Raw genomic sequence first — 72,089 nt, 5'->3', positions numbered from 1 at the left:
ATTTTTTGCAGCTTCTAATTTAGACAAACTTAGAGAGAGTTTCATGAGACAAAGGGAGACACATTTTTCTGGGCTTAATTGTTGATTTGCAGCATCCCTAGAGAAGATATTAGAACATTTAACACAAATACAAGGAAAATGTACAGTGAAAATGGGACATAGTAGGCAACCAGGCTGCTCTCAGCTCCCTGTATAATTATTATAAACATGCTTCCACACATCCTGTAGAAGTTCTGTAAGTATGGAGACAGAGTGGAGCCTCCTTCCAGCATGCTAGTTCCCCTTGTATATAATTCCTTTTCTGCCAAGGAAGAAACCAAAAGACCTAAAGTGGTTACTTCATGCTCATGTGGGCACAGAATTCCAGAACTGAATACTGCCATTTGTCTCTTCCTAATTATCATGAATTCTTCCTTCATACATTCAGTGGAGATTGGATTAACACAGCTATTCTGTTTAAAAATCAAACCTCAGCATCGTCACTAGCAGTGCTCTAGTAGCTAAATTTATCCTATCTTATCTTGCTGAGGAATCTTTGCTGAGTTCCAGGATCATTTGTTAATGTCACAGCAGCCATTGAAATGGCAGAAGTTCATTATATTGTTATTGTTCATACAGCATAGCACAATTCTAAACAGAAGGTCAAATTCTGATCATGTGACTATGTATATAAATAAAGAATATTTCCACTGAGTAAGATGAAATTGTTGGAATAGCTGGCCAAAGATCTAATTTATTACTGTGGCATTCACAGAAATAGCAATTAGAAATAAACACATGGACACACATACAGTGACTAGAATACATCACACTATCTTGCTATAAAATTAGATTTCTCTTAAAAATCAAATGGGAAAAGATAATGACCATGACAGCATTTTGCCATAGTTTACAAGAAAATCCAATATCAAGCCTAAATTGCTGGAAATAAAAACTTCATTTGGCTAAAGGAACTTTCCAATAGGATGAATATATTTTACTGTAAACCATTTAGTTTAGTTTTGCAGTTTTTTCACTACTCCCATAACCCAAGAGAACTGGTAATTATGATTTAGAATCAAGCACAGTCCTTTTTAATCCTGTACTTTGGCCAATGATTTTTGAAGGCCTTTTTTAAAAATGAACAGAGGTGAGACCCATTTCTAAATCTGCCCATAACATTTTACCCTGGATTAGAGATAAATTCAGTTTACAGCATCTTTCTTCAGTTTCTAGTACCCTTCTACCCTCTCAGAGCATTGAAATACGCAGGATTTCTTGCGGATACCTGAACATGCCTGAAATATCCAAAGCCTGGAAGATGTCATGTCTCTCCAGACAAAGGGAAAGCACAGAGAAAAGGGGTTTAGAAGGCTGAGGATCTAGTTTATGTCACAGCACCAGCAAAGGTTCAGCCTCTCTTAATATGAAATATGGACATATTCATACATGTTTTGAAAGATTACTTCTTGTTGGCATTACTGTCTTGTAAAAGACAAGTTTAAGATATTCCCAGCTCCTTCCCACACAATTTATCTCATTTCTAGCTTACCTTTACTGTATGATTAGGTATTTCTCCTGATTCAATGCATAGCAACATGTAACATGAAGAACAGAACACATCCAGATCCTTACTGTAACCAAGAGATGTGCCACTACCTTGTGCAGGCTAGGGAGAACACCCTTAGACTTTATTTCCTTTGCATCACTCACTGCATCCCACATAAAATCACATCAGGTGGTTCTACTGTAGAAAGAATAAGCAGAAGATTATACAGGACATTGGTGACAATACTTGAGAGGGAAATGCCTCTCATTGTAGAGGTGTATTGCACAGCACTCTATAGAGGTGTACTGGCTATCAGTAAAAACCAGATAGTAAAGAGTTTCATGCACTAACAATCACCAGAAAGTTATGATTATTACCCTTCTGGCAGGAGAGCAAGAGATGGCATTATTCTCCACCTCTTGTCACCTATTATTCTTTCCCACCAGCAGAACATATCATCCCCTCCAGAGATTCATAGAAGCCTTTAGGTTGGAAAAGAACCTAAGGTTATCAAGCTCTACCATTACTCCAGCATCACCATGTTCACCACTTAACCATCACCCTGTGTCATATCCAGACTTCTTTTAAGCACCTTCAGGGATGCTGACTCGATCATTTCCCCAGACAGCCTTCTCCAGGGCTTGCTTTCTGCTTTGGTGCAGAAATAATTCTCATATTCAATCTAACCCTCCCCTGGCACAGCTTAAGGATGTTTACTCTTGCTCTATCACTTGCTACCTGGGAGAAAAGATCAACATCCCCCTGGCTGCACCCTCCTTTCAGGGAACAATAAGATTTCCTCTGAGCCTTCTTTTCTCCTGGCTAAACATCCCCAGATCACTCAGATGCTCCAGACTTTCATCAACATCCCTGCCCTTCTCTGGACTCGCTCCAGCACCTCCATGTCTTTATTTCTCCAAAATAAACCTTCTCTACAGGAGTTCAAAATTCATAAACTTTTCTTAAGACAGTATTAATAGAATTTTTCACCCCTTATTAAAGGTGAGAACTCAGGAGAGTCTCATACCTCGACAGTTCTGTATTGCTGCAGGGCGTACGAGGGGACCAATTACCTTATCTGCATTTCCACAGCCACAAGTGACTCTGAACTAATTAAAAGCTTGGATGTTCCTACTTTATTTCCTTTACAAAGTTTTTTGTCCACTGAAAAATTTGATTCCAAATGCTGAAGAAAACCTCTACTTCTCGTATTTGTGATTTTTGTCTTTTAGGATTGGGCTTAATATTTCATTTTACGAAGAAAAGAAATGTGTTGGGAAAGTAAATGTCTTAGAGAAGTTGAAGCTGGCAGCTCAAAGCTGTCTATTTGTCACTAGCTGCAGTATACAGCTGTAGAGCTCCAGGATCACACACTGCCAAGGGAACAGCAACCAATTTCAGTGCCAGGGCTGGGAGGCAAGAAGTTGGCAAGGATACCCTCCTCCTTCTATACAAATGGATCTACAGGGAAGCAGGGACAGCTAGGGCTAAGTCTGAGAAGAAGGAGGAGGAAAGGCCATTCAAGCACAGAGTGCCAAAGCTCCTGAGGAAAGGCTGACATTAGGAGCAGCAGAATTTGTTGATAGAAATTTTTAGCTGCTGGTTCCTGTCAGATTTAACCACATCATTTCCAGTGCCAGCCTGAAGTATGCTGTCTGCATCACTACATGAACTCCTTTCCTGTCTGACAGAAAAAGCATGCCTTCATTCAGCCTCTTTTTAAGAGGGTAAGCTATGATAAAAGGTAGAAAATGTAATTTATCTAAGTTGTGGTGTGATATTCCTGAAAAAAGGCACTAAAAGGTTATATTATTAATCTAGAGAAAATAGAAAGAGATATTATGTTAGATGTGTAAGAAACAATAAAGCACCAAAAGTATACTATGTGCACTTCTGTAAATTCTACAATAGTTAAAGAACACAAGGCAACTAAATGATATTGAAAGGCAGTTGGATTAAAATAGAAAAATGTTTATATTTTACAAGATGCCTAGTCAGCTTGTGAAATTGAGAGCAATACAATTATTGAGGACTAACTTCAGAAAATTTTAAGATTAAAATGAAGTGGATAACAAAAATATTTCCATTGCTTTTCCTCTCTTTTTCACTCATGTTTTCCTAACGCTTTCTGAAATAACCCTTTAGGTTATTAACCTACTAAATCTATGACTATTGAAGAAAATATGGAAAACTACCTTTCTGAAAACAACTGTCAGAGAGCATTGCACGATGAGAGAAAAATAAAGAAAGTGAAAGTTATTTAATACAGTCATCCAGTAAACTCTGGGGAAAGAGCTGTGACATTATTTTTTCCTTATAACAATAATACGTAGAATTCATATTACTTCACAAATGAAAACAGACTAAACTACATTTCCTTTTTTAACCACTTTTTCAAATGAGCAAATTACTTATGAAATGTATTAAATGAATATATTTCACAGATTGAATGTATTAAATGAGAACTACCACTCTTACACAAAATCTTAAGAAAGATGAACAGGAAAATACATCGTCCTTTCAACATGTAGGTGGCATGTTTTTTTCTGAAATAGGGTGGTTAACCCCACATGAAATCCATCTGAGGAATGACTTAGGCTAATTCACATATCACAGCTCTACATTTTGCATTATTTTCAAACTGAAGGGTGGGAGAAGAATGTCATCTTCACATTTCTTGATGATGTATCCTGCCAGATCTCAGGGCTTTGCATGGATTAGTACTGACATCTTAATGAAAATGAAAATCAAACTGAAATAGTTTAGTTCTGTATTTCCTTATGCTGTAAGCTGAACCATCAGTTTGGGTGGTTTAAACTATCAGACAAAAAATTCATTTCAAGCATTTCTCATCATTCTTACCAGGACCCCTGTTTTGAACAGGGTGCCTCTCTAGAGCAGCACTGAAAACACCTGAGTGACAATGACTCCTTGTAAATGAAAAAAATCCTTAACTTTCTACCTTTCCTCTCTCTTTATCCTGCAAAGGATGTAGATTCACTGACTGGTCTCCCCATCCTCCCTTGATCACTTTGGAAGCTTTAGCCCAGTGTTTCCTTGCAGTGATACAGGATGATGACCATTTCTCAGTGCACCACACCTTGTCAGTACAGCAAGATCTCATTCCTTTAGTGAGCTCCAAGAGCAGAGGACCTTAGTATGAGAGAGAATACTTCAGCATGAGGTCATTTTTGCATTCTTCCCTTTCTTCTTGTTAATAGAATGCTTTGATTGAATTTCCAAACCTCAAAACAGAGGAAATTCCAGAATTAAGGTTGGCTTTTACAGCACAGGTGCTGTGGTTGGGTATTTCCTGAACATCTGTTTTACCAACCTTATTTTTTTTTTTTCTCAGTTTAATTTGCAAATACTATTTATAGTGTTTGCACTAGAAAAGAAAGTCCAAACCACAGCTTTAGGCCTGGACACATTCTCTGGCTCCAGGGTAAGTGGCAGAGGATGGTTTGCATCCACACAGCAAAACTTTCTTCCTTCCCCAGAAACTGCCTGCTCGAAACAGGCCCTGGCTTGCACTCTTTCTCTGAGCTCAGGCCGGGAGATCACAATGCTGGCTGGACTGAACACATGCCAAAATGAGTGCTAAAAGTTAAGCTGCAGAGACCATTGCATGCCAGTACTTGAGCTCAGGCTTGGTCTCTGCTTCATTTATTACTATTGTCAGTAGGCTGAGGAGGAGGAGGATCAAAAAGCAACAGAGAAAGGAAAAAGCTATTTACGGTAAAGCATAACTTCAGCCCAAGAACAAACAGATATAAATTAACAATGAATATATTAGGCTTCAAATTAAAAGATGGTTTCCAACCACGAGATGAGTCAAATTCTAAAGCAACATTCCCATAGAGGTGCAAGAGCAAGAAGGTTAACTCATTTTATGCTGGAAATGGATAAACCTTCACATCAAGGACTGAATGATGCAGTTCTTCTTGATGGCATGCATCTCAGCCTAGAAGTCCTTTTACTCCCACCTATGCCTTAATCCTTGCTACAGTCCTAACACAACCAGACTTCACAAAATAAAGAGAAAAGGGGTGACATGATATGGCTCTGAGGTCACTGTACCTGATACTGTACCTCTCCCTTCCTTCAGACTAAATGCATTTTATGAAAAAAAAAGTCAGTTTTTCATTGAAGAGGAAAATCTCAGTTTTCCCTGTAAACAGTGAATATTTACATCCAATACCACTTACACAGCATTTTGTTTCCAAATGAGCCCATTTTACTGTGAAACTCCCTAGGGTTGTAATTACTGTGACTAAGATGACACAGACCAATGCAAATCAAGAGATGTAGGCAACAAATCTAGGAACAGTGATATTTATTTCTCATACATTTATCACTTCCAAATTACTGGAATCAAAATGTGAATATAACAAGGAGCTGCTTGATTATGGTACAAATTATAAACTGTTCTTTCCTTTGGAAAAATAATTGTACAAGCAAAGTAACACCTTTTTTTGAGCTTGCATACCCATAATTTATGCATTAGGCACGATCTCATGAGAGGCAGAAAACATGAATTTTAGATATAATAAGCAGTGGTTGTCCTGTCCTGTAATAAACATCTAGCTGCACTGTAGTTGTTAAGGGGATGTATCAGCTTGAACCCATCTACCTCCAACGTTGCCTATCTTGGTGATTGTAGTGCTTAATTATTTTATTTGTCTCCCAAATTGAAAAATGAGCAAAATGCCAAGAAAGGGAAAAATCATGTGAATGTTGGGTAAATAACAATTATTTAATACAGTAACTATAAGTCCTTGACATTGCTGTAGGCAGTGTGTTTTACACTCTCCTTGGATATTCTCCTTGGAAGGTGTGGGCTACAGTGCTCTGAAGAAATTGCTATCTGTAGAATAATAGCTGCTCTATAACAATAACTGCTCTATTTTCATTCAACATCTCCAGGGAAAATCCTCAGCAGATGGCTGGTAAACTTCAGCAAGAGAATATTTTTCAGAGTTAGGACTAATAACTGCATCTGCTGATCAGAGATTTCAGCACTGCTCTCCAAAACTCCAACCAAACCCAACACAAAAAACTTTGCAAGGAAGAGCAAATCATCCTTGTGGGCTTGGAATACCATCATTTCAGAAAAAGAAAAAAATGTGTTGGTTGTACTCTGGTACATGAGCCATGTTGAGCACTGTTGAACATAACCACTAGCAACTACCCCAGCATGGCGTGCACAGCCTCGAGGATTGGAAAACAGCTTATCTGTCCATCCTCAGGAAGACTCCAGTCTCTTTTTCAATGCCAGGAATCAGAGTTGGATGGACACCATTTATCCCTGCTACCTCTCCCCCAACAGAAGGAAACAGAGGCATGCCCCGATCTTTCAGGAGCACACACATAAGTAATTCTTCAAAAGACTAGTGTTTTTTAGTGCAATTCCAGATTTAGATCCCTCTTGGCACACATGTGAAGAAACCCCTGAGAGTTAAGACCAAAAAAATCTTTGAAATGCTGCTGTCCTCTGATCTTCTTGGAACTTTAGTGGCAGCAAAATTTTACACGAGTTTCAAGGAGCTTCACATTTCTGCTAACATCTGTGAACATCATGAGGGTCACCAGAAGCCAAAAGGGGATTGCCAAGGATCACAAAACCCCAGCAGCATCAGCTCTTCCCAGGTTTTGTTCTCCAAGTACCATTTTTTTCTTAGCTGAGGATCCACCCATACCAGTGAGACCTTTAGAGGCTAAAACTGTAGCATACTGAAAGAATAGTAGAAATAAGATTTCATGTAAGTCAGATAATGGTAACTTTTTGCTATCTACAATTGTATTTTTACAGGCTCTGATTGAGTTTTAACAGCATCAGTGCAACTTCCTATTTTGGGCTTGTCTTCCTTGCCAAAATTGCTCTTAGTAAAACAGAGTATCCTTTGCATGCTAATTAAACTGTCATTTTACTGGAAAGTAAACAGTAAAGACACCAAGAGACAGAAGCACTTTTAAATTTCCAATAAAAGTCCATCATTCGTTCACTCCATCAGTATTTCAGACCAGGATCATACTCAAATAAACAAAGCCCACCTTCCTTCTACTGACAACAAAGACTACACTCTAGCTTTTTCTACCTGATTGTCTCCATATCTGCTTCTGGGCAAATAAATCTCACACACAATCGTGTAACTCCAGCCTCCTTCACTGGCACTTCTTGAACAGATTTCTAACAGTTTGAAGCTCCCTGGCTCCACTCCTATGATGTGCTGCTTGCTCCTTCTTTTTCCATTTAGATGGGTTTTGGAGAAGCATCATACTGAGACACTGAGCTACAAATTCTGTTATTTTATTAAATAATTTAATTTCAATCCTTTTTTAAATTTCCTTTGGAGATATCTCTGTTCATCCAGAATATTGCATTTTCCCTCAGCTGGTGTTAAGGTCTGATTAGTGAGGGATGCCCCTGCCAGAATTAAGGTACAAACATGTCAAAGTAATTAACACAATTTATCAATTAATGTAAATTAGAGAGATAGAAAGCAACAGAAAGGAGTCATGGGGTGGGAGGAGAGAGAGACAGTTCAAGGAGAAGATAGTGACCACCCATGGATCCAACGAGTGTTTCTGCTTGTCCTTCTTTACCCTGGGCTTCTCTGTGGAGCGGGTTCTGAGGTCATTCAAAACTTCACTATTTGTATGTTTTAAAGAGCAAAGGAATTAACACTCATTGGCTACAAAATTCTCTCATTCCAGGTTAAATTATTCCCTCACTTCTTAAGTTATTTAGTCCCATGCTCAGTCTTTTTTTCTGAGTAAGTGGGTTTATTGGGTCGATGGGCTGTGAGTCAGTGATTGCTACCTCCCACTGCCAAAATTAACTTTTACCCAGTTTGAGCTGATTTCAGCACAGCTGCTGAGTTGGCTTTCCTTGTGGTCTGTAAGTTCTGCATTCTTTACGTCCATTATCAGTGATAGATTCTTCTCCCCAGCCTGTTAACATCCCCCTAGGTCTGAGATAAACCCATCTTTTTCTTATCTCTAGCTCCCTGTGGTGGCTTAATTTACAGTCTAAATTCCAAGCATCCATGAAGGCATATTCAAGGGGTTTCAATGGCTGTTGGTGGTCACAGATGCCATCTGTCCCATAACTTGGGGTGATCTTTGTTTGGCTTCTGGTCTGTGTATGAGCAGTTGCCTCTTTACACAGTTTGCCACAGAGGGAATTTTTGTCTGGATGTATTAACCAGGATTTCTTCTCCACCAGGCTTGGAGTCAGTGCCATCCAGTTGCTTCGTTCTGTGCTTATCTCATGACAAAATCCTCCTGTGGCTCTAAGAGTGCTGAGAAAGGCAGTTGTGCTCTTTAAGTCCTTACAGCTACTCTGCCAAATGAACTATGATTTTACCATATAATAACTTAATTATCCTTAAAATCCGAGTCCGTACTAATACATTATGAAGAATCAGTTCCATGGAAACTGCTTCTTGCAAATCAATCTTTAGATGCAGGTCACATGAATGAAAAAATCACACCTGAATCCTGTGCTCTTATGGTGCTTGATGAGATAAAAAGTGGCTCTGTAGTGGTGTGCATGTCCCCGTGGACTAAGTATTGATTGAGTCATTTGTTTACTTACTCACCTGTGATATTGAATATCAGTAGAAGGTCCCTGTCACTTGTATGCAGCACAAAAGATGCACGATGCTTAGAATAAACTAACAGTCCCTTTGGTAACTGTTGAACATAAGGCTCAATTAAAAATTCAAAAGATGTGCTTTGACAGAATATTAAGTATTGGTTTTGGTTGTGCTCTGAAATTAGAGCGTACGAGTTCACAATCACAGAATAACACCTAGAACATTTTGTGGTATCAAAGATAAAAGACCTCTTAAGGAGATAGTTATCTCAATATACTTCCTCAATGTCAAAGTAATTAATGTAATTTTCTATAAATCTTGCAAGGTTTGTCTTTTCTGTAGAAAGTCATTCCTCTACAATCATGTACATCTGTAAATAAAACCTAAAGAAGTTTGAGGCCATCTTTTGAATTTCTTGGCTTTACATACCTCCATTTTAAATCTAATTTTTTCAATTCTGTGTGTCTGAAGTAGGTTAGGAATGTGTGTACTTAGTACTCTATGTCCTTAGAAAAGACCAGTGAGAGGGGATTTAACTGAGCTGATGCTACAGGCCAGGTCTCTGTGCCAGCAAAGCGCCCACATGCTCAGTCTGTAACCGATTAGACAGGATTAGTGTGCTGTCTTTCTAATGCACACACACTGGTGTTTGCCTCCACAGCTTAGATGGTTTCATAGGAGAAATTTTTTCAATTTTCCAAGTTGACACAGAGCACTTTTTAATCCAGCAATCTCAGCGGCTGAGGCTGGATGTCATCCTGCATATTCCCAAATTCCAGCTGTCCCAGCCAGAAGCCAAGCTATCAACAGACTGAGTGCAGAGCTGAAGCTATGGAAAGAAGAGCAGATATTCCATAAAATTACAGAATTAAAAAAAAACATTTAAGAGCCATTTTAAAGCCATTTCTCAGCTGGTAAAGATGGTGAGGCTTTTCCATTCATGTTAGACTGGAAAGGCTTAATTTTCAGTTGCTGCTGTTTCCATACAGGTTGAACAGTATTCCTGGTGAGGACAATCCTGCTGAATGGGTGGAACTACATCCTGTGAAGAGCTGGGATAACTAACAGTGTTTTCCATATCTTCCCTGTGAAGGAACAAGTTTGCACAAAACTATGACTGGGCCTGTGTTCACCCCCAAGCATTTAGAAATGCAAATAAGGCAGGCTGTAGAAGACTGGATGTGGTTTGCAGTTGGGCTTTGGAAAGCTACCAGTCAATGCACTAACAGTCCATGGCTAATCAGTTCTCACCTCTGGGAAATCAAAAGTTGGAAATGGGCGAGACTAATAAAAACCTGCTTTCTTATGGGATACAGATGCAAGATATGAATGAGTTTAAACTATGAAATTCTGAACTTCATTGAAAAGTCTTCCCAAACCAAACTGAGAACAGTGTCAGCAGGAATATACTTGAAAATTGCAAACACAAAAGGAAGAGATGAAAAGGCCACTACTTCTCTATAGCTGGGCATTAAACACAAGGGCAGGTTCAAGTAGTTGGATTGGGAATGGAGAGAAAAGCTGCATGATGCCAGAGTGGTAAAGAAACTTAATTATGACCAAGAGTGTTATTCACTCTGCACAGTTACCAATAATGTAACTGGATACAGGGCATCCACAAATTTTTTCCTGTCATGACTAATGGTGAGCTGTGATAGAGTTCAACACGGAGAAAGACCAGAAGCGTTTTCCATAAGGTAGGTAACTGCTGTGACAGACTGCTCTTTCACTCTTTCCAGGCCTTCTCCCCAGGAGACTAAACTGGTCATCTGTTCTAAGGAGGAAATATGCCATAACATTTTAATTTCCTGGCCCTACTTGGTTAAATGTGTAGGCAATGAAAGTGATTTGGTTGATCACTGCTAGATGATACACAAACCACCCTTTCAGTGAATGAGGTCCTTGATTGCTTTTGTAGTTACAGGCTTCCTCCCTTTCACTGCTTATCTATTGCTTTAGAGGAAGAGACTATTACTATATGCATATCCAAGTCTGACAAATTCAGCTCCGTATTAATCATGAAATGCAAAAAAAAAACCCCAAAACCTGACAAAAGGGAATGAATCCATCCATACTGTCATGCTGTAAAAGAAAATTATTGACCCATTTTTCTGGATTTGATGCAGAAGCAAAATGATGATAGATTTTTTTCTGCAAAATTATATTAGATGTTTATCTGATGAACTCCAAATATATAGCAAAGTTGGGGATGAGTTGAAAACCTTTCTGTACCTGAACAGCTCACCTTTACTTTGGCAGAAACCAAGTATTTACAAAATTTATCATTAATTCTAGGTGAAAATTAGACTGACTTTTCTAATGAAATCTCTTATTGTACACTCTTGAGCATGCCTAATCTCCTTTAGGAAATGACCATTGACTGGGTCATTCTTTCTTCATTCTAATGTTCTTTAAATTTCCACCTGGTATGACTGTTTCAGGAGATACTAGTTCCATAAACTGCTCTACATTCCATTTAATTCACACCCAAAATTTAACTCGTGTTAACCTCGGGAGCTGCCTTCTCCAAAGAGGACTCAAATTCTGCGGCTGCTGCTGTGATGGATTGGCCAGAAGACTCCAAGCAGTAAGTCAAGTCGCTTTTCCACACCTAACACTAATGCATTATTTACACGGTATGCAAATTATAACAGCATGTGAAAAGACCCGCAGGATCACCTTTGAAGGAGCGTTAGGAGGCACTGCTCAACAATTTTTTCTGTGTCTGGAGCAGGTAAAGGAGTTTCTAAGCTCCAGCTGAAATGCTTATCCCAGAGCTTAACTTGCATTCACCGAGTATGGGAAAGCAGCACTGGAATGGCAACAGCAAACCCAGGGCTGCCACCCCGGCTGTGCGCGCCGCTGCAGCGGCTGCTCCGCTGGGAACACCGGGCACCGGCTGGGAGCCCCGCCAGCCTCCGAGCCCGCTGCCCTCCCCGCCGCGGGCCGACTCGGCGCCCGGCGGCGGGTTCAGCCGGGGGGCACCCCCCTTTTCCCCAGCGTGGGTGGGGGGACCCAACCCAAGGACTTGGCTGGGCGCCCGCAGCCCGGCTGACCTCAAATGCCGCGGCGGCGTGCGGCTTCCCCGCAGGCTGCCAGAGACCACCGCGGGCAGGGCCGGCGACCCCCGCCCCGCTCCCCGCGGCCGGCTGGGATCGCCTGTCCCGGGCACCGCGGAAGCCCCGGCACCGGGCGGGAGGAGCCCTCTGCACCCACCCCTCGGGGCCGGTACCCAGCGCCCCCCGCCCCGCATGCCCACACCCCCTCCGCATCCCCGCCCGCCGCTCCCCGCGGCTGCCCGCCCGCGGCCCCGCTCCCCTCCGGCGCTGGCGAGGGGCAGGCTCGGCTTGTTCCTGCCTCCAACTTGCCCCAAGTTAACTCGGGTTTCCCCCGCCCCGCAGGGTCTGCCTGGGCTCCCGGTCCTCCGGGAGGGCGGGAGGGAGGGGAAAGGCGTGTCCTGCCTGGGCTGCCGCCGCCGCCGCTGTTGGAGGCAGATCGGAGATATAAAAGACCTGGCCGGGGGCCGGCGGTGGCTTCAGTGAGCGCGGACTCTCAGGCCGTGGGGAGGGGGCGCAGCGGGGCGCGCTGAGCGGCGGCGGGACGGGCGGAGGCAGCGCGGGGCTCGCCGTGGGCAACCCCAATGCGTGGACTATCGGCTGCTGCATTATGCTGGAGCTACAGTTCCGCTGAAGGGAGTTTGCACACGGCCGCCTGGGCTGGACTGCAGCGCTGCCGTTCCTTATGAAGAAGGCACAAGTGAGTGCGGCCGGGCGGCGGCGGCGGGGGGCACCCACCTGCCCGCGGGCGGGGCTGCCCCGCGGCTCCCGGCGGAGCGGGGCCGGGGCCGCAGGCGCGGAGGGGGCGCGGGCCGGGGCAGCCGCCGGGCGGGGAGTGCGCGTCCGCGGGGGCGGTGGCTCCCGGGCTGTCCGAGAGGTGGGGGGTACCCGCCGGGCGTGGGAGCCGCTGCCGCCGGGAAACGGGATGGGGGAGCGAGGTGAGGGGGAGATAAAAAATACCTCCCGGTCTTGCCCTCGGCGCTCCGCAGCCCGTGGAAAAGTTGCAGCAAACGGCCGGACCACTGGCCGAGCCTTGGGAGATCTCGGAAAGCACTGGGAAAAATTGCAGTAGTAAATCAGTTGCCTGTGTTACCCTGCCGAGTGCGAGAACATGAAATAATCGGGGGCAGCAGTGCAGTGCCTGCGGTTCCCGGTGTGTCCCCGCACGCCGCTCCAGCGTGCGGCGCCGGGCGGGTGCTCTGGGAACCCCGGCATTTCGCCCTTCGTCCTCCCGCATCCCGCCGGGAAGTGCCGCTCAGTGCCGCTGCGGGGGCCCTTGCCATTATTTCTGCAGGTTCTGTAGAAATTTCAGTCACTATCCCGTGCGTTTTTTGGAAGGAAGCAAGGGACAGACATGAGTGGAAAATTGTAACAAGAAGTGGCTCAAGGAAACTCTAACGGGGGAAAGTTTAAGGCTGGACTTCGCAAGGTGCCGCTACCCTCTAGCCGGGCAGACCCCAGCGAGAGCCAGGACTGCTCTGGGAGAGAACAATGCATGGACACGCACACCGCTGCCTCTGCGCGGGGGGCTTTTCCCTCCTCCTTCGTTTCTGCTTTAGAAGCGAGATACTTTTTGCCTTCGTCTGTTTCTTGGCAATTGCTGGGTCACCTACACCTTCTGGTATACACCTACTGGTGTGTACCAGTGAAGACACTTCAGAATGCAGTCGCTGGAAAAGACATAAAACGTATTTTTAAAAAAGATATTACCAAAGTATTTTGGGTAGTTAAATTATTTTTCAAGAGATGAGAGGAATTAGAAATACTCTCTGAAATATTTTAATTTCACCTGGCCGAAGCACTGGAGAATGTTTAAGAACTTAAAACTTGGAGACTTAATTCTTGTGATGCTGAAGTACACCGGGGTTTTACCTTAAATTATCAGCTCTGTATTTCAGCAATGTATGTCCATTGCTGTTATTTATATTAGATTACTATAGATGCCTTGAACAAAGATGTTTCAGACCCTGTAGACAATTATTTAAATGTGCTGAATAGATTATTAATTGTGAAGGGTCTCTTAAAGTCTGAGAACCATGTTTATGTGTTTACGAATGTGGATTTATGAGTGGAAGCAGTCAAGCATTTTAATACATTTGAACTGTAAACTTGTAAAAGTCAACAGACTACTTTTGCAAATTCAGAGCAAAGCAGGAACAATCCTTCTCTCCCAGTAAACTGGGAAAGACAGGCAGTCTTGGCATTCTGGACCATATGGCTTGACTCAGGGGCTCACAAGCTGTAGCCTGTGGAACAGCTTCTTGTCATGGTGGTGAAGCATCTGTCAGCCTTCAAGCAGTTATGCTTCCTGCTTTTTGGAGGCACTGACAGACTCCTAGTTCTCCAAAGGGTTATTTCCTATGTTTTAAGGAGTAGCAAACAAATGTGATACCAAGCCATTCATCATTCCAACAGGATCAGAGCAGGAGATACTTCAAGAAGACTTGCCATTAAAACCATGAAGACCCTGTGCAAAGAGAGAGAGCAAGTGAAGTGGGTACAAGAAAGAGGAATTAAGCACATGAGGGCACTCGACACATTAAAGTAAATCTTAATCTATATGCTCTCCTGTGGCTACTTCAGTCATTGTCTAGACTGGTGACTGTCATAGTGGAAAGAACAAGATCAGAAAACTGGGAAAGAGGTTAATATTTCTTACAATAAAATATTCTGCAATAGACATAGTTCAGAAAGCAAGAGCCACACACTCACTGAGCCTTGCAAACACTTGGTTATGCCTGGATATTGTTTAAAATAAATCAGGGGTTTTGATCTTGGAGGCAATGTTGCACAGTGATAATATATAACTAGTGCAGCTGAAGGAGTAGCTGAGTCATACGTCAGTACAACGAAAGTGCTGAAAGAAGAGTCCTGTTGAGCGCTAGACTCAATGTGAGCAAGTTGGTCCGTTTATTTAAATCAGTCTTAACCTGAGAAACCACAGGAACTGCAGAAGCACATTCCCCAGCAGTGTCAGTCCTAGAAGTGATGTTTATGAAACTCCGTGGTTTGATGGATACAAACCCCCCCTGTTTTAAACATACCAACACCTGGATTTTTCTTTGTAAGTCACGATTTCCTTAAAGAAGTGATTAAGCATTTAGGGTTCAGTAATACAAATCCTTTTTCAATGAGGCTATTTCCATGAATTAATCTTATTGAAGGATTACTTGGATGAGAGGATTTGTAGGCTTATATACTTAGTAATTAAAACTATTATCAGAAGTGAGTTTATGTCCTTTTGCATGCTAATATGACAACAAATAAAACATTACTGATGTCTGGACAGCCTTTTACAATTTGAATAAAACAGGGTTAGCAATGCCAGTGTGATATGATCTTGCAAAAACATGTAGCAGTTTTCTGATTTGCTCGTTCTTTGTGTGATTTGAAGACAATCTAAATAGGATTAAGTTACTAAGAAATATGTTGCAAAGAGGGGTCACCTGTGGGGTAGCTCCGAAGGCTGATAAGGTATCACAGATACATGGTTCAGGCACTTATCTCCTGCAGTAACTTAGATGCACATCCTCTTAGAAACCTCAGTATTGAAAATGTCTTAGATTTCAGCACAGCTTTCTACCTCTGAACGTGTGCATTATTGTTGGCAGTTAAATTACTATCTTAGGTTGTCCTATCTGTATGTTTGTGTCACTAAAGTGGAAGCCTCTGTAGAAATTATTGTGAACCGGTACCTGGAAAAAGAATTAGTACTTAAATTGGCACTTCTAGTCTCTTACCAGCAGGCTAAATCAGAAATGCAAATCAGATACCTGATACCTTGGTGTGAGATTGATTTTAGGTGAAATAGTGACTTCTGATCATCAGTCTTTCTTGCTCATTCTGCCAAAAAATGAACACTAGGAACTGGAAGGTATTTGGAGCTCATGGCAGGTATAGATCTTCTGCTCATTAAATAGAAATTGTGAATTTGCTGTAGCCAGAAAGATGCTGTGCTATTCATGTTAAGCAATGGATAAGGTCTCTGTTCCCCTGGTTTTGACTCTGCTCAAGGGAAGCCAGTTTGCAAGTACTGCAGCTGGAAAGAACATCCTGGATTAAAGAGTGGTATGGAGAATAAACAGCAGAGACCTGAAAGATTCAGGGATGGGAGAGCATTTTGTAAGGAATGTTTAGTGATCTTTTTATTTATTTCTTTTCTTCACCTGCTTTTATTATGCACCTGCAAGTTTTTATCTCTGTGAACTACTTGGCACTTGGCTTTGCCGTTTAAAGTGAGGCCAGTAACCCAGTCTTCTCCTGACCCAGTTTTGCCATTGCACTGAAATCTGTTTTTTTCCTTTATGCACTGCATGTCAGTCCTTCAGGTACAGCTCTGCAAGCTGACACTGCCATCCTCCAAGTTTTGTTATGTGATTTAATGGTATGCTGGCTCATGTAATCACCATATTGTATGAAAGTTAAGAGTTGGCAAGATGCAGCCCTTGGCTTCGGATGGGCAATGCTCAGTATGCAGTATGTAAACACAACACCCATTTATTAGAAGCAAAGGAAGGAAAAATCTCCCTACGCAATTCCATTTGAGTGTTGTGGGAGCTGACATGAAAACGAAAGTGCTTGTTCTCGCCCTGGTCTTTGGTGTGCCAAACCTGAGATTAGTCAGCCTTTTAAACGCGCTGGAAAACCGCTTGCTTTTTGGTGGTTGTGTTTTTCTCCATGCGTTTGTGGGAAAAGGAGATGGATGAATGGAAGGTGAGTGGCGAGGGGCAGCGCTTCTCTTTTAATTATGTTGTTTGGCCCATGTTTGTACCTGCAAAACTGACTTTTTGTAAATAGTACCAATGCTGAAATAACTGGCTGCAGGGAGCACATGAAATACAGATTTCTTTGCTGGATGGTTTTACTTACTGACAAATGTAAATAGTATCAGACATCTTTTAGTATGTGGATGAAAATATGAGAAAACAAAAATGGTGTTAAGTATTTTATTTTATTAAAGCTGGTAGCATGTACAATATCAGAGGTCATTGATAGTATGGTAATGAAGACATTAATTCTACTGTATGTCTGAATAAAAGCCAGTTTAGGAGGTCAGATTTATGAACACTTTGGATCATATTAGTATAGGAAATAATTGTCATCTTATTTCCTACACTTATCTAATAACCTCTGGGTGAATGATTGGTTGCTGTTTCTGTTTAAACCAGGTTTAAATTATACAACGTAGATGAATACAGTAATGATTTTAAATCTCATTAGGAATTTTCTCCTCTATTTGTGTTTTTCCATTATTGTTGCTGTGTGGAGCAGACCTAATTTTGGGTGCAAGGTGAAAATAATAGGTCTAGCATCAGCAAGATACTGCTGCAGGTATTGCCTGAACAAGTCCCTTATGGTTCTCGCTGCTTTGCAGCCATACTGTGGAGCACATTGTTTTGCAAAGTGGGGAGGTAAATGCTGAGCTTTGAGCTCTTTCATCACCACTTGAAGCAACAGTAAAAGTGAGACCACCTGGTGCAGGCTTGGGGGGACTGAGTGCAGGCTGCTCTGTTGCAGGGCCAATAGCTAACTGCTGCTTCACGGTGGTCAGTGCTCCTGGAAGGATCTCTCAAGCAGGTCTTCTGAAAGGTCACCTTTCACTTACCTCCCCAGTCCTCAACTTTCACTGCTGCTAAAGAACACTTGGTTATTTTTCTTTTTCTTCACTTTTGCTGCAAAACCTACTCAATGGAGAAAATTGAGTTAAAACCCTCAAGATCATGCTTAGCCCAAGCCACAAGAGGCACCCTTTCTCCCACCTGTAATCTGGCACCTGTATAACAGTCATTCACATGTATTTGTTAATGTTCCAGTGAAGAATTTCTAGGAGTCCAGCTGGGTATTTCAGTCCTCTTCTACCTTCACTGGCTTCTCACTGGTTTTAGGCAGCAGAGCTGGGAAGTCAGAGAGAGGTGTTGTGTCCTGGCAGCCTTGGAGTTGGGCCAGGTGGTGGGCTACACTCTTCAGCTTTGACTGATGCTCTGCAAAGTATGCAGGTTTAGTCTGGGCTGTCACAAAAGGATGCATGCATGGTCCACAGCAATTAACTCTGAGTTTGTGAACAGCTTTGATTCAATCCAGACTGAAAAGCTAATCTAGAAAGATTTACGTGAGCACGCGCACTAGAGTGAGAGACACACGTTCACGTATTTTCTTGGGTAGCATCCTAAGTCTCTGGGGAGCTTCTGACTATCTGGTTTATCTTGTTGAAGCTGTTCTGTTGAAGGTTTATTTGTTCAATCTTGAGGGTGGCTTACACATGAGCTAAGAATGTGGGGGAGACTGTATTTCAGACCACAACTCCTAATTCACAGATTGTGAATCATGCCACCCTCTGAACCTCCATTCAGAAAGATTTAAGCATTTTCAACTCAGAGTCTGAAAATATCAGTCTGTCTGTCATATCTGTTCTTGTAGCTTGGCCAATCCCATGTGACTGAACCTGGCTTCAATCACCTTAAATGTCTTAGTGACAATAAACCCTTATCCAGTGTCTTATTTAGCAGACCTTCTGCCTTTCATTTATCCTGCTGCCATCAGCTCCAGGGACATCAGTTCACTGACAGTAAAGGCCAAGGATAAATTTAGTCCAATTAGCTCTGTCATCTCTTCTTTAGCTATACTTTGAGAAGTATTTAGAAGCACCCTAAATACAGCTTTAGAGATATGTGAAATGTGTTTATTGCGTAGCTAAATTCTGCATTTGCTATGGCTGGAATCTCTGTACTTGATGTAGTCAGGATGACTTGTGCTGATAACCTTCCAGTGTCTTTCCTCCTAAATGAATTACACTGTTTTGTAACTTTTCTCATGATCTTATGCTTGCTTTGTAGCAGCAGACCAAGGTATGTCTTCCTTTCATGTTTGCAGCATGATACATCATTACGGATTCTTTGGTCTGTTTAGTAACACATGGCCTCTTAATTACTTTTGGAAAAAAGTTATTTTGGCAGTATAAGTCAGACTGCAAAACCAAGTTGTGCATGTCCTGGCAATCTATCTCTGTTTAAAGCACAAAATGAACTCTGTGCAGAGCATACAGCGACTCTTTTTGTAAGACTTGTTCCAGGACAAAAGAATGAACTTGGTGATGTGTATATAACACATTCTGAAAATGTGGTGTAATACACTGATATAAAAAATTCATTTAAAAGAAATTAAAATAATAAATTTAAACTAAACTTTAAATATTATATTAGTGTACGATACTGTTATAAAATAATATGTGATGTTTGATATTGTAAAGTGCCTGTAATGTGGTGGGTTTAAAGTGTGCAGTAAAGTTTCTTCCACCATTTCATGTCAGTCCAAAAAAATTCCTGTCTCTTTATGGAGATTTCATAATTGTATAAAATGGGAGTATGATACCAAGGTGCTGGCTTTTGTGGTCTAACTGAAGTAAGACACTAAGGAGTCAGGCATGATACATTTGAATTAATAATATGCTGTATATATGCAAAATAATTCACTAAATGAAAAGAAGTGCTTATAAATTTAGGGAGGTTGAAATTTAAACATGCTAATAGTCTATTGTAAAAAAGTCCTAAGTTCCAACCCTCTAATTTCCACCCTCCATTTGCTCATTATTAAGTGAACTCAGCAAAATTTGTCTTTTGCATTAAATAGCAAGCAGACAATATTATGCATTATGTCTTTAAGCTGATACAGATCTGAATGTCAGTTCTTCCTGAGATTTGTTTTTCTTTTACTACTTTGAAGCATGCAGGAATAGGAGCATTAGTCAGCCAAATGAATTTAGGAAGCTTGTATAACACTGCTTGGCACCCTCTTTCATTTGGATTAAAAAACATGTTCCTGAATAAACAGAGCTTTTTGGTGGTTATTTTAAAAAGGAGGGAAAAAATGTATCTCCAGTATTCATAATTGGTGTCTTTTCCAAGCTATTGTGCTTCAGCAATGTGTGGATTGCATTTCTGTTCTAACAGCAAAAACTACCAGTGCTGTATTTGACACCAGTTTAAATGATTCTGATGGGCATTGCTTTATTTCTAGGAAATGCAAACCTTTCTTATAAACTGTAAATTTAAATAAACTGTCACTGAATGTGCTTTGATCTTCTGTATTATAATCCCTGGCAAAGAATGTGCCCTAGATTTGCCATGCACTCTAAAAATTCTAGATTTCTAAATTGTAGGCTGGTTCAATCTGTTTAGATGTATTTCTTTGGTGTTTGTTCCATTAGTAGTGTAACACTAGGCAGTGTTTCAGGCTACTAAAATCAGTGAAAAACTTGCTATTTTAAAAACTGACTCCAATCTCATGTCAGGTGATGTTCATAATACTCCATCCATTTTCTTCTGGATATTTTTTCCCTATCATCATAGCTCAGGGCCACATGTGAAAATGACAGCAAGTTTATCACCTCTTCCCCTTAAGACAGAAAAGCACCTTCATCTCTTTGTGCAGCTTTCCCGCCCTCTACTGTGTTTAAATCAGTGTCCTCACCTCTGACAACAGAACTGCTTGTGTAATCCACAGTACTGAAGGTGTGTCTATCAGCTTCTTCTTTGCTCCCACACACCTTAAGCTTCATCTCCAGTGTATGTTCTCTAGATTCTTTCTTGCATTTTTATTTCCCATTACCTTTTGGGGCCCACTTCAAATGTCAGTCCTCTGAACAACCTGTTGTCACTATTTTGTATCATCTGTAGAAACACAGTGTCTCTTTGGACTGGATTAGGATGAATCCATTGTTCCATGGAATATGTTGGTTTTTTGGTTTTACAGTGCTTGCAATCTATTATTACAGTTAGGAAGAGCCCTCTGAAATACTGGTCTGCCATTTCTAGAAGTGACAATTAATTTTTTTTTTTCTTTTTATGGTCAGATACTTATTGAGATCAAAGGAAATCCTTTCAGAAGTAGCTTTTATTGCTTTCCCCTGTGCCTCTCAGCTCTGTTACCTAGCCAAGTGAGAACTACCTGATTTGGTGCTTTCATTTTACTTTTAAAAAGTTCAGGTCTAATATGTTCTTTAAATAATTTAAGTGAATTTCTATCTTCTCATTCTCCTCTGTGCATTAAAAAAAAAATGCAGTCTTATCATGTGCAGGTTTCAGGGATCAGCTCAACATTTGCCAGTAATGGTCAGACTCTCTACAGTACTGTTGGTCATTTCCCAACAGAATGTTGTTGACATTTGCAAATAGCCTGAAACATATGTGAAGTTAATCTGCTTTTAGCCTACTAAAATCTGGTTTATTTCTATTGAAATGAGTCAATTGCATCCAAGAACACTCTTTCAGTTACTGTTGAATTAGTACCTGTTCAAAGTGCTATTTGTCAAACAATTATGTACTTTTTGGCTTTATTCTCTATGATGCAATTTTCTTCTTAACACACATACTCCATTACTTATTTCAAAGTAAATGGCACAATTCCTGTAAAACTGGGAAGATTTTTTTCTCCTGTAAAAATTGATAAGTGTCACTCAAGTAAACTTGCTAAAAATTGTATAAATTATGAAAATGCATAACTAGTCACTGGAATTTTAGTGTGCAGACATTGAAAAGTGTATGCTCTGAGGATATTTACACTAATCTTCTCAACAATGGGTTATATTTTCTGTGAGATTAATTATGCAAGCCAAAGAAATTTCATAATAGGCCAGGCAAATTAATGTGTCTTCTTGAATAAGAATGATCCTAGGAAGTATTTGAGAACTAGGTGTAAAAATAATCCAAGAAACAATATTATATTGTGTCCATGCCTGTATGAGTTTTCTATCAGCACATCTGTAACAAAGATGCTGTTGAACTTGTACCAGAATAATTTCACTACTGACAGTTACCATTCTTTCTAATTCACATGAATACTTTTGACCAATTGTAAAGCTCTGCATCACACTGCACGTGATTTACAATTCCATTTTTTTAATGAGCAACCCCTGTGAAAGTTATCAGGAAAAGTAAGGTAAAATAGCTGTTTTTTCAAAGTGTTGTGTTTTGTTGTATTGTTGCAGATTCTGTGAGAATACCTGATATTTAATCTCAGTTATTTAACTAAATTCATAATACTGTGTTACTGGTGTAAGAGTCATGTTTTATAGGCATTTGTATCTAATAGGCATTTATATTTCTTCAAAATTGTACAGATTTAGGGAGCTTTTTTTCTCAGATTTTTTTCTGTCCAGTTAAGTGTGTGTTTCCATAGTGTAAGCTGGATGACTTAACTTCTTTTTGGAATGTTTACCCCACAATTTCAGTGTTTTTTTTAAGGAAAGACACAAGTAGAGCTTCAGGTTTAAGACTGGATATTTACAGTTCTCTCTAGTAAGCATAACTCAAACAAAAACATTGAGATATCATGTGAATGACATTCATATTAATTCTGTGATCACAATTCTGTGATGATGAAGTTAGCTGGGCTTTATCCTGTGTCTCTTAACTGTAAGCTGAGAGCACTTGCATGTTGCTATATATCATAGTAATGTGCCTGTTCTTCCTGGACACATAGCAGAATTGTGGGGAAACACTGGAATACCAGCAATGCTTTGATGGAGTTTGTTGTTGTTAGTCTTTACAAATCCCAATCAAAACTAAAAACAAACAAGAAAACAGCAATAAAAAACAAAACCAAAAAACCTCTAAACCCACCCACAAACCACCAGGATAATAAAAATACAGTTTGTGTGAACAGATGTAAAGATAAGGGCAGGATATAAATTGTAAATTGTGTTAATTTTAAGGTAAAGATAAGGTGATTATGACTTAATAGTGAACATGGTGTTTTTTTTCATTTTTTAAATATATAGTACCTCTTAACAATTAACTCTCAATTCTTGTCTTTAGAATTAATGAATATATCCAGAGTAGAAAAGAATTTTTTTTACCAGCTTGCCTCTATTGTTGCATTGCTAGCAGATCTTTCTGTATTTAATTTGCTTGGTAGAAGGCAGATGGGAACTCTGTATTAATAGAGTTCAATGGAAGGAATAGAAAAGCCCAGTTTCTGTAAAAGAAATGCATTCAATGCATGAAATATATTTGTGGTTCAAAATGGATGAACAAAGAGAAAGAATGGAAATTACTTATTTTGGATTCTTAAAAAATAAAGACCTAATAAAAAAATCCAAGTGGCCCCACAGTGTATTTCTCTTATTGTAACAGTTTGAGGGGAAAAAAATTAATTAGGACAGAAAGCAAAGTGTAGGAACAAGTCATTAATTTGTAACATGGCAAAAACCTAAAAGGTAATGTTCTCTAATTGTCAGTAACCTCATATAGTTCAATCTGGTAATAGGGTTCACAGATTGATGACAACATGTGCAAGCTACATAAATTACTCAGGTTAATTGAAACTAAAAGAGATTCTGAGGAACTTTGTAAAGGTTTAGAGGAGATGGGAGAACAGATGGCATGATGGCAAGTGGAGTTTGTTGTGTTGAAGAGCAAGGGGGATGCATTTTGGAAGGAATGTTTTGAACTAATTGTAACTGAATTAATAATGGCCATATCAATTACTTCTGAAAGCTACTTACAAGCTCTTATTATGTTCTTGTAGCAATGCTTGGTCAGGAAAAGGAATGAAAAATCCCTATATTGTGCCCATAGTAGAACAAACCAGACAGCATATTGGGATGCAGTAGGAGCAGATAGAGAAATTTGAAAGGGGAGTGCTTTTATGATAGTGATCATCAGCCATCCCGAAAAAAAGTTCTGGTTTTCCCATTGAAAAAAAGAGAAAAACAGAAATAGGATTCTTAAAATAGGCAAAAGCATTATAAGGGAGCAATTTGCATATGAAAAGAGACTGAAAGTTGATTGCAAGAAACTACTGAATGATATGCAGAAAGTAGTAGAGATTGATTGCTGGACATTACTGATCCTTTCTTGGTACCAGAATAAAGAAATATTTAACAGAAGAGGCTAAAACTGGCAACGGCACCTTAACACAAAATTACCAGTCTGGAAAGGTTTTTGTCACTAGATATAATATGGCTTGAAATGCAGCTTGATATATGTTAGAGCAAGCCCAAGAGGTCACATCCAGAAAGGGGCAGTCCTAGTCTTCTCATCCTGGCACATCTCATCTCCTCCTCCGCTCATTCCTCAGGGATTACTTTTTGTCTCTCAGCTGAATTGGCAAGTCACTGTCTTTGAATTTACTGGCTTGCTTAGGGGTCGGGTGAATGTCAGAGGGAGGGAAGCTGCAGAGAAGGAGCCCTCTCTCAGCAGCAGGGAGCTGTTAGATGGCTTCAGACCATCTCATTAGCCTCGACTGAAGAAAAAGGGATTATACATTAGGTAGGTAAAACATCATGGTTATTTCAGTTTACACTCTGTGCATGAAATGTTTCTTATCTTCTAATTCATGCAATTCAGAAGAAATTTTCATATAGGCAATGTATTCTGTAAATCTGAATGATCAGGTTTCTTCAGTTCTCGGTGGGCACCAGACTAATCATGTACTGATCTGACACTTCTTATTTTTCAAATCTTCATTGCCTTAATTGTACAAGTCAGGTTTGGCCTAATTATAAACTCAGTTTCATATACAACCATCTGCCAAAATTACCATCTGTAACAATTCAGCCTTTAGCTTAGAGGAAAGGAAAACACTTTTAAGATATATTGTAACTGAACTTCAATTACATGTGAAAGTAATGACAGCTGAGATGTTTACACTGAAAAATCATTCTTTTACCATGTGACTATCAATGGTGAGAAGTCAAAATTTTATGCAGAGTTGTTGCACAGCTCTAGCCATTGAAAACCAGTGGAGTTTCCATGCACCATCCCTGAAAGATACTCTTGTACAGCGCTTCAATGTTAGCAGGAAAAGGCACTTAAAAGTGTGTCTGCTTTTAGAGGTGCATAGGAATTAAAAATATACTTGAGTTTCTGATGCAGTAATGCAGTTGCTGGATTTTTGTGTTAAAGGAAGCATTTTGATCAGTCCCACCTCATTTTTGCCATCTTACATTTTCCTGGAAAAATGTTACGCATGGGTTGAAATTCTTAAAATGGCAATTCTGACAATTTACTTTCTTAAAAAAACCCAGCAACATATGCCCCAGGAAATAATTTCAGAAAGAATTTTTAGAATTAACAATGGCATGATGTATTTTAGTACATCTTGAAAAAGGAATTAATGCTTGTTTTCTACTGTAAAAATATGCAGTTAGAATAGTAATAACAACATTTTTTCATATGCCAATATTTTTGGCATATGAAAATGCTTTTGATTTAGATCAAAAACCTGAAAAAAATACAGTTGATTTTTCTTAATAATATACTAATGTAATTACTTTAAGACAAGGCATAATGTCCAGCTTGCTGAGGTAAATGGCTTATTGGCTGCCCAGTGCTTACGTTGTCTTGCAAGCATACTTAAATGTTTTGAAGATTAGTTTCTAATTTGATGTGTCTCTTACCTGATTTGTCTGCAGTCTCACAAGCTTCAAGGCATTTGAGAATAATCTCATCCATTGGTCTATTGCTTTGGATAAATATTCTTTTCACAAAAAAATATAGATCCATTATTAATGTACTTATATTCTAATAACAGTGTAAATATAATGTATCATTTTACAGATCATTACCTAAAAGCTAAATTGTTCACTTTGGTTTTGTATATGTATAGGAAGACATGCAATTCAAATTATGTAGGAAATAAAATGCTGTCTGACACATGAGAAAACTGAGTTGAAATCAGGATCTGGAAAAAGTCATGGTGTTTTGTGAGGCTTTTTTCCCCAGTAGAAAGTGTTTTAAACCTGATTTTGTCTCACTCTGTGTTATTTGGAAACAGCTAAGATAAATTTGTATGAATCTCACAAATACTACTAGTATGTGCAGCTCAGTTTCTCAGGTAAACTGATAAGAAGTAAATATTGAAGATCTACTGAAACTTCAGAAATGTATAGTTTTGGGGGAAGTGGAAGCCTAGCAGTGTTTTTGTGATCAGCTCAATGAAACTTTGTATAGTTATTGACCAATATGGAATCATGGGCTCCAAGTTTTTGAATGGTAAGGTTTAAACTTACACATTTCCCAGGGAAACACCTTGACAGACATTACTCTGGCTAATGGTCAGGTAACTACTGTACCAAGAAATGTTCTGTGCAAAGAACAGATTTTTTTTGTCACAAAGATGTTCAATATGTTGAGAATCCTCAGGGCTTTTCTTGTATCTCTTGATGAAGGAAGATGAAAACTAAACACCAAGGACAGGAGATGCAGGTTTCATTTTTCACTTTTTTTTTTTTTTTTTTTTTTTTTCAGTATGCTGGCTAGCTCTTAAACAGCTTGCCTGTAAATGCTTTTAATCTTTTCCCCTACCAAAGTGTCTTACCAAAACCTTTGGCAGTTTTTGTAAAAATTAACTATGGATAATTGTTAAAATGTCCACAGGGGCTGTTTGTGGGACCAGAAGCTGACTTTTGCCTAACAACATGTTTTGTTCAAAACAGATAGAACATGATGTGAAAAGGATTATTTTTAAAAGGTGTATTTTATTTAAATCTCAAACTGTTTCTGGCAAACAAGGCCAGAAACTGTTTTGTTGAATTTTCCTCATTCATTCTCTTATGGCACAGTGCACAAGGTGCTTGTAAAACATAGCATTCAATCTGTAATGTAATGTTTCTACATCATGAATGGCACATCATTAATAGACATTATGTGGGATAAAGTAAATTTTGTGATGAAAAATTGTCAAAATGAGCAGAAACTCAGGCTTCACTATGGAAGACCAAACCTTGCCCCATTTCTGCAGCTGAGTTGTGTAATGGCACTCCCTCATGCTACAGGAGATCAGTGTGTTCAGAATACTTTTCATCCTTGATACATGCCCCAAGGTAATAATTTAGGTTTAGAATACTGCTTATAAAAGCATCTTTTGAATTCTGAAAGAAAAATATCACAGTTTTTATCACTTATGTTTAAAATTTTAGGTGTCACTACTGATGATAGAAGGAAACCTAAAATAGCTCTTATTTATTTCCCAAAAGATCCAAGATTTAATGCAGCTGTAGAGCAGAATGGCCTTCTTTCATCAGTGTTGTAGTTGGTGTTGAAAACTTTCACCACAGGGCTAGCTAACTATCTGATTGGTTCGTTGTTTTATTTTTTTAAATCTCTTTGTCCTGGTTTGAGTGGGGATAGAGGTAATTTTCTTCCTAATAGCTGGAATAGCTTTGTGTTTTGGATGTATTGTGAGAATAATGTTGCTGATATGCTGAGGTTTTTAGTTCTAGCTAAGTAGAACTTGCCTAAGTCAAGGACTTTTCAGCTTCTCATGCCCTGCCAGTGAGAAGGCTGGAGTGGCACAGAATGTGGGAGGGGACATGGCCAGGACAGGTGACCCAAACTGGGCAGAGGGATATTCCATAGCCTGTGGCATCATGCTCACCATGGAAATGGGGGGAAAGCTGGCTGAGGGCCACTGCTGCTTGGGAACTGGCAGGTCAGCAGGTGGTGAGCAATTGCCTTGTGCATCACTGGTTCTGTATATTCTAATTATTTTGTTACTATTGTTACCCTTATTATTTTCTTCTTTTTATGTGCCCTTAAACTGTCATGATCTCAGCCTATGGGTTTTCCCACTTTTACTCTTCCGATTCTCTCCCGGATCCCACTGGGGAAGAAGAGTGAATGAGCAGCTGTGTAGTGCTTAGTTACCTTCTGGGGTTAAACCACAACACTCTTCAAAATACAAAATCACTTTCCTCATCAGCATACATGTTTCATCATAATTTGGAAAATTCTCAGCTGGGGTGTTTGGGTGATCAAAGTGAAAACTTTTTACTTCCTGTATCAAACCTTTTTAAGTTGCAGGTGCTGCTGTCTGGAATATATCCAAAGAAGCCAGCTTTTGTGAAAAGTAGATTGGGTATACTTTTTATGTCAACAGTTGCTTATCAATGGGAGAAACTGCTCTGAATAATGAGGAGAGATGCCATTTAAAGGTTGCTTGACTTAGCTTTGGTTTGTTTGTCTTCACTTCAGAAGCAACCCTGCTTGGATGCTGCACCCATTGTGACAGTTGCAACAATGCTTAGCAAGAGTTAGGGCAATCCAGTATTTATATTTTCTGAAGAGGAGAATCTGTGAAACTAAGGTACTGTAGGAAGCAAATAAATAAAATTTGAAATCTGAGAAGAGATAGGAGAGAAAATTTTGTTTATTTCCATGAAGTTTGGGGGGAGTTTTTGTTGCTTTTTTGTCATGAAGCAATGAAAGTCAAATGGACTTCTTAATTATGCATAGCAAAGACTCAAATAGTAGGGTTGATTTTTATAAGTCCATGAAGACAGGACACCAGAAAGATGGGACTATAAATGCACAAACAGAGGAGCAGCATTTCCATGAGAATGAATTGATATAAACCACTCTCACTTACACTGGACAGTACCAGGCTTTTAACCATCAGAACAGAAGATCTGGGATAACTTCAGATCCTCTGTTCAGTTCTCAATACCTCAGTAGAAGGAAGACACTGAGGTGCTGGAGCATGTGCAGAGAAGGGCAGCAGAGCTGGTGAAGGGTCTGGAGCACAAGTCTTAAGAGAAACAGCTGAGGGAGCTGGGCAGCTGTTTTTCCTGGAGAAAAGGACGCTCAGGAGAGTGATAAGCTCTCTACAGTGACCTGAAAGGAGTTTGTAACCACATGAGAACTGATCTCTTCTCCCAAGTAAGGAGCAATAGAACAAGAGGAAATGGCCTCAAGTTGTGCTGTGGAGAGTTTAGATTGGACATGAGGAAAAATTTCTTCACCAAAATGGTGGCCAAGCACCAGCACATGCTGCCCAGGGAAGTGGTTGAGTTATCAGGCCTGGAGGTATTTTAAAGATGTATAGATGTGATGCTTAGAGATGATTTAGTGGCGGCAATGCTAAGTTAACAGTTGGACTCTATCTTAGAGGTATTTTCCAACCTGAATGATTCTGTGAATATTCCCTCCAATCCCACTTCACTCCACTCTTTCTATTTGGTTTTATAAAATATAATATTTTTAAAATATAATATCTTATCAAAGATAAGTGGAGTGGGATACAACAAAATGTTATCTGGACCCTACCTATCCCAGGAGTTACCTGAAGTCCACAGTGTCTTTGAAAACTGATACCTGCTGTGGCTTGGGGCAGATAAAGTTACTGAAGAGATTTATGCTCCAAGAATACCAATCTTCTGAATGTCTGTCAAGGAGGACTGTCTAGACCTATCCCTGCATGTTGGAATTCAGGTTACTAATATCATTTGCCTTTAGTAGCAGATGGTGCCAAAGCCATTCTGAATGGACTGCAGAGGACCACATTTGCCTGATGTTGGTCATGAGACCTTCTCAATGAGAGAGGGACGGAGGAAAGCTTCTGGGGCTGGATCCCATGATCTTTATCAAGATAAAAACCATATAATTAACGCAAACTCTAGTTCCTCACCTTTTTCTGAACGTTCTTGTAGACACTAATGAAGACAGCAACTATAAAAAGTCAGGAAATGAAAAGTCTTACAATATGTAGTACAATACTGATGTGAAAAATTGTCATCCATCAGCACTGTCAAAGCTTATACTGGTGTTGGCATATCAAAGAGCTCCAAACAGTGTTCTTTAATCTCAGCTAAGCTTGTAATTATAAAAATGTAATACAGTTAAGATAGGAGCTTGAAACACAGTCTCGACTGTACTGGCATCCAGTTTCAGTCTGTGTTCAGCAATTACCCTTTTGTAACGAGGTCTCATATCAAGCAGGTCAGAGAAATTAGTTCTGGATTTAAATCCCTATAAAGATACAGCCTGTCAGGAATGTTATAAAAAAAAATCAGAGTTCAGAAACAGAACAGTGTCTTGCTGAGAATGTCTTTGGTTTAAAAACAAGTTGACAATTCTGTGATTTAAATTTCAAAAATCATCCCCTGTTTATATAAAAAAAGTATAAAAGAATTCAAAATAAAGGAAAAAAAAGGTGCCTAAACTCCTTTTAATTTTGTTTTTTTTTTCCTGATGTTTGCTTTCCACAGGCTTGAGCATGAACTGAAAATTCTTCAGATTAATAATGCAGTTTATTACCTAGCAAAGTTTCTGTGCTTGAAAGACTAAGAATCCACTTAACATTTTTTGCTTCATGCTAAGAATGATATAGGAGGACATTTTCATCATGTACATGGGTTCTGGTGAATGCCAAGTATCAAAAATAGCTGTGTTCACTTTTCTAGATGATTTTATTTATTTTAATTTATTTTACCAGTGTAATGGTTCTTCCAGCCCAAACAACATATAATTTGTAGCAGATGGTAAGAATTAAAGATCCGGTACAGAATTTCTCTAACATGTCTTATTTCCTTTCCTTTCCTTTACTGGTGCTTGAAAGTCCAAGATTAAAGAAGATTGCTTGGTATATATTTTCATTATAATTCAAAAGAATATTTAACATAGTGGATTTTTTTTTTTGCATGAATTTGGCAAACAAGCAAGACCTCTAAAATAGATGTTTCACAAAAAAATCTTTAATTAAGTATTTCATCTAAGAGAATGTCTTTTCATTCCCTGAGGAGGACAGATTGTCCACCTCCATATAGTGTGAGGGGCTTGTCCTCCCTGCAAAGACAATTTTGTATCTTAATGTTGCCTTCCCTTTTATATTACTTAGAAGTGCCATTGGATCTATGCTAGAATTCCATAAGTTCCCAGTAGGGAAAAAAAAAGACAACTTCCTCTTTGAAGTTTGTGGGAGGTGTTGTTGAGTCAACTGAAGTCTGGTTGTCTGCTAATTTCTTTTTTGATTGTGCCTGTATATGGAGCTCAGTGCCTTTGTTATAGGACAAGAAATTATTGGCCTTTATCACTCTATAGACAGAAGGATGAAAAATTCCAGTACCAATCCTGGATGTTCACTATGGAATTTTACAAGAAGTGGAAAAGAAAATCTCTCTTGCCAGTACACATGTCCTAAAAAGACTGCGAAGTGCAGGACCCCTGGAGATCCTGATAATCTCTGATTTTGATTTTATAGAAAAATTTCTTTCAAAATATAGAAGTTTTTAAAATTCTTATCCTTTCTTCCAGCTGAAACACTTCTGTCCTCTAAATCTCCTGGCTCTTTTACTGAACTAGAATGCCACCTGATGGATTATTATCAGTAAATATTTATTCAGACGCTTTTAACACGAGTTCCAGAGGCAACATTCGTGTATAATTACCTGTCTCTTGGTAACTTCACTTCCCAGTACTTGGGAACTAAACAAACTGGCTGTCTTCCAGGACAAGTTTAAGATGCATGGAAACTGCCTGAATCCCTGATTGTCAAGTGAGATTAAAGAGTGGACAAAATTTATTATGGATCAGATAACATTTTTAAAGAATCAGAGCTTATATTTTTAGAACAGCCAAATATTTTGCAATGGTATCATTATAGAGATTGAAAATAAATATGTTAATTTACATATTAAAAAGACTTTTTTGTAGTTTACTGAATATAATTGCAAAATACCTGAATTGCATTGATTTGCAAGGCAAACTCTATCAGTTCACAGTTCTTGCTCATCACATCCATCATGGTTTCAGCTGAAACACACAATCCAAACTTAGTAGGGGTTTGGGTGCTCCTTACCAAGTGCAGCAGTTGAACATTGGCTGGAGCAGCCAGCTACATCTGTCAAGAAGAGCTGCAAGGGGTAGAGGATAATAGCAGTTGGCCTGAGGTCATATGAAATGAAGTTGGCATATAGTCTTAAGCAGCTTCCACAGGTTTTCCCAAGGTCTGGATGGTGGGAAAGAATGGTGTGACTCATCATTTTCTCAGCGCTGTTAAGACTACATATCTTAAATTTGTCTGATTCAGGAAGTAGATGTAACTTGGCAGAACTAGAGAATGGTTTCTCCTTCCAGCTGAAAAAGAAAAATATTGGAGAAAAATTAGTTTTGCATTAGCACTTAGCAGGTTTGGGACTACCTTTTATCCATTGACCTGAATAGAATTATTTCCAGTTCATTAAGAGTGTACTTTTGGAAGGGAACTGACCTATAAACATCTGAATACAGCAATTGGCTTTGCAAAAGCAACTGGCTTTGCTTTTGCACATGTGGCTGGTGAAGTCTAGCAAGCACCACTTTAACATTCTGCCACCAAATGAACAGTTAGATGAAAACTCCCATTCTTGTCATTCTAGAGGAGTCCTCTGTGGTCACACAAGTGAGTGCAAAGGCATTCTAGGAGTCTTCTGTGGATACACACGTGAGTGTAAAAGTGTGGGGGAAGAGCTTCTAGGGTTGGGAAAGTCACAGAAAGGCAAATGCAGTATTGCCACAAAAAGATCAAACAGCTATGAAAGCAGCTTGCCTGTTGAACTCCTTTGAATGGAGGTAGCAATGGCGCCTCTCCCTGCTTATAATTGTAACATAAACTTGTTAATTTCCTTCCCCCTAACCCCTTGAAATACCCTCCTGTTATGAATTTTGTATATTAGATGCAGAACTGAGTGTTTTGTAAGTAACCAAATATATGTTCAAATATTTTGTGTCCGAAATAGTCTAAAACTTACTTTGAAAAAGAGTGATTAGTATTTCTATAGTTTGTGTTTAAATCAAAATGCAGAAAAATATCTCTGACACTCTCTGTTGCTTACTTTTATCATCATACTCCTTACTACACATCATTGTTAAAAAAAATAAAGAGTGGTATCAGTCACTAGAAAAGTATGTGTCTGGATTTTGTAATCATAACAAAGCATGGAGGGTGTGATCCAGAGATTTTTGGGTGTCTCAGCCCTGCAGAGTGACTCACTGAGCTGGAGTTATACATTTTGTTCAATGGAATGCCAAAAGGTTGTTCAAGAAAACTCACAAGTTGACTGGGGAGCTTCACAGAAGTTAGGGTGCCCAGATGGAAGAGCATGTGTGAGACAAGGATACACACAGACATTCTGATGCCTGTTCAGTGAACATGTCTCTTTTTCTACATATTGGCTTGACAACGTAAAATGCATAAATGTTGTGAAAAATAAGGGTCAGGAGTACCAGAGTACCCCTGTTTGCCCCTTTTAGCCAGGAAGCCCTAAAAGACAGGAAATCATCTCCAGTGGTAACTGTGTATATGTGGCACTTGGGGACATGGTCTGCTGGTGGATTTGGCAGTGCTGGGTTTATGGTTGGACTTGGTGATTTTAAGGTCTTTTCCGACCTAAATGAATCTATGATTCCATGGTAGTTACTAGGCAGATATATCAGAGGATCACAGCTCACCTCCCGTGAGTTGGAATGACCTTGGTTGCAGGAGATGTAACCCAGGTTTGTCACTGAGAGAGAACCCCAGTTGATAGGCTGTTGTATTTGGTGAGACCAGTTTTGATGGCCAGACTTAATCCTTAATTATGCCTTATTCAGCAGGGCTTCCTTCAGCTACTCCGAAATAATTTCCTGGGTACTTGGGAATGTGCAGGGGATATTGCCAATTCCAAATGTGCCTGCCAAGTACTTCATTGTTCCAAAACTAGGTGGTCCTGAGTGACTGACTTCTTTTTCCACACTTAACTCTCTTTTTCAGTGCTTGAGCAAGGTTTAGCACTTAAGCAGTATTTAGCCATGACCATGTTGGGTATTAAGGTTAGCACTGCCATTTGCAGGTGTGAAGGTGTCACTGAATACCATGGAAATGGTAATTGGATTACATTCTGCATAAATGCTCTTTCATTTAAAGATTTTGCTATTCTGGCAGTTAATTTCTTAATTGGTTTAAGACAAGTTAAGTTCTTCCATGACTTTAATTATTTAATCCCTATCACAGCTAGATAACTAAATAGGCATAGGAAAGAATTGCTGTGCTTCTATGCATCTGGATGCTTTGTGGTTTAAAAAAAAATTGCAGAGAAATATATTTTCTTGCTATTTACATTTTCTCTAAATCTTCATACAAAAGGTTTTTCGAGGCATGAGTATGAACATTGAGTTACCTGTCCAAGACTGACCAACCACGGTTTTCTGTGGCAGAAGTTCACAAGCTGTGTCTCAGCAAAGCAGCGTGTAAACACTGTCTGGGGGGCCAATATTGGAAGATGTTCCTACTCCATTGTTAAGAGAGGTGGAAAATAAATTAGGGAAGCCTAGCCCAGTGTGTACATTTTTCCACATTGTCAGCTAACCTTCTTCAGCTGTGGCTTGTTTGTGGTTAATTGGGTGATTTGCTCAGGAAACTGGGCTGAAAAATTCCATGGCTAATATGATTTGAAAACAAGAAATTTTAAAATGGAGAACCCATATTTCTGTGTAGTTACTACCTCTCCCTGTGCTTAATGGTTTTTTGTGGTTTGTTATTTGCTTTTTTTCCCCTGTTTGTGATTAGAAGTGTTATCAGGACAAACTAGATATTTGGGAATGTCCAGACTTTCCAAAGTATAGTTTATTTAGCAATGTGGTATTCCCCTTGCTGCTTTCCTCTTAAGAAATTAGCTGAACATTAACAAGATTGAGTATCTTTCATAGCCTACTGTGAAAGAGATGCTAAACCATTCACTCAGCAGCCTTTGTCAACACTTCAGATTGCAAATGAAGTGAGTAAATGAAAAGGATGTTGATTTACGACTGAAAGGGTGGTCTTCAGCACATTGGATCACTAGCTAAGTTTCTAAAATGCTGTTTGCTGAAATTCTAGATTCTGGCTTACAAGCAATAGTGCAAATCATTTGCAGAATAAACAAATGTGTATACTTGAAATCCTCAGTTTTAATTTTCCTTTTGAGTCTCATCTTTATTTTTTTCCTCTTGCACACACTTAAATATTCAGTATTTAAGAGATTTCAGAACCTAAGACAATTGAATAATTTTTGAGCCAAAAATAGGAATAGGCAATTTGATATACAGGTCTGCCTCCAGTCTGCTATATATCTTCAATTTAATGCTAATAAATGATGTGTGATTAAATTCTGAGGCCAGCTTTGAAAAATCCCATGTTAAGTTAGGGGTAATTAAATATGGAAATCTGTTATGAGTGCTGTGTAGGTAACTTTTATTTATGCTTAGTAAAGTATAAAATGGGCATCTCTATTTATAAAGCCATTGTTTAAGGTTCCCATTTGTTCTGTCCTTGATTTAATTCAGTCTATTCAAGTTTTGCTCAAACAGCAGGTTTGGTCATTAGTAAATAACATGAAAATAGCTCAACCCTTTGATCTGTACAGTCCTTACATTTAATGTGCCTGAAGGCATGCGTAATGTAAATATTTTCTAAGTGCAAATAATTAAAAGATTTTTGTATAATAGGCATGTTGAAACTAGCAGTATTTTGAAGATTTTTCAGTTCCTGTTGGATGACACAGGGAGAAAATAAGCAAGAAAAACCTCAAATAATCTCAAAATTTACAAGTCATTTGGTTTTAATAGCAGTTATAAAATTATTATGCTTTTAAATCCCATCCATTTTTACATAGGAGAAAAAGTGTTCTTATTTATTTACATAACTATATAATGTTCAGTGATTTTAATCTTCAGAAGTACAAAATTTGACAAGGTGCATCAAAGTTCTGGTTGTATTTGGAGTGTGCTACTGTGTTTATTAATATTACTCAGTTGATCTGCTGAAAAAGCATTTCTAGTTAGAGAATTTTGTTGCTTTTTTGATTATGAGACTGTCAGGTTGAGCATCATCCTATGACCATGGCACAGTTCAGTGAACAAATTCCATCTTTACATATTAGTCAATACTGAGGAATCCAATAAAGAAATTTCAGTTCCTGGTGTGAGCTCCATCTCCAACAAAGATGTCAGGGAAAAGTCCCTGCCAGTGTAACTGCTAATTCACTGGTTTACTCCAAAGGTTGGACCACTCAGTTTTCATTCTTGAAAGCAGCATAGTTATCTTTGTAGTTATAGTATAGTTGCAGTGTATAGTTGTCATTAACTTCTTGCCTTTTTTACAGCAATTTATTCCCAAAAATTGTGAATGAGGAGGTAGCCTGTTAACTTTAGCTCACTTTTTGTTTCCTCTGTGATTCTGGAGCTTATGAAGGAGAGGGAGATGTTTCTCTTGATCACTTGAAACCAGTTCTTAAGCAGCTTTGAGCTCTAATACCTTGCAAGGAGCTCTCAAAGGTCCTTTCTAAAGCTAGCAGCATCTTTGCATTTCCCCAGAGCTCAAATTGTTCAAATATAATTGTTCATAACTGCAAAGCTTTCCGTAGCTTAAAACACAGATATTTTGTGAGATGAACTACTAATTATTCTCAGTAATTATTTGTACAAATAATAAAATAAAATTATTTCTAAATGCTGGTTTTCTTGAAGCAAGAGACATTCTCAAAAGACATGCATATTGTAAATGCACTGTGCTCAAAAGAATACTTCAAAAGAATACTTTTGATTTCTTTCTCTGTGGTGTCTGAGGGTACAGTTTAGGGAAAGGCAAGTGCAGGCTCCACTGAAATCAGCAGTCCTGGCTTTTCTCATCTTTAACAGAGCATTTCAGCTGTGTCAGTTACTTGGATCAGAAAGCTGAAAAATACTACAGGAAAACAAAAATGGAAGTTGTCTGCCTGGTAAACTGACTAAACCATCCCTCCCAGTGCAAGAGGTAGGGAGAGGAAGCTGGATTGTCTTTTCTACCAGCAGCCCACACTGGTTTTACCTAAATGTGTCAGGAAGCTGTATTCCAAGAAAGCAAACAACCAGTTTTACTTGTAGTATAGATACAAGATTTAAGAGATAAAAGATACAAGAAAGAGATTACTCTTGTCATTTAACAGCTCTTTTAGCTAAAGTGCCTGGCCCTGTTCTGTCAAGTTTATGAAATTCCTGAGCAATCTTTATTATCATTCTTTCTTAGGCCCTCTAGATTACTAAAATGATACATCTTTAGAATCTATGATTTTTCTCTTGTTTTCCTAGAGCATTGTGTCGCTGTTGTTCCATTTGCTTTGCTCTTAAATTGAAAGGTTGGAGAGCACATGAAGGCGAGGGCAGAGGCTGGAGTTCTCTACCTGTCACACAGAACAGACATGGCTGAGCTGTATGTTAGTTTGTGCAGAAGCAAATCCTGGTCTCAATCCTGCCCTTATGGAGGCTGAGGAGCCTGCACAGGCAAATTCCACACTTGCCGTAAATGTACACCATCATCGGCTTTTGCTGACAGCTTCAGTCAGCTGGCAGAAGAAGCTTCACAACCCGAGGCAACTTTTGATTATCCATAACTTAAATGCTTTAACATTCTGGAAATAGGGATCTGCAGCTTAAACTTGGCACAGGGCTCTGTGGGAAACCAGTGAAGCACAAGGAACAACAGAAGGCGAGGAAGTTCAGGCAGTGTAGCCAAGGAGACACCCAGGTGCATGGCAGCTTAGTTATCTGGTGCTTTTCTGTGTGAGTCTCACAAGCCTGTGTCAGTACATTGCTTTGCTGTTTCCAACAGGATTCAGGAGGGGAATGTAGTGCCAAAGCCAAGCTGGCACTTCTGAGAGGCCAGAGCACGTCACTTGGAGAAGATGTACTGTATTGCTGCTTGAGATGTCAGTATTTGGGCAGAGTCCAGTTCTGGGTTTGCTTGCAGTTCAAGTACTCAAATGAAATGGCTGTGATTATGAACTTTCTCCTTTTGTCTTGATGTAGTCTGGTATAATTTTGTTCCTTATCATTTATCAAATTAGAGGCACAGATCTATCCAGTGAATGACAAGTATGTAGTCAATTGTATTTTGATGATAAAGAATATTGCAAGATTTGTATCTTTCTCTTCTTTGGTATCCGTAAATTTTGCAAAATCCCAGCTAAGCATGATCATGTGTAAGTAACCTAATGGCTCAATGCTAGGTTTTCCATTAACACTCTAAAGTTATTTGCTTCCAGAAAAGATCAATTAATTGCATTTTCGTGGATTCCTGTCATGAAGATGATACTGTAATACTACAAGTATGCCTTCATGAAGGATAAAGAGTATTGTTGCCACTAGACAGCACAAATGAAAAACATTACTACACTCTCTACTTCATATTTGGTGATTGCTTACTGGGGTTTCTTGTTTCTTTTTTACTAAACAGACTTGGATTATCACTTGCTTTTGTCTTCAACTCCTCCTACTTAATCCTCTTGTCAAAGCCCAGAGTTCCTGCGGGAATCCAGTCACAGATGATGTGAATGACATTGCAAAATTGGTAAGTACCTTTTCTTTTCCATTATTCTGTATGTTAAAAAAATATTCTGTGTCTTAGGGCACTTACATTTCTAAGCAAATTTAGTAAATCTGTATTGGAACTAGGGGAATATTAAAAGAAAATCCATCAACATCTGTCACTTGAACTAAAACTTTTTTTGCAGTGGAAGTAGTTCCAGTGTTAACTGCACAGATTACCTTGACCAAAATGGAGTTGTATGTATGTACATATGTAGTTTCCTGACTCCAAACTTCAGTAAAAATTGCCAAAAATCTTCATTTCCTCAAACATTCTTTCAGAGCAGATTGTTCCCCATGCAGATTAAAGATTATTGTCTGTGTGTCACTGACTTGCATGGAGCAGACTGGCAGCAAAGAGAGCTGAACTGAAGCAGAAGTCTTTACCTGGGGTAAATGAAAGACAAGTGCCACATATAAAGATAGTGTGGTATTAGACATTGTCGTTGTAGCAATCGAAGCAATGACAATTGAACAGGTTTTGCAGTCTTTGGGTGTGAGTGGGTTACAGGCAATATATGTTTCTCTGCTGGCTGTACCCAGAAGTTTAAGTCTGGAGGACTCACAGCTTCATATAAAAACTAAATTCATTTAAGGAAGTTTTAACTGTTACTTAATTTACCACTGCATTAACCTGAAAAACAGCATCTGCTTGTGAAGTCAATTGGTGTTTAGCTCCACTGAAGTTAATAATTATGCTATTTTGCAGTAGTGCAGGATATAACACCAAAGTTTCTAAGAAATAATATATACTGAACACTTAGCAAGCATATCTTCATCTGCATATTGAATCTAGGTGAAAATTGTGGCTTCATTGCGGGGAAAAAAGTTGCAACATCAGTGTTATTATTGTCAAACACTTATATTAAAACCCCTAGCATTTGCTGTCTGTGCAGTGTTCTTAACTTGTTTTCTTTGGTTTTTTTTATACACATTGGCACATAGTGTAAATCTCTAGGTGGGCTCCATAGTCCTACTTAAATGTTTAGTGCTTCAAATTAGTCCCTTTAGGCAGAATTTTGAAGTATTGGCATATTTATTCCAGATAATATTTCATCTCTTGGAAGAGTATTAAGCTTTGATGTAAACCTGTTGAAAGCATACAAGAGCAACAGAATTCCTGTGAGGGCTGGTGAAATTGTATAGTCCAGGGATAGTAATAACTTTTTGTCAATGATGTGTCCTGAGAACAAAAGCTTTAACATTCCCTTTAGTACAATTTAAACTTCAAGACTGTGTAAATACAGATTACAAAAAATGTGCAAGCAGCTTGAATAATCACACTGTCCAGGTTACACTGTTCTTCTGCTACTGCCAAGCTTGAGTAGAGTGGGGTTGGGCTGAGCTTCTTTGGATGCTCCTTCATGAGGATGCTGTGTGGTCATTCTCCTTACTTAGAACCATATCTTTCAGGTCACCCTACAAATGCAAAATTGAGGTCAAGTTTCCAAGCAAGTTCAAAGATACTTTAGGTTGGAGAAATAACAGAGAGATGCAGAAAGTACAAAGCCCCAGACACACAGATTCTCTCTGTTTTGTCTTGAATGAGTTGTTTTGAGGAAAGTCTGTCTCCCTGTTTTGTCTGTGTTAATATTTGCAGAAATAATTTCAATGAAGTCACTTGACAATTAAAATGATAAGGTGAAAATAAGTTTAGTACCATCAATTTAGTATAAATTTTGTTCATTAATGTGACTTGTTTCAATTATGTAACTCTTTGTTTCAATTAATGTGACTAAACTGCATGTTGATCATTCTCTTTTGAAATTCTACAACATGGCAACTAGACATTGAGAACAAAATTTTAAAAATACATAATGAGGTTTAAAGAACTTTTAAAACAAAACTTTGTTAGCTGACTGTGTGAAAGGGAGAAGCCTACAGAGAATACTGACTGGTCATACTGCTTTGTAGCAAGTACAGGGTTTTTTATGCTCTATGAACTATATCCTTAGTACCTATAAAAAGGACTCCAACATGATCTTACTTAAATATATGGTTCAGGTTGACCCTGTAACTCTTGCAAATTGAAGTAAAAATTTTGTACCATTTCTGCTTTTTGAAACACCATATGCTCATTGAATTAAGGAGTGATGTTCTCATGATGTGTATCTTCAAAATTCAACCCAATCCCTCAGCTACTCCTTGTGTGACTCACTCTCTTGACTCCTCCTCAGCTTTGCTGCCCTTCTCTGTTGTTCCTCTTGCAGTGAGGGGCCCAGAACTGGACAAAAGACTTGAGCTGTGGCTTCACCAGTTCCAAGTACAGGGAGACAATCACTGCCCTGGTCCTGCTGGCCACAGTATTGCTGATACAGACCAGGATACTGACAGCCTTCTTGGCCACCTGGGCACATGTTGGATCATGTTCAGCCAGCCCTCAACCAGCACCCCCACGTCCTTTACTTCCAGGCAGCCACTGTTCCCCTAGCCTGTAGCACAGGGTAGAATGGTGACGAGTTCAGGACCTGGCACTTTGCTTTATTGAACCTCAGACAACTGGTCCCAGTACACTGATGGAGCCTGTCCAGCTCCCCCTGCAGAGCCATCTTTGCTTCCAGCAGATCAACACTGCCACCCCACTTAGTGACTGAGAGTGCTCTTGGTCTCCTTGTCCAGATCATCAATAAAGATAATAAATAAACTGATACTGGATGACCCCAATAATGAGCCCTGGGGAACACTAATCACCACCTTGTTGTGGCACCATTCATCATCAGTCTCTGGGCCCAGCCATCCAGGCAGTTTTTTTTACCCAGTGAAAGGTGTACTTGTCCAAAACGTGAGCTGCCAGCTTCTCCAGGAGTATGCTGTGGGAGACAGAATCAAGGGTTTTACTGAGATTGAGGTAGGCAACTTCCACAGTCCTTTCCCTTTGGAGATTCTATGGGCCTTTAAGTAAGAGTTTTATTTCTTTGCTCATCCAAAGAATCTGTGCCTGTAGAACATAGGGTCTTTAATAAGTATCCTTGCCATTTACACTGAGAACGAATTGTAGCCTGGAGGATTTCACAGAAGTGTTATGTGTACAGTTATTGCTCATAGTTATTATGATGTTATCCACAAACTCTGTCACATTTGGACACAGTAATGTAATAGTTGTTCCTAAATGCTTTATTCTCAGCCAGACTGTCATGTTTTTTAACCCTTTTTGTCCACAATGGTGAGTATAGCTCTGTCTCTGTGTGCAATAAACTATCTGTCCAGCAGTAGTGCACAAATCCCATCACTTAAGGATATTGGCCTCTCTTCCTCTTGTCTCGTCACAAATTATCAAACATAACTAATCTAGAGCCTAGATTCAGTTTGGCATGAATCCTCCTCAGAGGCAGAGTATGATCTCTTTCATGTCCCCAAAATGTTAGTCTGTCCTGGGCCATTTCTCCTCACTGTAAAGTTACATCACCATCTCTTCCCAGCCATTCAGGTCTTCAACAAAGGTGTCTTATTTGGCTCTTGATGCTTCATAGACCCTTCAAAGTTCACTTCTAAAACTTTCATTGTTTTTCTTGTCATAATAGGAGAAATTTTTTTTGTAGTTCTCTAGACAAACAAGTACACTTTTCTTCCAAATTCTTGGTGGATAAAAATCCAGTCTATGAAAAATCTTTTTCTAACTTCAGCTTCTGTAATTTTGCTCTTCTGTCTGTTCACATGCTGCTCTGACCCTTTATCTTCTACTTATTTCCTTCAAGCTGTTCCTCCTTTTTTTCCACTATCAATGGCAAGCTTCTTCAGTTTATCTTCAAAGGTACTATTAACACTGCCTGTGTTGTCATAACACATGCTGAGTTTGCCCTCAGCTTCTCCTCATTATTTCCATGGTGTCTGTTACACTGTTTGTGGTCGCAGGAAAAATGCTCCTTGACGAACTCCAGGCAGATTCCCGTCCTCTTCCTATCTCATGCTAAAATTCTTTGCAGTATGAATCCATATCCCTCATTTGGCTTTTTCTCCAGTATGCTTTCCCCCCACACACACTTCTACTGCAGTGCACCTACATCTTGCTAAACAGTGCCACATTTCCCTGTCCAGTCTTTGTTCATTTGGCACTGGGCTTGCTGCAAACTGAAAACTCCTGAGCGTGACTGTGGCTGTGTTCTGCTCAACTTTATTGTACTCTAGGGATATGAGAACATGCCTCAGTCAAGACCCTGAGTGAATATAGACATTAGATATCTACTAAGCCTAAGCTATTGGAGAATTAGTAAGCATGCTGTGCAGTGCCTGAAAATGTGGGTCATTTGCCTAATCAACTTTGTTTTGTGTAATAAATTGAGGACAGATGTGTGGCGTAACCTGTTTTCAGTGGTCTTAATCTGGATTTTCACTAGCACCATGCTAGACTCACACCAGAATAAAGAATTGGAGAGAAAGAAATTCAATAACCATAAGGTTTCTGACCATTAGTCAATGTAAGACCAAAACAGACTGGTATCTCTTAGTAAGAAAAATGACTTGTATATTTTGTAGGATTAAATTTATTCCCATCTAGGTAATATAATTTTGTCATATGAAGAATATATCCTAAGTAAAATGATCTGAAGAAGCAAAGAATAATTGAACAATAATTTTTGGTTTTTAATAGTGAGAAGTTTAAAAGAGTATAATTTCATACCTATAGAGAATGAAAGTATTTAGGGAACATTCATTCTGCACTATTCACCATGTGACCTCCTGCTTCTTTTGTAATGAAGATGTCTGGAGGGAAGCACATTCCTTGATGAGCAAATGTTCCATATTATGAAAATGTAATTGCAGCACCTGTCAATAATGTCTGTCCCCATTGTTCTTTTCAGCACAGTAAGTCAGCAGAAAGCTGCATCCCTGTAATTGTGCATTTGATTTTGCATAAGAATTAGGAATCAGTTGTATATATGTTTGTTAAATATGAACGTCAAAACCTACATATAAATAGAATTTTCACTGAGCTGTGCAGTATGTACATAATATACCTAGATACTTTTGTTTCATCCATTAACAGAATCTAAAATAACTCTTCTTCCATGAACTACTTCTCTAAAACAATTTTCTTCATTTGAATGTTGGAAACCCACACAATAGTCAGGATTTACTGACCAGTTCCTTGCTGGAGACATGCTGTCAAATACTTTGCTTTCACATTACATCTTTGCTGTAAATATGTACTTTACACTCTCTGCCACATTTGATTTTTATTTTTAAATGGATTTAAATCTCCTGAGTGAAGGGGTTACAAAAAATGATCCAGAGTTGTTATGCTGCAAATAATCTGCCACTATGACTGTAAAAAGTGTGAACGGAAATCGTTAGCATGTTGTCTTCAGCCAAATGATGAGGGTTTTATTAACTGCTTCATTAGCAGATGAGATAGAGTGGATTGCAGAGATAAGGGACAGACAGTGGAAGCTCCTGCAGGAAAAGAAAAGCCAGGGAAGCAGTTAGAAAGAGCTAAAGAACTAGAGTGGGACTTTTGCCAAGGGCATGTAGTGCTAGGGCAATGGGGAACAGCTTTAAACTGAAAGAGGAGAAATTTAGATTAGATCTAAGCAAGAAATTCTTTACTGGGAGGGTGGTAAGGCACTGGAGCAGGTTGCCCAGAGAAGTGGTGGGGGCCTTTCCCTGGAAAAGTGTCAGGACAAAGTTGCATGGGGCTCTGAGCAACCTGATGTAGTGGAAGATGTCCCTGTCCATGGTAGGGAGTTGAAACCAGATTGTCTGTAAGGTCCCTTCCAACTCAAACCATTCTATTATTCTAGGAAAAGAACAGGAAAAGGGAAATAAATAGAGAGAAATTCAAAGTAGAAATTATATCCAAAAGGAAAGTATGTTTTTTCCCATCATATGCTTTAGAGTAAAAAAGAAAACACTGACAATGGAAAATGGAATTTTACTTTATTAACATACTTTATATTTTAAATGTGTATAAAAATTATAGCTGTGCTTGTCTCCTTATAATTTTTAAAAAAATCACAATAAAAGAAATTTTCAAGAGCAGTAGGCCTCATTTCAAATGATGTGACTGCAGATAGGTCATCTCTCATGTCTGCTGTTGCAATGAAAGAGTAGTTTATGGAACTAAATCACTTTTATATCCTTTTTTTCACCTCCACATCTATGTGACCACAAGCATTTTTTAAAACATGTTTGGGCTATGCAATGTTAACAGCGCTGTATTAAATATTCAGACCCCTCTATGTCAAAAGTAATCTTACATTCCCCAGTTTGAGATTTTGTTGCAACTGGGAATATAGCACTTTCTGTTGGTTTTATATGAATTTAAAGACATAAGTCTAGATTCCCTGCTCTTGAACTCTTCTCAGCCTGTTAGGATATCTGCAATCACACACAGCCACTAAATCAGGGAAAAAATTTGACATTTTAATAGAAGTTCAATGCTTTTGGTTCTGTACGTTCCTTTGCAAGATTATCGGTTGGCATTCTCTATAATAAAACTGTTACTTCTGTTTAAAGCAAGATAAGTTGTGCAGGCACAACTTTCCTTGTGGCCCCCCAGATTTTCACTCATGGAGTACTCGTGGAGCTGAGTAGAGGAACTAATAAAAAAGCCATTCCAGGACTCAGGTGGTTTCAAGGGACAGTCATATTCCAAACACCTTTGCCCAGGCAGGTCAGAGCCACCTTGTCATCTGCTCCTTGTTGGAAGCCACAGCAGTCAGGCACCCTGCACCAAGTGGGTGTGCAGAATCCATTCTTTCCTTTCAGGATCATTTCAGCAGATGAAAATCCAGTGGTTGGGTTTGGATCAAAGTCTTGGTGGTTAGTTTTCAACAAAATTTCAAGATACATTTCAGCAAAGCTGGGGAGTATAAAATACAGACCTAGTATAGACATATCTTTTACTCTTACATCAGGGGCTTTACTCTATTTTCCGTGTGAGAGTTGGGAAGTCCAAGTGTGATACAAATGTAACTCCTCACTTTGAGATCCATCCTTTACCAGCACAGCATCTGACATGTGGACTTCAGTCAACAAAACTTTAACAAGTTTTTTCTTGAGGCAGTGCATGTATTTTGTCTTTGACACCCTCCTCCCAGTGATCTTCATTTTTAGTAGTAAATTCAAAAATATCTTATCTGATTCACAGTCTGTCAAGGAGAGAAATATCTGAGGCTGAGCTGTTTGCTCCAGCTCTGATTGAGAAGGTGTAAGAGCTCTTGGGCACTTGAATTTTTTTAACTGTGCGTGAAAAGTGCTTGAGAGGCTCTGATGCCAGGAAAGTAGATTGTATACATAATGCATATCAATCCTTGTAGTGTTCATTGATATGGAACAAATTTAATCTTCCAGTGACCTTTCTTAAAGAGCAGTGGTTTTGCTGGCATTGCTAAGTGTGGAATCCCTCTAGAGTGAGTGTGGGAAACTTTGCACATAGAGTAGCATCTTCACTATCTGTGCTGCCTAAAGTGCTGCTAATCCCACCTCTCTAGGCATGCAAAGGAAGCTAGAAAAAAACCTGAATATCTATTAGTATGCTGTGATGCCATGATGTTTTAAAGAAGGAAATAATAGACAAAAAATTTGAATGAGGACTTAGAATAAATCTGATGCTCTAAAGAAAGAACAAATGTATTGAAATATTTTTCAGCACATTTACAGCATCTTGAATCAACTCCCAAAAAAGCCAGGTAAATAGAAATTAATATAGAATTTTATGTCGCTTCTGCTTTTGGAATGTATAGGTATAAAAATAAAAGAAAAATAAAAGAAGAAACAAAACTGATTTATGGGAGGGAATTTTTAAGGATCATTTATACAGTAACTTTTCTAAAGCTGTAGGAGAAAAAAAAGTCATTGAGCTGAAAAATTGTAGCTTAGCCCACATAAATTAAAAAATGTTTGGAATTCACTTGTGTTTGGCTGTGTATAAGCATTGCCCTTGATCATTTTTAGAACCATAATGTTTTGAAATAACTGGTTTAATTTTCAATTGAAACAGACTTTTAATTAAGAAATAAAACATTATGTTTTGCCAAACAAAATACTACCTAAAAACCGCTCAGGGGAAAAGAAATCCCTGTGCTGGTTGCTATAGCAGCAGAATCAAAAGCAGCCATAACAGAATGATCTTTAACCTGAAGTAGAAATGCTTTTGCACCAAAGGAGCTACATCTGTGCATATTGTTTTAGAGTATGTGGATTTCAAACCAGGATGAGAAGTATCAATTGACTCTATCATTGACAGAAGTAGGTTTATTGTATCAGTGAGCATCATATTATGACACTTTTGAAAAAATATTTCAAAAGACTGTGGATTTGTGGCAGTCCAGTGACTGTTGGACTGTTCATCTCCCAACCCAGCACATTCCCCAGATGTTCAGCCATGTGTCACAGTAGTGTTGGAACCCATCTGTGGCAGATTGCACAGGATAATTCAGTGGGACCCCTTCTTCCACTAGTTGTCTTTGCTTCAGCACACTTCATGCTCACCCCCATCTGCAAAGCTGCAGCTTACATGTGTGGAAGCTCTCCTTTGCCCCAGGACCTTGCTATGATATAATGATATTGCTCATCATCAGTAAGAAGCACGACTCCAAAGTTAAGGTTGTTTTAAAGTGTTTTTCTGACCTGGTACATAATTAAGCACAAGACAGGCAAGTATTCAGGTTCAGATGCATGTTCAAGTTGGATGTTATTTGAAGGAAAAAGGGCAAGATACTTCTGATACTGTCTACAGTAGAAGTTGTCACGTAAACACCTCAAGGCATTAAAAGACAGAAGGGCAGTGGAGTTTCTGCAGTAATGAAAAACATCAGATCCCTTCTTCTCAACCCGTTGTTGACTTTAACTCTGCTGAAGAGTTAAAGAGTTAAAGTCAACAGATCTGATCTGATCACTGACCATGATCAGATCAGATCTGAGCATATTGCAGAGCTGTGGAAAGATGGTTCACTTGTGAGTGAGTGAGTAAGTGTCAATAGCAGTTCCACAGGAAAGAAAGCATGTAAGTAAACATTTTTGCCTGCACCTGTGATTTACTGAAAATTTGTGTCGGTATTTGGTAGATTTTGTTGAATGCAGTAATGGAAATAAAGTCTTGCTTTGTGTAGTAAGTAATAACATTTTTATTATCTGTTTATTTAGGTTGGAAATCTCCCAAATGATTATATGATAACCCTTAAATATGTCCCGAAGATGGATAGTCTGGTATGTATAACCACTTCATGTTATTCCCAATAAAACAGCCCACTGGAACCAGTGATGGCTGTAACATTCTGTACCTAGTCCTATGTCTTAGCAAGTTACAGTTAAATAATGTTTATTTCACTTTTCACATGGTTCCCAAATATTCACATTTAAAAGAAATGTAGAGTGATTCCTGAAGTCCCTTAAAACTTTTTTAATTACAGAGATTCTAGGAAAGTATTTCTTCATATTAAATTTTTTTTTTTTTTTTTTTGGTGAAAAGTCAAATTTTCATTGTGTTATTATTTCGTCAATATTATTTCATTGTGTCCATTCAAAAATATTGCTTTCTTAAAGAAATAGGTTCTCTTTAATTGTACTTTGGAACATACTCTAGAACTCCTTGTTTCAGCCAGTGGAATTGCCACTAGAGCACAACAAATACTAAGCAGCCAGTAAAGAGAGCCCCAAGTTCAACAAATGGTGGCATCAGTAATTTAACAAACCACAGAATTTCAAACATACTTGTGTTATTCTTTCTTTATATTTAAAACATAGTGGTGCTTTCAAATAAGCATTATTTGTAAATCTTAAAATTATATAGCATTTTTATTTTTAAATAATATAATTTTATTGAACAATCTACTACATATTTTTTGGTTTTCCTCAGTTTAACAAAAAAAATTTTGAAGTTTTGTATTGAAAACTTGGTTGTTGCATACATTGCAATAAAAAGGAGGAAAGGAAAGAAGGTGAAAGTACAAATTATGCTGAACGCTATATTGTTTTAAGTCAAGGAAAAAAGTAAGAAAATGATGATTTTTTCAGTTAAACAGAACAACACTGTGCCTGTCTTAAGAATTAATCATTGTACACATACATCTGTAGCTGAAAAATATCTACTGGATGCAAGAAGCTGTTTTTGTGTAAAGTTTCTACAAAATTTTCACTGTAAAAATCCAATTTGTATGTGATACACATATAAAAATGTATCCTACCCTACAACAATGTGGCAAATCTGCCAATATTCCCTGTTGATATTGGAAATCTATGCCAGAAGCAAGATTCAATCCTGAATAGCAAGAAGATGGGAGGAGGAAAAGGAGGCTGCAGGATAGTGAAGGGCCCTGAGTTGTGAGGTTATGAAGGGTTATGTCAGATGTAGAAGTGTTTTTAAGAGTTTTGCTGGATGCTGAGGCTTTCACTAAAACTTAGAGTACTTTGGAAAACCCATTTTAAAGTTGGTTCTTTAGACAGGAAAACTCTGCAGAATGAATGCTATGAAAGTCAGGTACTAGGTCCTATATAAATAAAACAAATAGAAAAATTTCCATTTCTTAGAATATCCAATATTTAGAGAACAAGGGAGCAAGATTGGCTGCCACCATCCCCTGACTGCTGGGCTTTTTGAAATTCACTGATCTTGGTGTCTGATGTGATGATATTCATGTCTGTGGAGGACAACTGTAGCTTGAGTGCTGTTTCCCCAGCTTCCAGCCCATTAGCTGCTGGCCTGGATTGAGATTGTTCCCTCCACTGCACTCCTGGCGGGAATCTGCTTGAGCAATCAGTCCTGGTTGTTCTCACTCTTGCTTGTCTCCATGGTCCAGTTTTGACGGCCAGTATGCAGATTCTTTTCCATTCTTTTCAGTGCTAGGTCATCTTGATGCACCATACCCAGAAATTTAGATCCAGTTTACATTTACAACAAGCAGCCAAGAAATAAAAAGGAAGAAGAGAAGTTCAGAGCTGAGACTTCCGTGTTCCCTTTGCACAGCACTTTCAGTCATGGTAATGGCAGGTGCAGCTCTTGGCCACATGCCTTCTCAGGAGAAAGTATTCAGCAGTATTCAGATCCCACTTTGCCAGATTCCTCTCTGGGAATTTCAGGTTATGTTATGCATACCACAGCAAGGCTTCCTGAATAAGTAGGCTTTACTCTGGCCCATGCAAGCTTGGAAACCCATGGCTTTGCCTAAAGTAAATGCCTTTTGCTCAACTCTGAAGGGATTGAAATGGTGCTCTGCAATTTTTTTTCAATAGATTTCAATCTTTGGTGTGTGCATAAAGTGGGAAATGTACCCAAGGTAGCAATTCCCAAATGTAGATGACTAAAGGTAGGAAGGCAGGGTGAACACAAAGCAGATGGGAAGCCAGTGTAGTGCATGTAACAGGAACAGACTCACCCATCCATTAAACAGAAGGGTTGTTGCATTATGCACTAGCTCGAGCAACTGAGTGGCTTTAAAAGTAGTCTTGTATAGAGTAAACTGTGTAGTCAAACCTGAAGGTTAAAAGGCAGAGATGACAGCAAAGGGCTGAATTCAGAAGAGGAGATAACATTTAAACTTTTACACAGATGTAGAAAGTAATAGCCAAATGAGAGCTACCCTGAAGTACAAGGGAAGTCACATTTGCAATTGCCTTAAAATGTAAATCTTGGTCAAAGTTTACACAAAATATCAGAGTTAAACCACTATTTCTCTTTGCAAATAATGTCATAGTTTTCAATTAGAGCAGTTTTGTCTGTGTTTTTAGGTAGGTATTGACATAGCAAGTGATTGCACAGCTTGGCATTGCTGAAAAGAGAACTTAGAGCTTTTGTGAAATGCAGCTTTGTAGGTCAGAACAGTCCAGTTAGAGGAGACTCCTACACGCATGCTAAACCACAGGAGCAACAAAATAGACTCCCTGCTGGAATTGCCAAATGCTCACTAGAAGAAGGAGCAAGCTTATGCTAGTCCCTGCCAGAGGATAATGCTCACCCACAAAACCTCAAAGGAAAAGGTTTTCGAGGTTTCCAGTTCAGGGAAGCACAGTAGTTGGTCCTGTGTCAGTGTTCCCACCCCAAAGCAGAGGAAAGAAAATGTGTTGCCTGTCTCGTGGGAGCGGTGGGACGTGGCACAACATAGGCTGCTTGAACAGAATATGTTTCAAAAAGCTTTCTCTGATTTATTTGCTTCTGCTTCCCCCCTCACCTTGCTGTCCTTTGGAGGAAAAAGGGGAAGCAGACTCAAGCCAAATGCTATCCATTTTGCTTTCTGTTTCTTTCTTTTTTAAGTCATTGTTGAGATAATTGCAGAAGGTTATATCGCTGACTTGCCACAGGTTATCACTGTATGAGAGAGTTGTACACAGAAGTGGAAATTCTATGTATTTACATTTGGTTCTCTAAGCCTGGAAGCCTAATAGTCTGATTAGTCTTCAGAAATGTGAAGTGTATTTTTTCTTGTCGGAAACATTTACACATCAAAGCAGAACACCTGTGGATTTATTTTTTTTTAAAAAAAAGAATCTGTATGCAGGTTTATTGAAGAAATTGAGTAAATGAGATTAAGCCTAGAAGTGTGTACATTGCCAAACATTTGCTGTGTGTTGCAGAATGTGGATTCAGTGGGTGCTGTCTATCCACTGCACAGCAATTGGAAACTGGTTTAGTGATACTGAGACTACATAGGGTTTGTTGGGCCAAGATCTTTGTACCTGGAAGGCTTTAATGAGACATTTTTAATATTAGAAAAAAATGTCAAATATGGAATAAATTCTCATGACATTTGCCACTAAAAATTTAGCTTTTATTGGGAAGGTATTTACATGTACACATTGCAGTTCTGACTTATGCATTACCTGTATTTTTGCTGATCATGCCATGTTAGGGATTTTCCTGGGCTGGGTGAATTTTTCCTCTATTTAACTACTGTGATAAATGTTATATATATCCAAGTAAAGAAGTTAACTACTTCCTCTAAGACAGCAAAATGAATTACCAGGTTTCAGTCATGTGAACTGCTGTACAAACTTTGTCTGCAAACTAATTGCATAGGTGTTAGTGTATACAGTGACAGGCTCTGCAGAACACTTTTGTTATCAAAGACTCAGGAAGAAGAAAGGCTTTTAAATCTAGAAACTGCTCCCAGTAATGGCATTTAGTGAAAAAGCTGAAGAGAAAGAATAAACTCAGCTAACTAGTTTAAAGGTGTATAAAAGCACACAGGGACTTCATGCAAAATTTTTGTGGAAACTCTCCTGAAAAGAAATTTAAATCAAGGATCTTTGGGGATCAAGAAATTTAAATCAAGGATCTTTGTTACCTTACATGGCTCAGTTAAAACTGAGCCATGTAAGGTAACAACAATAAATGAAAACTGATATTTAAAGAATTGTTAAGGCAGTAGAAATTGAAAAGAAAATAAATAGGTTAATGGAAGCATGGACTAGGGTTCATAGTAACATGTTCCAAGGCTCAAATGCTCAACACACTGACACTTGGCATTCATTGAGAATTTAATAAAGGGATGGCATTAAACAGACAACCACAAATATGTCAGTATTAGTGAGAATAGAAATATTACCAAAAGGACTGAAGAGAAAATTGGTCACATTAAAGAAGGAGAATTGTAATTTATACTTTTGAGATAGTTTAAATTGGAAAGAACAGTCTAATTTACTTTAGCACATTGAGATGTTCAACCAGTTTTTACAAATGTCTGATATTTAATTTACATCTGTTTCTCTTTTTATCCCCTGACAGCCTAGTCACTGTTGGTTGCATTTGATGGTGCCTGAATTTTCAAGGAGTCTACATAATCTTCTCCAGAAATTTTCAGATATTCCAGATATGTCGGATGTTTTAAGCAACTATTCAATCATCAATAATCTCACAAGGATAATTAATGATCTTATGGCATGCCTTGCTTTTGATAAAACAAGGTAATTTTATACAGACTTTCAGCTTTTGTACTGGATACTTATTTTTTACTTTCTGTTGCACAATATTCAGTAATAGTTTAGGATTTTCCAAGGCTTTGTTAGATTTGTTTTCATTTCTATTCCTGTGCATCTGAAATCCTGCTTTGTTTAGAAATGCACTGAGTACACTGTGCTAACATTGGTTAAGTTTTATCTCCTGTTTCAAAGAAAAATGGCTTAGAAGGAATTACAGTGACCTGTATGCAGTTATTTAAAGTCAGAAATGCGGTGATATTCCCTTAGATAATTAATCCATTCTGGTCTTTTTGAAACTAGCAGAAATCTTCCTTGTGTATCCAGATTAAATTATATATTTTCCTTGTGATCTTAATGTAAATTTAAAGATGATTTGGTTAAAGTTATTAATATACTCTTAGTATGTATCACAGTGTGTGAAGCTCTGAAAGCTTCTCCATGGTTTAATTCACTTTTTTATATAAAGGCACAGCAAAGACCAGAGGACATTGGTCCATTTCCATGTGTTTCTGGATTCTGACAGCTGCTGGAAGTATTCTCACTCAAGAGATGTCTGATTTTCTGTGCAGGCAGGGAAAGGGGAAAGAAATTAATTTTCTACTCTGTTATCCAGATCTGACCAGACTATCAGTCATTAAAAATAAGTTTTGTAGTCAAAGATTTTGTCCCATGGAATAAAACTGGTAAAATACACCATGTCCTTTAGAGCAAGTGTTTTATCTTCCATATACAGTTGTTTTTATCAGCTAAGTCCTTAGTTTTTGTAAGTGTAGCTTTTCAACACCCAGGATGAATCAAATAAGTAAAACACTCAGGTGCCTTTAGAGTGGAATAGCCTTTTAAGCTTGCCATGTATTTGCATTGCACTGTTGTGAGTATTTAGATATTCCCTACTTTTCCATTTCAAACTGAATTATCTCCAATCTTCAGTGTATATATTTTTTTTTCTTTTCTATTTTTGTCCTGATGATTCAAAGCACTCAGCTGGGATGTGGCTGGGGAAGAGGAATTTTATTTTGTAGAATGGAAAAATAAATATCCTGTAATTCAGCAAAACAACTAGCTATTGATTTCCTTAGAGAATAATGATCTTAAGTCTAGTACTTTCAGCATCAAACATAAAATAACTTTGGAGCCAAAACCAGGAGGTTTCCTTTAGGACATACTTAGACCATGTTCTTACCACTCTCTTCCTTCTTAAGAGTACAGACTAACCTCAGGCGAAACTTGACTTGCTGACATAAAAAAAAAAAAAAAAAAAAAAGAAAAAAAAAAAAAAAAAAAAAAAAAAAAAGAAAAAAAAGAAGAAAACCGTCAGTCATCACCATGGATCTCAATCATGTTGTTTAGTGTTTAGTCTGGCATAACAAATGTGTCTGTTAGACCTCAGAGTGACTGAGCTTCCTTGTGCTTCCTTGTTTATAGTTGCTCTTATTTTTAGGTCTGTTATCAGGGATCTCAGCCTGTTTCTGAGCAGTGGTGTACCCCAGCTATTGTATTTTGTACCCCAGCTATTGTATTTTGTTCCCCGTTCTCTTGATGACAATACCAATGATTGTTGTGTTCATATGTTGAGATTAAAAGACTCATGTGAAACTTTGCAAAGTAAGGTGAAATCAAGGGGGATTTTTTAATGAGGGGAATTTTGAAAAGTCTCTTGGTTTTCAGTATAGGATGAGAGACTGTCTTTCATTCCTTAGCAATTTTGCAACACTGTATTAATAATTCATTTCTATTTGCAAAGCTAATTTGAAGTCCTCAGATCAGAAGGCTTCTTTGTTATATGAAGATTGTATACAGCTAATCTGGTTGTCTGCAGGTTAAAAATATAAATGATTTTGTATCATCTTTGGGTATTTTTAGCATTTGTTGATGTTCTGAAATGAGCATCTCCCTTGACCTTCTTTCAAGCTGAATTCTATATTTTACTCTAGGATTTTGTAAAAGAAAATGGTCACCTTTATGAAGAAGGTCACTTCATTCCTGAGGATTTTTTTAGGCACTTTAATAGTACCATTGAGGTCTACAAAGAGTCTGCAGACAGACTGGATAAGAACGACTGCATTCTGCCTTCAACAGTAGGAACACCGGAGAATGGTAAGAGGGGTCTCCTTTTGGGGAGCAGAATCTAGGCAGATAAAAATGTGAGATTTTCCTTGGATTTCAGAGATGCTGAAGATCTGATACCATGCCTCCATGTCACCTTTTTACTGCAAGTTAAAATAACTACTGACACTGAAGGTTGTGTTTCTGTTCAAAGTCAAGTTCTAGTGCCATCACTTCTAGATACATCATTTCTCAGAATAATCAAAATAACCTTGCATTATGCTGCTCTGTTTCTATTAATCCAAAATATATCCTGAATTGTCTTTTTTACATTGTCCTTCTTATCTTCTCTTAATGCTTTATTTAGTTTTATAAGGTGTTAAAAGAGCCTAAGACTGCACAACTGAAAGTAGAGGAAGTTAGGACAAGCTGTAAATCGCGGCAGCCTCAAGTCACCTTCAATTTCATCCCACTTTTCCTGAACAGGGAAATGTTTACTTCATTTGAACAGTTTAACAAGCTCAGGTCAAGCTCCTGCAGCTCTTTCTTATCCTTCCAGTAAATGGAGGGTTTGCATTACCTTTTCTTTTACTCTCTCTAGTGACAGATATTAGCTTTTTAATTAGGGCAATGTGTCCAGTTGTACAGTTACATCAGTAGTTACTAGAAGCAGATCAGTGCCATAACCTAAGAACTTGTAAGCAGTAGCTGCTTTTCCAGATTAGCTATTCAGCAGCAGCTCAGCATGTACACACTTCTGCCACTTAATAAAACTGCCTTTTTTGGCTTAATCCACTTTATGAACAGTCCTATGGCCAGCTTTTAAAACAGCCCTTTAGTCACATTAGAGTGGTCCTGTAGCCCATCATCTTATATAGAGGGAACTGTATTTTAAGTTTCATAATTCTGACACATTCATTTTCTATTTAGATTCCAGAGTCGCTGTCACAAAAACATTTTTGTTTCCTCCTGTTGCTGCCAGCTCTCTTAGGAATGACAGCATTGGCAGTAGCACTAGCAGTAACAGTAAGTACAAGTGATTGAATATATGTCTCCATTTTGTTCTGGTAGCTGGTTGTGAGAGCTCAGAGGAAAAGAATGTCATTAATTGTGCAAATTAATGGGAAGTTACATGTTCCTGATGGTGTACCATGTGTTTCTCAGCTGTCATCCTGAAATGCAATGAACTTATCTAATCAAAATGTAGAGATGCTATCGAGTTACAATTATGTGACAGCAATCTACAACTTGGAGAGGGCAGGCCTCTTCGTTTTGGCTGTCATGAGGTCTCACTAGTCATATGGCCTCAGAAGATTTGGCCAGACACCTCATTTTAACTCTCAGCAAAGGATGTTGCTCCAAATGAGCAGAATAGCTATCCTAAATCAGATGAGGGTACTCACATGAACAAAGAGGATACCTGTATTTTGCATTTTGAGAGTACTGTCAATCCCAACCAAGTTTTACACCAGCCCTGAGGGCCATCCCCGTGCTTGTTTGGTGTAGTTGCAGTAGGGCCACCTCCACAAGTCAGCATGCTTTCACTTGGGGTTAATGACAAAGCCACTACCTTTCTGGCAGGCTGTAATCTTCTCTCTGGCATACTCATGTCCACCTTTCTTATCTCTCTTGGTCACTTATTACATGACAGCTCCCTGATAAGAGTCCAGAATGGTTGCTGTAAGAGCCTCACCATTACCCATCACGAGGTCAGAAAGGGTGAGGTGAAAGGAAACAGAGAAGTTCCAGGGGCTTTTAGTGACATCATGTACAGCAAGGTGAACACTATCTGGAGCTTCCCACGTGAACAAGAGGGGATTTTCCTTAGAGGTTCCTGAAATGGTGATCAAAGTTCAACCTTGCTGTTTCCTTGTTCTCATTTCCCAGACGTGTCAAGAAGCTCTCTTTTCAATTTCCCCTTTTCACTTCCCAAACATCCACGCTATCTGAATGTGTGATGATGAAGGATGTGACTGGTGCTCCATGTGCTTGAGGAAATATGTGCAGAGGGGCAGCCTGATGTAATCTAGTGGGCACAATGGTAGCTTCTGTTGGTGACACAGTTGATTTTTTTCTAGGCCTGATTTTTTTCTCATGCTCCTTCTCTTTGGAATGTGTAATCCAGTTACCCTCTGGGCTTTTAGCACCGTGCATGCGACCTCGTAGTTGGCTCACAGCTGCTATCAGATTTGAAGCCCTTCTTGATTGCTTTCTAATTAAGAGTAGGTCTTAAGTCATCACAGCCCAGAACCCTCAGAGTAGAAGGAATTAAAAAACCCCCTCCACTCCTGGCTGCCAGCCTGAGTCTTTGGAAAAGAGAAGACTCACTGCCCTGGATTCCTTGCCAGGAGGCCATAGAGCCGTCTGCAAATAACCTGATGAGCCCAGGGCCAACTCTGAGGCACTAGGAAAGGGTTAAAGTACTCATACCTGTCTCTGTCTCAGGTCTGAACATGTGATAATTTTTGCTGTCATTGCTAGAGGAAAAATAGTCAGCCACAGCCTGAAGCAATGGGAATGGATCAAGAAGCCAAAAGACAGACAAGACTACAGGAGTAGTTCAGATGAAAGGAGTTTGACCCAGTACAGTGACAGGAGGAGGAATGCCAGGCAGTGCAATGGAGTGTGGCACCTGTGTCTGTACTGTGGAGGAGAGTGCAGAAGCAGGATTATTAATCTTGTTTTATAATTGGAACTGATAATCAAGTTGGAAAAAAGCCTAATTAAAATAATGCAGTAAATTGCTTGGCTACCATATGCTGTACAGGTGTGTTTTAACTGATTATCATTCTCTTAAGCAATTTATTGGAAAATTGGATATCAGTTAACAGCCTTATGTAGAAATGACATGAGGACTGCATGTCTGGCTGGGTCTGGGGACAGTTTGAACTCATAATCAGATTAAATTACATTAATTTGGATGCTGACTAGTTACACTGTAGTTACTCGTTTGGAGGTTTCCTTCAGGGAGGGAGCTGTGGAATCTTTATTGACAGCCTTGTTTTATTCCCTGAAATGGCCTTCAGTGCCAGTTATAATTTTGTCTTGACTTTATTGCTAAGGAAATGTTGGTTTTAGTTAATCCTTACCTTCTTGGAATGAACAACAGTGAATAAACCTTAGTACTTCCCCTGTGAAGTCTCCCTAGCATAGCATTCCCCTGGCTTCAGTGTTGTTCTCAGAAAAGCACCACTAAATTCAAATTTCAAAAAGGAAAACATTGAGAAGAGGGGAGGACTGAAAAAAACCATCTTCAGACACAAACTACAGTAATTTTTTTTTAAATTATCCCTTTAATTTTAAACAGTTTTGAGTTATTTTTCAGCTTAATAGTTTCCAGAGCATTTAGAAATGTTGAATTTTTGCAAAAGAACCCCTCCAGATTAATATATTTTGAATCTATTAATACAGTCTGTGTAGTCAGATGACTTGAACTGCCCCAATTCTACATTCAACTTAGACAATCCTGAAGTCCATCATCCAATAAAATAATTTGTGAAATATCATAGAAATTGTATATAAATTAGCTAAGTTATGGATTTTTAGTTTTGCTATTTTTGTTGAGTCATATTTCATGACTCCATTGTTCTTACACAACAGTAAAATTAAACTACAATAATAGAGTAGAATCTCAACTAAAGATTCTAAGACACACAAAAACTCTTAGCCCAGCCAAATGAAAAATAGAACAATTACACCATTCTAATTGTTTTTTGAATTGTAATAGTGCTTTAATCATACTTATATATTGAATGTAGACTTGTAACCTGTTTCCACTTCATCTTTTCTCAAAAGCAGAAAGATCTTTTCTTATTTCTCCTAAAATTCTCAGAAGACTGCCACCACCATCCCAAATTTATTTAGGCTGCTTTGTTTTTTTCCTCTTTGTGTTACCTGACTGTAATCCACTGAATTTCCAATTAGCTGTTAAAGTTCCAGTCTTGCTCATATTTCTCTACATGATTATAGCACACGTTGTCTAGAGAATGTAGATGAGATGGTTCCTATGTAAAGAAGTCTTGAGTCCTAATCTCTTCTTTCAGTGGTTTAAGCCATCAGATGAATTTCATGTTGCTCTGATCAAAGCTTGAACTTACTAGCTGTGACTAAAACTTCTCCTTCAATTGAATGCCATAACATTCTTTATAATTTCATGAAGGCTTCAGTGTTTCCTCCTTACATTTTTGTCTGCAATTTCCTCACAATAATTTAGCCTTATTATTTAGTCCTGAGTAGCTCAAAGAACATGTAAACACAGAGATCTCTGTAACTGTTTTTAGGAAGAAGTTCTCCTATTTTAATTAAGCAAAAAAGACCATAGTTTAATTCAGTAATTGCACAACAATTTTAAAATGTTCACCCATGGCTTAATGCAATTGGTGCTGCCATGTGTGCCTTTGTTCCTTTGTTCCAACTTAATAGTTAATGGAAAACCCTAATGAACAGGTGAGAGCTGCTCTGCATTTTTACAGATAAGATCTTGTGGTAATTGTGTTGGAACTGAGCAGAGGTAAACTGGAAATTCCTTTGAGACATATATGGCAAAAAAAAAAAAAAAAAAAAAAAAAAAAAGAAGCCAGTACTTTCAATCATAATCTCACATGGCTCAAGGTAGGAAGTGGCTCAATAACTTCATTGTGTAGATGAGTGGCTTTTAATGTAAATATATTTTGTTTACATTTTGACATCCCAATATCCATGAAGACCATACATAAATCAGCATCAAATGAGCTCGCTTCCTTAGGGAATCTTCCACAAGAGACAGAGTGAGAGCTCTGAGAGATGCTGGCTTGCATCCACTGCCCTTTTTCACTCTCCTGGAGAGAGTCAGCAGTTCCTCTGGCATTGCCCAAAGAGCTCATAAAGTTATTGGTACACCTGGTTCCTGCTATTCCTTCTCCCCTCTGCCTTTACAACTGATGGGAATCAGAATCTTTCTGTGTAGAGCTCCAAAGTTTCTAACAGAGGAAAAGGTCCCAGTGGTAGCCAGCTTTCTTTCTTCTCTCCATTTTCTTCATTAAGACAAGTCTCTGGGAGGTTCTGCAGACTGAAAATTCTTCAGCCTGTTCTGTTTTAAATTTTAATATAAATAAAAGGCACATGAAGAAACCTGCCATGACTCATTTTATTCTCCCCAGATCTTTCAAGAGAATTTTTTCTGGACTTGAAAGTGAAATTAAATATTCTGGTTTTGCTGGCTTTTTAAGGTAGTTATGGATTACTTAACTTTCAAATTAATTCATAGACTGTCATGTTGTGGAAAAGAAAATCTGTTGTCATTTTTAAAAGGTAGGCTAAGGAGAGTGTCACAATGGGATTGTATTTAGGCTCGATCCCTGGATTGCATGTCCCCATATGGAAAGCTAATTATAAATTCCTTTCAGTTTTCCATAGATGATTAAGAAATCATCTGCTTTGGAGATAACTTTTCAGAAATCAGATTTTTCCTCATTGTAAAGGTGTCACTTCTGTTGTCTTAAATTGCATAAAGTTTGTGAAAAATACTGTTAAAAACAAAGGTTCAAAATTATCACTGATTATCCTGCATGCAGCACATTTCTCTAGCAGTTCATGTAAAAATCAGCATGCTTGCCATGACATGCTGCCCAGCACTGCGGGTAGGCAGAGGGTTTTTGAGGTTATACACTCTTCCATAACATGTTATCAAACACGTTATGCTCTACATGACCTGAACAGTCTTTCCTTTGATTTTTATTTCACTTTTTAATTTTTTTCTGAAGTTTGCGGGATGGAATCCAGAAAACATAGCTATCCCCATATGATTTACATAATATAGCTGTAAAACTTAGCAGTCTCTCACTGAGAAGAAAGGCATTAGGCAAATGAGGATTGCTTTTTACTTGCTTAGAGCACAAGAGCAATATCAGAATTTTCTTCTGAGAATACACAACAGATAAACGACAACAGGAGAGCATTTCTAGGGTTGTTCAGGCTGGCTCCACCCTCTTGATTTTGCCTTGTTTTCTTGCAGATCAGTTCTGCAAGCAAACATCTTCTATGCCTAATCTGAGACAGAAACTTAGAAAGGTTTTGTCTCCCCAGTTAATGTCTGCTCCTGGCTTTAATGTCTGAGCAGAGAGAGGCAGACTAATCACTAGCCTCTCTTTTTTTGTTGATGTTCACCTCTGTAGAACTTTGTCTCCTACCTTTCCCTTCTGTAGACAGATTTCTTTCACGGTAAGCTGGCATTGGTTCTGCTTGGCTGATGTTTCCTTTTAGTCTGCTGAATCCACCAGATACAGGTGAAACTCAAGCCCCTGCAGTCAGAACCTACACTTTGTAAACAGAGATATATAACAGAGACACAGAGATATATGTAGTGTATGAATATATAAGATACAGACTTTATGTTGTCTTGTTATTTCTAACAATGTTGGACCTAGAAAACACAGCTGAATTTCAGAGATAAAAAGAACATTTGTCTAAAACTTGAAAAATGTCAACAAGAAAATCTGAGAGTTAAAAATTAATTGCTGGTTAATTAAAGGAACACTTCTTTCTAAACTAACGTATTTTATTGGAGGCTGTTTAATCATGTACTAAACACATGTTGTTTGACCCAGAATATCATACTGTGTGTGCTTAGACATTTGCTGTTTGCATGAGTCACACAAATTTTGAGTGCTGTCAGTTCATTTTCATTTCCATGTATCCAATCACCTACACTTTTCCAGTGCTTTCAGTTTGAGTCTTTTCCTGTAATCTGTCAATACCCCCACCATTCGAGGTGCAGACACCCAGTTTGAAATGAACCAAACCTGGGTGAACAGCATCTAAAATACCAGTCTCCTGAGGTTCACTTTGCATTTCTGATGGAGGGTCCCCAGGTGATTCTGTTGGACTTTCCACATCCTGCTCTTGACGAAATAACTGAAGGGACAAATTTTAGTCTCAGCATGCATACAGCTCCCAGTGAGGGGAATGGAATTGTTTGTGTACATAAAAGAATGGGATTGGTGCTCGTCTATACAAAATGTTAAAAGCTATCAAGAAATGGTTATAACCAAATAACACACTGGTAAACCTCAAGGTACAAGAGTTTGATCTTGCTGAAGTCAGCGGTACCTTTCCAGGGAGCTTTAGAAGTGATCAGGTTTATTCTGTTAAATTAACCTCCCCTGAGAGCCCTCATGTTGGTCATTGATTAGTGCCAGGGCAAGGTGCCTGCAGTCAGTGGGAGCTGTCTGATGGAACCAGTGCAAATGCATGAACTGATATATATTCTTTTCCAAATAATTGCTTTGTGTTTCAAAGTAAGACCTTTAAAAATTAAGAAATCTAAACCTTTGAGGTGTGGGAAAGAGATGATTCTCTACAAATGGCAAAAAGAGAATTGGTGTTGGTACTTTTCAACACTGTTGTTTCAGAAGTGGGTGGAGCATCCTTGTGGTCAAAAATTTCCTGTAAGATTTTGTATGAAGTGCATCTCATGTACATTGCACTTTGAAGTATCTGTTCTGCCATTTAAGTTGCTGTTATGTAGGTGGTGCATGAAAGTGCTCTTGCTAATAGTGTTGCCCTGAAGACAGTTTTCTGCTATAAATCTGTCTTCACTAATGAGGGTATCTTTAATTACAGAAGAAGCACTTGGCTTCATTAACAGCTCCAGCCTGCAAGGGATCAGCATAGCACTGACATCATTGCTGTCTCTCCTTATTGGCTTTATTTTGGGAGCCATATACTGGAAGGTAAGAGATACTACATATAGTTGTTTACATTGTGATGCTACATTCTTAGCTGTGGGGAGGTGGGAATCAGAGAACCATTCTGTATTTGAAAGCAAGTGATACCTCTTTTGATCTCCACTTAACTGTGACTTGCAGATGTAAATCTGTGTGTCAAATTCTTGAATTCTACCATCAAAGTGCAAATCCTGTCTTATCAGCACGATCGCTCTCTAATTGGAAACAGAAATTGTGTGATTCACCCAATTTTCCATTTCTCCTATTGTGTATTGAGAAAGGATTTTTTTTTTTTTTTTGCTTTTGGCCCTTATGCCCCTGTCTACAATACAAAAACTTCAATATTAAAATTTATGTTAGAGGACAAGGTTTGGCCTACATTTTGCAAGATGATTTTGATGTTGAACAACTGAAGCAGACTGAAACATACAATTGTTTAGTTACTAAAGAAAGCTTTAGAATATTTATAGCTTTAGAATATTTATATTTAGTGCATTTTCTTCCTAGAAAATACATCCCAAATCCAGACCAGAAAGTGATGAAACTACACAGTGTCATGACTATCAAGAGGAAAATGAGATAAGGTATATTGTTTCACTTAAAATTTGGATTTACAGGTGTAATTTTTTCTCTGAGTACTACTTCCTGTTTAGCTGTGTGACAAACACAAAAAAACCTCAAACATAAGGTCTTGCTGCAGAGGTAAAATATGTGCTTAGAGTGTGCCATTTAAAGGACTTTCTTGTTTAAACACAGAAATTGATATGGAGGATACTTCTGTCTACAGCATTTTATTATGGGGACTTTTTTTGTCTATCTTTATTCCCACTGTGAGAAAGGATTGCTGAGACCTACAGGAAAAACAACAAAATAAAGTAAATGTTGTTATTTGCTGTGTGGTGTAAAGCTAGGTTGAAGTTAGAGAAATAAATAGAAAGCAATGTCTTTCTGGTTGTGCTTCTAAATCCTTTTAAATACCTTTTACAATAACATTTTTTATGTCCTTTCACTTTTTTACATTCCCCAGGCTACTATGTTTTCTGGTTGTTTTTTTTTAAATATTTGTGGAAAGTTAATGAGAACTCATTCAAATGCTAATAACTTCTTAAGGTCATCCTGAAATGATTCACAGCTTTCTTCCTACTTATACACTGATTTATCTGATTTTTAAAGAGAGCAAGTTCTGAGCAAACCAAAAATATCTTAGAAATAACAGTTCAAGGCTTTGAAGTTCCTTGGACATGGCTTGGGCAAGGAATTATGTGAAATCTAGGAAAGGACCCAGGGACATTTTAAGTAAGAGCAATCCATACTAAAGCATTTTGAGAGTATTGTTTAACTTCATATTTAATGATATTTGATCAGATTTTAACTGTGAATGATTTAGGGAAAGATCTGATGCAGGTGGCTGAAGGACATGTCCTGTAGTGTTCTCACACTGTGTGAAATGCCTGGTGCTGCCCACTGGGGAAGGGACAAATGGGCAAGGTTCTGATCCAGCAGTTTGGTCACAGGAGCTGAAATTTCCTGTGTTTAAGCCTGCTAAAGTAATAAATTCTTAAAACTAATTTTCTTCATATACAGTATATAGAATGGAAAGCTGCACATTCATTTCACCAACTATATTGGGTCCTACAGATAACTCACTCTGCACATCATCCTCATAGGTGTTAAAACCTGTGGAATGGAGCATACATCTTCCTTCTAAATTCACAGAAAATACAAAACATTTTTTTATATGAAGAAAAGATGACACAGTTAAATCCAGGAGAGGGCCTTTGCAGGAACTTGAAACAGATTGCATTCTCTATCAGATGTCTTCATAAATATATGGCATGTGTTTTGGTATACATGGCATAGATGACTAATACAAATTTCTCCTCCCTGAGAAATTAGGAATATTCATGTATAAGTAGGAAGAGCTAATATCAAACATAAATTATAATTCTTTGGGGTCCCTTCTTTAAATTTTAACTAACTTATAAACCCTTTTATTATATTTCCTTGAAAGTCTACTACTGTAGTAGTAAAGTACCTTTTTTTTTTTTCCAGTATGTTGCAGCAAAAAGAAAAAGAACATCTACAAGTGTAGCTGTTGCTTTTTCTCCCTCAACACTGTTACTGTTTCGTGTACTGGTAAGTTGGCTATGGTCAGAGTTTTACCATAGACTTAACTACCTTCAGCTGCTGCAGTATAAACTGATTCTGAGTCCATTTTCAGGAAAAAAAGAAATCTTGCTATCAGTAGGTTTCATTTAGCATTTAGTAGGTGTATAAGATCTTTAGCAGCTAATTTAATTAATCCTGTATCATTAATGCAGACCTTTGATTTTTAACTTGAATGCTTCAAAATGAAATTTGCAAGAATTCCAGAACAAAGCACAGCTCCTGCTTCTCATTTTTGGTGTTGGAGCTGATACAGAGAAGCCTTCAGCTGTTACACTGCAGCTGTTTCAAAGCAATGTGAACTAAAGAACACAATGTGAACTTAAGAACACAATCTGACAAAATTAGCAGGTGAGTGTAGGAGAACAGGCCAGATAGAGCTGAGCTTTCATATAATTGTAGCTTAGTCAGCACATTTCTGTAGTCTCTGTAGCCTTCTCAGATGCATCAGTCTTGCTTTAGCAAGAGTGAGCAGCAGAGGTGAGTGAGGTTTTTCAGTCCCAGCTGTCCTCTGCAGAGCAGCACTTTTCTGGCAAGAGGCTTCTTACCACAGAAACTGTGCTGTATTTAACCCATGGCACCTAGGTAAGAGTCTGGGAAATTCAGACAGCACTGAACTCTTCATTCTTGATCAGGAGTGGAAAGAGCAGCATTAGAGCATAACAGACAATCTCAGTCTTGCAGTTTTTCCTGTAGCTGTTACTCTCAGGTGTTCAATGTGATTGGATTATCTACAACTTGAGAGGTTTTTCATTCTCCTTAACTGCTTTGTTCTACCATATGCTCGTTGAGAAGCAAAGTTGTCACTGCATTGGACAAGTTGTTCCATTTTTCCAAAGATGTAAACTCAGTTTGGTTTGTCCAGATGACTTCAAAGGGAAGTTTGCTGCCAGAGATTGCCAATACCAAAATGCCCAAACAGTTCTGTAAAACACGAGAGTGGTTCCATTACCTTAGATGACATCAATGAGCTTTTGCAGGCAAGTGAGTTCTTGCATCAGGAAAGTACATCTTACAACAATTCTTGAATCAAAATTCAATTCTTGAATTCTGATTCAAGAATTTCCTATGCAAGTGTCATTAAATTTATTTCCAAAATTATAAGAAAAACATGTCTATGTTGTATGTCTGTGAAAAGATCTACTGTCTAGTAATACAGAAGGGAAAACTAATCAGCAAAATCAGAATTTCTGTTTTTCTCTCCAGGCAGGTAACAGTTCCATGTTCGCTTCATAAATGAAGCAGCTTTAAGCACATTCGTATTCCTTCTGGAGTGACAGACTGAGTCTGCATCTGTTGTTGCTGCCCATGACTCCATAGACATGATACAGAAATGAGGACAATTTGTGTTTGTTACTGTGAAACCAACACTGAATTGAACAATGACAAGAAGAGTGTGCACTTAGCAGGACTGTATCTTATGTGAATATCCACCTTGTGTGACATTTGAGGTTTTTTAATTGCATTAATACTTTCAGCTGATTCTGGCAAACAAAGTGTGTCCTGAACAAAAAAAGCATCTTTCAAATGCCTCCAACAGTGTGTAATCATTGCAAGTCATAAATACCTTTGCATCCTTAATTTAAATTCTGTGTCCTCTACCTTAAATTGATGTCTTCAGGTGAAAGTCTCTGAACTGACAGAAAACGCAGAAATGGATACAGATAACATACTCTTCAATATTGTATATAAAACTTGAAAGCAAAGTCATGCCCTGAGCTCGTGTTCTAGACTTAGACTTATAAGGAGCTGTGTTTATGCCTGTCAAAGGCAGTGTGTACAGCAACACGTGGTCTCTATCGGCTGCCAGGTGGCTGGCTGCCCACCCCAGAAAGCCTCAAGAATTCATCAGCGTTGGTGGTCTCTGTTCAGGAGAACCAAATACTGGATGAAGACAAAGTAAACAGGAGGTGAATGTACCTCATGGAGCTTCGAAGAATTTAGTGTAACTGCTGGCTGTGTGAACACTGGTGAAATTTCCAGTCATGCTAAGGCAAAGTAAAGAGTCTGAATTGCGTTCGAACATCACAATAAAGACAAACCCAGGAAATGCATTTTAAATTCTGAAGATGCATGCCATTTATACCTTGTCTGTAAATGTATAGCATAGAAAATCTGAAAGATCCTGAGAGTGTATTTAGCTTTTACTTACATCAGCTGTAATTAATGTTTGCTTTGTGTTTTAAGTGATTAGTAAGCTTTAATATCCTGGCATTCTCCACTTTTGAAAGTTAATTCTTTTGAAACAAAAGAGAAAGGCTTTGTTTCCCACCTGTCTTCTGCATCTATTACTGTTACAGTATCCATGGAATATGAACAGGACTGATGTACAGATGTGCATTTTCAAGTAAATCCTAAAAATACCATGGTAAAAGTTACAAGTGTAGTTGTGCATCTTTTCATCTTGTCTCTTCCCAGATAATGAGTATGAATTATTTACGTGTAGTAGGGGTTGTAATTCAGAAGGGTAAATGGTAAAAGCTCACATGAGGTGACAAACTGTCATCAATAGTGATACTGACCAGCTCAACAAGGGTTTTAGTTTAAATAACTTGAAAACTTAAAAAAAACAGAAAAAAACCCAGCAACCCTTTTAAAGTTGTGCATAAAGTTGGACATCTCCTTAAAATGTATAGTTACTAAATTTTTAAGAGTCCTTGTGGAAGTTTTAATCTTCTGTTCAATTTTCTGAGAACCATGCATAAAAAGAATATGTCATACATATAATATGTGTGTGTGTGTGTGTGTGTGTGTTTGTGATTGTTTGTGTGTGTGTGTGTGTATTATTGGTAAAACTGTCTTTCAGACTTACAAAAAGAAAAAAATCTCTGAACCTTACCATACTTGATGATGTGGCATGTAGCTACACTGCATGGAATTTTGACCCTACTGCAATAAAGTTGAAATTTCTCATTAATTCACTGATGGAAGGATTTCAACATGAGGAATTTTTATTTATAATCCGGCCCTTTTTGCACTTTCTGTTTGTCATGAAAGGGTCTTCAAGTCCTACTCAGCTGGTATAAATTAGCATAGTTCTGTTAAGGATGACAGAACTTTGCAGTTTGCCTCAGCTGAGGAACTTCTCTTAGACTAGATCAAAAGAAGCTTAGTGTCAGAATTAGGCCTTCACATTTATTCTGAAGATGGTGGAGCATTCACCAGTTAATAACCAGGGATGCTCATCACTTCTAAAAAGCAAGTGCATTCTTCAAACAATGGCATTCCCCATATAAAGCTGAGTTTCCTTTGACTCTGTGTAGTTCTTTACTCACAAGGCCCTCAGACTTTGAGTTTCAAACTTTTTTGACAGGTACCCTAAAAGAGATGTCAGCGTGACCTAACTGATGGAAATTTGCACCTTATTGGTAATGCAGAGAATAACTGTGTATTGGTTTTGACTGAATGGAAAAGTATTCACAGTAAATGGAAGCAATTATCCTTTCATCCTTGTATGAAAACCTTAAATACTTTATACAATGTGCTCTTGAGGCTACCTTATGCATTTGAGGGTTTGTGTTTTTTCCTTAGCTTCAGGAAAACAAAAATCTTATATTTATTAATGTTATTTGTTGGTAAAAAATGCTCATTTTTCAAAATGCATTCTTTCCAGAAAATCAAATACTCAATAACACTTAATTTGGGTCACATTGGTGTGCCTCAAACTATACTTTGATATTCAAAAGCAGCCTATTCAAATTTTAGGCTTCTTAATCTTCAATACTATAGAAAATGTCAGTTATGAATTGAAACAGAAATAAAAATTGACTATGACAAAATACTCACTTTCCAATCACTTTCAAATAATGTCAGACACTTTAATCTCTTCTGTGGAGCAAGGTAAATTTTAAATTATATGAGAACAGAAAGAAAGTTCATGTATACTTTTGACCTTCACATCACAGCCATTATTCTTTGAATGTGCACAAAAGTTCATGTGACACCTGGAGTAGCAGAACTGTTGTTGGACCACATGGTTTTCCCATTCTTTGCCCTCATTTTGAGAGATCTGAACACAAGAGAGAACTGGTTGGGTGTTTTCAATCCTTTTGCAACCCAGAAGGAGACTTCTGGACATTCATGGATACACTAGGTGGCACGGCACTTTGGAGTGGCATCGTGAATTTACTGGAAACTTTCTGTGCCCACTGAGGAGATCTTTACTTTGGACATAGTGAGATTCTGAAAGACTACCAACTTGTGAGACATCTGAAATCAAAGGAAATAGAGTAATGTACTCTTCTGTTGGAGATGGGGTGGCAGAAATAGACCTTTAATTGCTTCTTAACTTCTAAAGAAGTTGAACTTCTAAAGAGTGATCAGTTTTTCAGTCTTCTTTTCGGGTAGACAGAACCCATGCATTAACAAAGTTGGAAAATCAACACACTCCCTCTTAGAATAAAACTGGGGAAAAAAGGGGTATTTTATTTTTTCTATATAAAAGTCAACCAAATTTGGCTTTTGGATATCTGTGGTTTGGTGAGAATTGTAACATTTTTAGGTTTTCTTTGAAATAGTTGAGCTTTGCATGCAATTACTAGTGGCCTTGTGAGAATAAAAAAGCAGATAGTCTTATACTGAGTAACTGTTCTACTTTAGATGTGTCTTTACTTGAATGAATTAATGGTACTTATTTCCTCTTGAGGTCATTTTATAAGCATATAAAATGTGCTTTACTATGGAGTATGTGTACAACCTGCACATGTTTTAGATTCTCATTTGCAGCAGCTCTGTTTTCTCTGTTGCTCTACGTAATGTGCTGAAACTGTTCAGTACACAAAACAGAATTATTAATTTAAAAATTTAACAGTACGCATAAAATACTGATATTTTGAGTTTGATTTATGTTTAAGAATTATCCAACATTTTTAAATTCATAAATCCAATTAAACTGTCTTAAATGCAGATTTACAGTAATGGTGGCATGTTGCTATTTTTTTATCAAATAAATGGAACGTGGAAATTTCAGACTCTTTAGTGATAGAGACACAGATGTTTGCTGGTTGCATTATGGGCAAATTCATTTATTTCAATGTAAATGTCAGCACAGTTTTGCATAGTTACATTCTGATCGAAGGTAATCAGCAAAGTTTATAAAATGTGATGTGTATGTACATATGTGTCCTCTTAAAGATAGATGTTTTCCCAGATCCCTTTTTATACCAGTTCAGATTTGGAATTTACATTATATACATATGCTTTATTGTTCTAAATAAAGATATTATGCACTGTCAAATGATTAGTATATTGCTTTGTGTTAGTCCCACTTAAGACATTTTTATGTTCTGTCATAATCTGAAAGAATTCTCTCTCAGAACATATGCTACTTGATGCGAACTCCTTCACTTGATGCAGACATTTCATGATAATGCACTTCTTTTGCAGTGAGTGGAATTTACCAGGATCTTTCAGTAGAAACCAGAGCTTATCCTGGTAAGGATGGCAACCTTCCTTTAAGTTTTCAGCAGTTTACTGTGGCTTTTATGTAAGAAGTCTGGGATGGGATGAGTTTGGGAGGAGAAAACGAGCTGCTCAGGGAGCTCTGGCACCTCTCCCTTCCTGAGAGAGAATGGAAAGATGTCAGCTAAAGACGAAGAGGTAAACCTGCTGAGACTTTCAGAGAGCATTAATGAGCCTTGGAAGACAGAAGGGATGTTGCAGTAGGCAAATACAGAGTGATTTGCAAATAGGAATAGAGACAGGACTGATGAGGAAGAGTAGAGCAGGGTTATCAGACTGGGACACAAGGGAACAGAATTCGGAGATGCCAGAATCTGGGGCACGGATATGAATGAAAGCTGTGGCTGCTGATCTGGGCACAGGCAGAAGTGCAGTTGATGGCTTGAAGAAGGCCATGAAACAGCCCTCACTGATGGTGTAGCAGGAGTCATGCCTTATTGCAGAAGGTGCCCCCAGCCAGGGAATAATGTGCTCTGACTCCATGATTCAGAAGGCTGAACAATTGCTTTATTAAGCTATACTATATACTGTATTATAACTATACTAAAGAGATACTATACTGTACTAAATTACATGCTAAAGAAAAACCCATGACTGTCTCCAGACAGTCAAACACAGCTTTGAGTGATTGGCAAATCACTCAAAAACAACTTTCACCCATATCCAATAACCAAATCACTTTGGGTAAACAATCTCCATAACACATTCCACAGGTGCAAAAAAACAGGAGCGGTGAATAGAGATAAGAATTGTTTTCTCTTCTTCTCTGAGGTTCTCACTGCCTGCCCCAGGAAAAATCCTGGAAGAGAGAGTTATGTCTCTCTCTGTTCAGAGAATGTGAATACCACAATGCCCTGTGGAGCAGCACTGGTGTCTCAGGTGGGTCAGCAGTAGGATGGCACTCGATTCAGCTAAGGCACCATGAGCACCATGTAGCTGCAGAGTTGGAAACGAGTGTACTTCATGAGCAAGCTGCATTAATGCCACAAAAACTCCACTTTGACCTGGAATTTCAGGAAGGCAGAAGTAATAGTAGGGTACCTAGAAATGAGATGTGAGCGTTCTTAGCTAACAAAACAACTCTTGCTGAAGTCAGGAGCTGGTAACTCATAATCTGGTTCAATGCCCAGATACAGATTGGTGGTGAAAGGTCTGTATTGGGAAGGGTAGTGTTTAATGTCTTCACCAATGCCACAGATCAAGTGCTCCCTCACCACGTTTACAGACAGCACCAAGCTGAGTGGTCTCAAATGTATCTCAAGCTCTATAAATGGGAAGCATGGCCAGCAGGTTGAAGGAAGTGACTCTGGCCCTCTGCTCCACTCCATTCTGGTGACACTCCACCTGAAGTATTGCATCCAGCTCTGGGGCCCCAGCACACAAGAGGAATGGACCTGTTGGAGAGGGTCCAGAAGAAGGACACAAAAGTGGTTAGGGAGATGAAATATGTTCCTGTGAAGAAAGGGTGAGAGAGTTGGGGCTATTTAGCTTGGAGAAGAGAAGGCTCTGGGGAGACCTTATGGTGGCCTTCAAATACTTAGAGGGGGCTGACAAGAAAGATGGTGACTTTTTAGTAGGAACTGTTGCAATAGGACAAAGGGCAATGGTTTTAAACCAAAAGAGGACAGATTCAGATGAGATATAAAGAAGGAATTTTCTACAGTAAGAAAGGTGAAATACTGGAACAGGTTGTCCAGAGAGGTTCCCTGGAAACATTGATAGTCAGGGTGAATAGAGCTCAGAGGAAACTGATCTTGTTCAAGGTGCCACTGCTCATTTCAGGGGGGCTGTTCTAGATTGTCTTTAAAGGACTTCTCCAAGCCAAATTAATGTATGATTCTATGAATTGTAGCACATGCAGATGGAGTAAAGGGCAAGAGGGAAGGTCTGGGAAAATGTGCAGCTCTTCAGCCAAAGTGACACCACCATAATATTTCTGGTAGTCTGTTTTACAATGTTTGGTGCCTTACATAATGCTGACTAACTGCACACCACCATCGCTGCTTAATCTGAACCCTGCAGATTTAAATGTGCTAAAAGAATTGAGAGAAATATTTACCTTCAGTTTTCCAATTTTAGTTTCTCCAAAACAACGAATATAAATATCTCGTTCAGTAGATGGAAACAAAGGCTATCTTTGTCCAAATCATGGACAGCATTAATAATGACATTTTCCTACTTCTGTCATGCAGAAAAACAATGCTTATTATAATAAACAACTGTTTCTTGAGAGCAATATGTTTTAACAGCTTAACACTTCCATGAAATGACTGTATTTTAGATGAGCTGGATATATGCCCACTCTACATACACTCCATGCTACACTCCAGTGTAATTTTATTCCATGTTAACAAATGTGTGTTACTAAACATATTTTTGCCCAAAGCTTCTGAATGATAATAAATAATATGTTTTCATCTTAACAAGATGGGTTGTTTCAGGATTTCGCACTACATTAACAGCTTATAGAACCACTTCCTTACTACTCTTCATGTAACTGTTTATGACAATTTTTCTCCCAAAGTTCAAACATTTTTAAAATGGATTAAGTTTCCCAATAGCTACGA

At 38.5% G+C, this 72,089-nt stretch overlaps 1 protein-coding gene across 1 annotated transcript; it reads left to right on the top strand.

Moving 5' to 3' along the window:
* Positions 1-16,617: 16,617 nt before the first annotated feature.
* KITLG (KIT ligand) lies at positions 16,618-69,298 on the top strand. The gene is made up of 9 exons (XM_050983895.1): positions 16,618-16,898; positions 38,166-38,279; positions 47,381-47,443; positions 54,082-54,244; positions 55,124-55,219; positions 61,793-61,902; positions 62,404-62,480; positions 63,949-64,032; positions 65,269-69,298. The coding sequence occupies exons 1-8, from the start codon at positions 16,863-16,865 to the stop codon at positions 63,986-63,988; spliced, it is 699 nt and encodes a 232-aa protein (XP_050839852.1). The 5' UTR covers positions 16,618-16,862; the 3' UTR covers positions 63,989-64,032; positions 65,269-69,298.
* The last annotated feature ends 2,791 nt before the right edge of the window (positions 69,299-72,089 follow it).

Source organism: Serinus canaria, chromosome 1A (genome assembly GCF_022539315.1).
Source record: "Serinus canaria isolate serCan28SL12 chromosome 1A, serCan2020, whole genome shotgun sequence".
In the NCBI taxonomy this organism is placed as follows: Eukaryota; Metazoa; Chordata; class Aves; order Passeriformes; family Fringillidae; genus Serinus; species Serinus canaria.
The sequence above is the reverse complement of the archived record's forward strand: the minus strand, read 5'-3'. Positions and strand labels throughout refer to the sequence as shown.

What these genes read in the sequence shown, in the direction of transcription:
- KITLG (XM_050983895.1), top strand. Translation starts at nt 16,863, where the DNA reads ATGCGTTTGTGGGAAAAGGAGATGGATGAATGGAAG. An exon ending in TGAATGACATTGCAAAATTG is followed by an intron (nt 38,280 to 47,380) that starts GTAAGTACCTTT and finishes CTGTTTATTTAG; the next exon opens with GTTGGAAATCTCCCAAATGA. An exon ending in AGTAGGAACACCGGAGAATG is followed by an intron (nt 54,245 to 55,123) that starts GTAAGAGGGGTC and finishes TTTTCTATTTAG; the next exon opens with ATTCCAGAGTCGCTGTCACA.